Source organism: Citrus clementina, unplaced genomic scaffold (assembly GCF_000493195.1).
Source record: "Citrus clementina cultivar Clemenules unplaced genomic scaffold, Citrus_clementina_v1.0 scaffold_9, whole genome shotgun sequence".
NCBI classification, from domain to species: domain Eukaryota; kingdom Viridiplantae; phylum Streptophyta; class Magnoliopsida; order Sapindales; family Rutaceae; genus Citrus; species Citrus x clementina.
Window position 1 is genome coordinate 4,898,636 of NW_006261964.1, and position 71,302 is coordinate 4,969,937.

Genomic DNA, 71,302 nt, shown 5'->3' on the forward strand with positions numbered 1-71,302 from the left:
AAAAAAACTCACGAGAATCAAGAGTCCTAGGGTCAATGTCACTGGTTACAACAAACGCGGACAAATTCTGCTTTATCAAATACCGTAATTCCTTTCAAATTTCGTGAACTATTACAATGAAAATGATTTAAATTGTGTAAAGTATAATTTGTAACATAGCACAAAATAAAAATAAAATAACAAGAAATTCATGCCCATTAGTCTATTACGTTCACATTCATTAAACTTTTTGTGGGGCAAATTAATTCCTACATTGATGAATACTGGATGGAAAATTCTGATGGTATATACTGTAATAATATTTCAGTGTAAATGATTTATAAAGGCATGACTAATGGAAAAAAAATAGGGTAAATAATTGTTTTTGTAAAAATAATAAAGTTAAAATAATAATAGATCTTTTTTTTTTTTTTGTCCTCAAAGATTAAATATCAATAAAGTTCACGCATTCTCCGTGAAAAATATGCAGAATTAAAAAGAAGAATTGCCATTATTATCATCTAAAATGGGAACTAATAAATTGATGTCTGCTGAACTCTCAATTCTTTTGCACAAAAAAAACCCACTTTATCAGCAGTTGGATAGCTCTGTACGTGTGCATGTTTTTAGCATTCGTTCAAATGGAAAATGGCAGCCTGTGCCTGTTTCATTCGTTTAATTTTCTTTATGCTTTTCGCCCTAAAAGCAAAAGAGGAAACCAGCTTCTTTCTTTGATCTTGAATATATATTCTCAAGTTTATTATTATTATTATTATTATTATTTCATTCGTTCGCACAATAATAACGCTTATCGACAGTTGAATGATTTCGAAAGGGAAATTTGAAAAGATTAAGAACTCTAATGTGCATGTATTTTGGGACTGTATGATTGTTGACTTTCCCATTAATGCGGCAGTTCAATGCATCCCCATTCATTTGGGTCTTTACATAACCCCTTTTTCTCTACAGAGAAAAGAATTATTCAGAAAGTGAGCCGAATTAATGAGATAATAACCAGCCAAGTGATGTAACTTATGAATTATAAGTCAAAATAAATTAAATTAAATCAATGGAGTAATCAGAATTTCCCCGACAGCTGGCTGCATCTTAATTAATTTCCCGGCATGCATGTATGGATAGATATTATGAATTTTCATTTTTCCTCTCGTTGACTGATCACGAGAACGCATAAGAATGAATTCTAGTGATCAAGATAAATTTCATTGGCATACGCAATAAGTGAGACATCACGTACGAGAGAGGATGATGCTTTCCAAAAGCATACGTTTTTGCACAAGTCAAAGCAAAAACAATTAATACATACACTGCACCATGAACATAATATTTGCATTGCCGTGGAGATCGATATGATATTTTTGCTGTCACTTGTCAAAGTCGGAGCATCTAGGGTTCAAAGCCAATGAAAGCCTATATAATGAAGCTGCGTTATTATGACCATGTTCTTTTCCACTGTGTAAAATAAAACCAAAAGACAAAAAGCATTGTATTTGCCCTTTTCTTGGAAATTACTCACTGGACAATTTAAAGCTTTATTGTTGATTTGGTACACACACCATTGCACAAGCCAAATTATTGCTTGCCTACTGTGACTAAGCACAGCACATGGTTTCCGTTTGTACAAGTAATTAATTCTCCTTTTCAAAAGCTGAAACCTTACCGTTTTGCATGTAATTGTGTCTCTTTCTCAATACTGGCACTGTAATCCCACCCATTGTTTTTGACTAAGGCCATGGCCTGCCGGGTCTCTCAACTCTTGACAATTAAAAATATCTCTTTTAAAGCCATCACTCTTGTGGGAGACAATTTGAATTCGAAAATGTTCTTGCTTAGTATTTGCACTTACAATTAATTCACTATTTTTATATAGTGATAGACACTTTCTCGTCTCATTATTAAAATTAAGAATCTAAATCTCCTTCTTAATATGCGATGTGGGAGTAATTTTCATCATTTTAAATAGTTTAGATAGATTCTGACAACTATTGGTCTAGGCTTAAGGTTCTACCACATTATTTTAATTTTTATAATTTAAAATAGATTTATTTTAAATTTATTTTTACTTAACTTAACCTGATAAAAAAAAAAATGAGTCCTCAAGCCTAAAGAGTTGAAGGACTGCATCCAATAATATGTCCTAAATCTAAATAAGATAAAACAAAATAAGTTCTAATCCTCACCAAACTCTAATCCCACAAGATATGAAATAAGTTTTCCTAAATTAATTATACTAATGATTATTTCAGTATTTCTCTTATACAAAGAGGTTACCACTCGAATGTAGAAATATACATATACATACATACATATATAAGATATATTAGAAGAGAAGTATAATATCCTTCAAGTCTTTTATCTTCTTTTGTTATCGTGATGCACTCCCAATCTTTAACTCAAAATTCACCAATTCAAAAAAAAAAAAAACATAAAAACACTTGAACTTGAATTTAATTAGTTTCCATGACTTACAAAAAATTATATAAAATTAACGGTATTAACGTTGCCCGAGGATGAGGTGTTATTATAACTTTCTTGGTAAATGAAAGAATAAATATAAAACTCCACTGTTGTATTACTATCAATTATGCTAACTATATAAGTAATATGTAATTGTTTTTTTCCCCTATTCATTCAAATATCACATGAAACACGTGTTTATTGGATTACCGATTACGTGCCATTTCAGACAAGCTTAAGTCCGAACCACCTTCTTGATAGAGCTTATTACAAGTAAAATTGAATTGGCGCCTTCGAGAAAGATCATAATTAAAATTTGATGAGCCTCCCGACTCTGTAATTCTATTGTTAAAGAAGCTTCAAGAACTAACTAAACGGCTTATCGGCATTCATGTTCTCAAGTCGTCGTCGTCATCATCTGTATTTTCAAAACTTTCATGGTTATTTCTTTGAAATTAATGCTAATATTTTTTTTGTCAAAAACATAGTGGCGGCAGTAAACCTTTGGTCGGATTAAACTCCATATGTCTCAAGATTGGTGTGTTTTGAGGTCAAGGATTGGGACCGTTGTGTCTTCAACTTTCAAATTATCCCATGTTCTCAAATTTTGTGTTGTCTCCTGAATCATAATGGGTTTAATAACCTTTGGACCCCTTAGCTTGTTACAATTTATCATATAAGGTATAAATGGGCTGTTTGTATTAAATAGGTCCGTATTTTACGTTCAAATGACCATAGTGTCCTTACGATGTTGAATTGCGGTTGGTAAACTTAAAGCTAGAGGGAGTTTCAGTCATTTTAAATTTTAAATAAATATTAAGGACCTATTCAAAGTAAATGGATAAAACAATGTTTCATTTTAAGAAACCATAAAACAGTTTGGATTCGAATGTTAATTTACTCCGAATACAAATTGAATTCTTTCAAATATCTTGCGCTAAACCAATCAGCCTTTGGTCGAATAGGAAAGTACTTGTTTCAGCCTCCATAAAAATATTATGGGGATTAATTTTAGTCCTTCATCAATTATTTTATTTTAAAAATTTTGAAAATACTTAATATAATCTGACTGTAAATACTAGTTGTTCCATCGAAGGGCATGGCTCTTGCCTGTCGAGTCTCCTATTATTTTTGACTTTTTCAAAAAAAAAAAATTGGAGTAAGCACATACACTTTCTCATAAATAATAGTTGTGTTTTTTTTAATGTCCCATTAAGGATTCTAACGATTATTCTTACATTTGAATCCCAATGATAGTAAAAATCTATTTACAACTGTTATATTTTGTAAGTTATTGATATTTACTAATTTTCATGAATTATAATTTTGTGTTCTCACAATGATAAATGTTAATGCATGATTAATATTATAGCTACAAATAAATTATTATATTAGTTTAGATTGGGATTGTAGCCAAACTCTTTTTTCAAACCCATATCTCAATACAAACCACTTGGGCTTAGCCCAAGTGGCTAGAGCCACTCCCTCACAAATGTGAGGGAAGTGGTTCGAGCATTTGCAGACGCATTACAGGGGTTTAATTTAAATGTCCTTCCTTGGAGTCTCAGAGCTTGAGTGAAAGCAGTCTTTTTTTCAGGCTGGGAGTTGACGTCCCTCGAATATTTGAGAGGGTTAAAAATTTGAGCGGTGTCATATCAGCATTAATGTCAACAGGTCTCAGTATATATATATATGATTGTACATATCAGTTATATTTTCATGTAATATGAGTTGTAATTTGAGCAATAGTTTAATGTCATAAAAAAAAAACCCCCATATCTCAATACTTTTAAAATGCCGTCAGTTTTACGGCTTTATTAGTTTACTTTTAAAAAAAAAAAAATCCAACAGAAAAAATTTCCTGAAGTGATATGATAATCAATTTTTTTTTTAATTTAATGATCTAAATGGTAAACTTTATTTATTTATTTTTTCAAAAAAAGGGATGTGGAATCACTGAAAATGAGTCTGTTTCATCCGTTAACTAAATCTTTTCAAGTCGTACTAGATTTTTTTTTTTTTTTGGTATCATTTTCATGCATGAACTAAATACTTATGAGTAATTAAGCTGATTATGAAATTGTGGGGTAAGAGAAGGGAATCTATCTCATTGCCTTTTTAATTTATAGTTCAGTTATATGTGTTATAATTCATAAAGCAAAGTGCAAAGGGGAGATGAATCATCATTCGTAAAACGAAATTAAGAACAAATCTAATTAATTTGCTTTTTCAACGGCAGCCAAAGTTTTTGTTTACTCAGGTAGTGGATGAGAATGAAAGTTAGGTTTTGTCATAGAGACTTTATTATCAAGATATTTATTTATATTTGTCAAATTGTTGTTCTATCATCGATGATAAAGTGGGCTGATTAAAGGCAAGGTTCATGCATATATGTAGCAAACCTTAGCTTACTTATAAAGTAAATTTGTTTTATCTATCTTTTTTTTTTTTTTTCTCTGTTGATATTAGCTCGATTCAGGGCCCTGTACGTTGTATGGCAAATATTTTAAGTCAACATATTTGTTTCGAGCATTTTCCATCATACTCCTGTGGGCTCAAAACTCTTTGAGGACAGACAACATGATTCTTGTTGTTGATTAATTTCCTTGTTTCTTAAACCCGATAATTAATTATTAATTATTGCTAGTTAACAGTGGCCTTATAACTTAAACCATATGAGCTCCGTCGCTCACTGTCATCATAAATGAAAATCATCGAGTGCCGACGTTGGCATGTTTTAAAAAAATAATTTTTTTTCTTAAAATCTTTAGGATTAGGTATTAATTTTTAGTTGCTCATCATATTTTTCTGAAATGACTTGAAATTTTTTTTTTTTGGTTAGTATAATCTGATATTATTTTTTGAGGACAAACAAAAAAAAATCATGAATAATATTTACCAGTACTCCTCATAAAAATTAAAAAAAAAATTTAATACGAGTAACAACAGGTTACAATGATCATTTGAAAATTGACATCTAAGCTTAAAGACTGAGAGAAATTTATAGTGTTGTAAAATATAAATTGAGGACTAAATATTACTACCAAAACTTAATCTAACATTGTGTTATTTTAAACCATACGAATGTGGACAAGAAACTCCTCCTGAATAAATATCTATTTCGTAAGGTAACAAAGGAAGTATGAAAATCAAGGTATGTTTGGAAGTGAGGTGTTGTAATTTTTAAGCTGCAGCTGCTGTGAAGTAAAAATTATACCTGTAGAGTAGAAGTTAAAAAAAAAAAATCTATTAAGCTACCAAAACCCAACTATAAATGTTATCAAATACCTTAGTAACTGGATTTTGACAACTTAACTACCTCACCACACTCCGAAACGGGCCCTCAATTTGTACATCATATATCCAACTCAACTCAATGAACAAGTATGGGGAAGAGGGTGACTGAAGAAAGTCAAGATCTCAAATCATGTGCGGCACAGGAGATGGTCCATTTCTAGCAAAAGCTGTGCGTCGCACATGCTCAAACACCAATTTTGCCATACGTGAGCATACATCCCATGTGTTTGAAGCCAAAAAAGGTGTCCAAAATTATGACTTTATTATGAAAGAGGAAAAAAAAAAAAAGAACTTGGCAAGAAATCAAAAATTAATTTTACTTGTGGTGGAATGGAATGTAAAAAGAATCGATTAGTTGTGATTGGGGGTGTAGGGACGGGAGTGTTTGGTTGATGGAAATTTTGAAATCGATGAAATAATTATACGAACTTTGAATTCATTCATTATTAATTGGTTTGAGTCTAGCTACCTAGGACTTCAGCTTATTAATTACCAACATTTATAACTAGCTAACAACAATTCATTGATTAATTAGCATGACTTGTGGCGACACAAACGATTTTTATGTGTACACAAATCAATAATGACCACAGAAAATATTATGGAAATCTATCAAATTCCTCTAATCATGATTTTTAGAGAAAATGAGCGAAGCCACTCTATTTTTGTTTTCTTTATTGGTGACATTAAGCTTTCACATTTTAAAATCCACAAGAAACATTAAGCTTTCACATTTTAAAATCCACAAGAACTCTCTAAGAATAATAATATTCTATTAACTATTAATTATTTGGTTTTTTTTTACTTCAAAATTATTGTTAATGATGCATTTACGTTATAAATGAAAGATTCTAAAGAGCAATAGAAAAAAGATTTTAAAAATTTATTTTTATTTATTCACGAGTACAAATGCTTCTATTTATATAAAGATTGCAAGTATTAAAAGAAGATGCTCAAATTATAATCATTGGGATTTTTTTTTATTGATCATCAATCTTAACTTCTCAGTGATTTATTATTGTCTTCGTCTTCATCTTCATCTTTGCCTTAACTTTTCTCAATAAGAAATGGACATACCGTTTAGCATTATAACATTAGGTAAGTTATAGTGAGTGTTAAAACATAAAAGAGAATTGTTAATTTCGTCTCCTCTCCCCCCCCCCACCAAAAAAAAGATAAGTTTTTATTATTTTACCATAAAACAACCATTAATCAATATAATGAAACAGAGAGAAATCTCGTGGTTTTTTCCGATGTATAAATTATATGCACGTTAGAGTTTGATTAAATATTTTAAGTTGAAAATAATAGATATAGGGTTTAAAGTCCATTCTATGGGTGGGGAAGCAGTTGGGGTACCGTCTAAATTACTTTAAAAAAACTTATCTATATATATATATATAATAACAAGTCTAGAAAAATAGAAAAAATAGAGCATCCTTTGTCGGCAGTCGGCAGGAAATTTTTTCAAAGATTTTCTCATTTCTCACTTATGCCTGTGAGTTAAACGTTATTCAATTCATTAGAGAAAATATACAGACGAAATCCAATGAGGTTTCAATGTGTACATGTTGATTTTGAAGTCAGCAGACTCAGCACATTCCTCGATAATCACAATTCGACGACCGCATGAAGTTTATGAATTATAATATCGATACTAAGTTAATCTTTTTTCACTTCAAACAAAACTCGGAGATTATGCTAATTTCACACCCCAAAAAGAAAAAAAAGAAAGTCTAATGAATATTTTAAAGGCCTTTTTATAATGTTATATGAAGAGAGACAGAACCCAAAAAGTAAATGCCGATTTAATCAAAGCGACTAATGACATTATATAACCTTGTATACATTCGGTCCCAGAGTGACCTAAGGTGGGGTAATTGTGGTTGGATTTTTATGGTTTTGTGGGGGCATTATTTTTACATATTAGTTACAATTTAATGATTTTATTTCTGTTGTCGTTGCTAAAATGTTATAAGCAGGCAGTTTGGTCGGGCCACATTTGACCCAATAAAATTTTAAGTGGGGTGGGGTAAATAACAATCAAACTCCTTATTGTCTGCTTAGAATTTAAATAAATCAGTAATTTTCACAATCGATCGAACAAATTAAATTATCTCAAATCTTCGGTTTTATTATTTAGGCTTCTTAATCATTATTGATGGTTAAAATTGACTTATCATCATATTAATTTGACTGTCTCATTACCGTAACTCAGATTAGTTTGATCCCACATTCACTTGAGTTTTAATAATAATAAAAGATTAATGAATGAGATTTCTCATCTCCATCCAAACCTTTTACTAAAAAAAAGAAAGAATAAACCTTATTAACCAAATTCACCCAACCCCCCCCCCCCCCCCCAACAAAAAAAAAATAGAAAAGAAATTTTTTTGTTCTTTTGTAATTTAGTTTATCACATATTTTAAAAGTGTTAAGAGAAAATTTACGGGGGATTTAAAGTCGTTTAGTTAGGCCCAACGAAATAAGGGGGCCAAAGTATCCAGCCCGTGTCTATCTTTCGAGGGTTAATTTAACATGGGTTCTGGAACTGGAACACATCCAAGTCTGTTACGAGACTAATCACTGGCTAATTAGTATATTGCGTAATATAGTATTGAGAGAAGTTTTAAATCTGATCACGCTTTCGTTTTATTTTAGTAATAATTAACTCCTCACTATCATGGTTTTTGAAGATACAGCATTTAAACTTAAGCAAAAAGCAGAGGTTGCGCATAACCTATTAGCTACGGCAAACACTACCTTACAATCAATGTATGGTACATCCCTCACTCATGAACAGTGAATGAGTAGGACCCACTCACTATTCATGTGAGGGATGTACCATACATTGATTGTAAGGTAGTGGGATCCATTAGCTACATGCCTATTGTCAGGTTTTATTGGCTTGTTTGAAGTTTAAACTTTAAAGTGCTACTTGAAATTAAGGTATTGTCGTTTAAAAGTCATAATTGTTGTTAAAAAAAGAAATTATAAGTATGAAATAAAAGTTTACGGTGTGTGGTAAATATAAATTTTAAATAATAATTTTGACAAAAATGATAAAGAGATGATAAGTTTTTATTATACAAGTGTTGAAAAAAAATCAACTTAATTCTAAATTACATAAGTAATTTTTATTTTATAACTACAACTTTTTTATGCAGCTATCAATACCAAATATGGTCTCATTCTTGGCTGCTCTAGAGTCGAGGGAGTGCTTTATATAGTACATTATTTACTATTTCCACATTCTTATAAGGTGATTTTTGGAAGAAGCCAAGAAAACAAAATTAAAAGTTAAAAATCAAAGAAAAAGAAAAGACATGTACTGTTCGTTTTCGTTGTTTTTATGTTACTTATAAATGTGGAAAAATCTTGAATACTTTCAGTATATACTGTTTCATTAGTTGAATTATTACTTGATTAGTTGAGAGGTGTATGTGGTAATAATCAAATGAGAGAGTACTGTGTATATGATGGAATCCAACAAGATAGAGTGTAAAAATCAGGAATATTTTCTCACTTATATGCAAATATATTTTATGACTGGGGCTTCCACGCATGAGCATTGTACCCCAAAAAATGATGGCTAGAGATCTCACTGTGTTAGGCATTTGACATCGGTTAAATAGGAAAACGGGATCGGATTGATTAATATAAATAAAGAAAATACTTTGGAGATAATCAATCCTCTCTAGCTGGCTTCAAAATCATATCAAAATATAGCACTTGATGATAAATAAAAAAAAATCATATATATGCCCTACCGTAGGTGTATTACTGTAGTCTTATACAATGTAGGAATTAGCACCATGGAATAAGGACGAAATAAAGCTGAATGCTTTGACTGTTCATGATTTGCTAAAGAAGGTTAAAACATCTCCAAGGAGTCGAGGATTTACCCGACCTCTTTCAAAGGCTAGTCCAGAAATTTCTTCTTTGTTAAAACTATTAGTTGTAATAATCAAGTGTTAATTAATGATCAAATGATCAGTAGGTTCTTGAAATCAATAGGTCATCGGATTAATGGAGTATGTAATTGTAATGCCTCTATAACCCAGTGTAACTCAAAGCACATGAGTCTACTGTAACCTATACATAGGGCCTCTATTTCTCTGTACTCTAGCTAGCACCATGATATTTAAAAAAGCAATAGTTGGTTGAACTTATTACTCGGTCACATTGTTGAATCTGCAATATGCCATATTCTTATTAATGCACTTCCATCAATGGAAACCCGAGTTTCACCGATATTTGAAGCAGCTTTTCAATTGACCAATACAGAAGAATAGACATTATCATATGATTCATTAAGAAGACCCAAAAAAGAGAGGGTTTAATAATGCAATGCCAAAGCTTCTCTCTATAAACACCCCATACAAAATATATACTTCAAATTTGGCTCAATGAAACAGGAATCCTTTGATTGAATTCCTTCTATGTACACTATAACCATATATGTATAATGATGAAACAGTAGCTTACCTATTACGACCAAGACGAAGCTCCAAATCGAGTCCAGCTTCTTCCACAGTTCCCCTCCTCATCACTTCATTATCTTCATCAACGCATGAAGGGCCAATTCCCAGGCTCAAATTGGCACCCAAAAGCTGATCTTCATTCATCATGCTCAAAGACTCTGACCTCGGAACATTGTAAGCAGGAGGGTTTCTAGGGTTAGATGCTGATGGTTGGTAGTACCTGAGATAGTTCCTTTGAGACTCAAAAACCGGAGAGTGCCTTGATGTGTCACTTGAAATCGGTGCAATATATCTAGGGTTCATGTAATCTTCATGAATCAGCATCGGATTGCTTGTAATAAAAGAAGGACCAGTAGTTTGCTTGGCCTTGGCTCTATCTTTGCGGTGTATGTTCATGTGCCCACCTAAAGCCTGAGCGTTGGTGAAGCCTCTCTTACAGAAAGTGCACTCATATGATCTTTTTGCACTTGATGTGTCTAATTCCTTGACTTCGTTTTCATCACTTGATGAGTGATCGGAACCCACTTGTTTCTGTGATGAGTCCATGCCCAAAACCCTAGATAATTTGCGCTACAATTTTTGCAGAATTAAAAATTTATGAAATGTGAAAATGGGTGGCGAGAGAGAGAGGAAATAGGGAAGCTTTAAGGGCAAGTTGATGACATTGGCTTTGTTCATTGACACTTCCTTGGCATTTTCCTTTTGGAATTTTGCATTGAGTCGGCTGTGGTTGGATCCATCTTTGGTAAATTTTAAACTCCTTTTAATCTGTCTCTCTCTGTTCTCTATATCATATATCTCTTTATAACTTTGATTTGCTTACTTATTATGCTCATGTAGCTTTCATGCATACTGCATCTAGCCAACTTTCTTAATACGACACTTTTTTGGCAAGTCTCTCAAGTCTCTCCATGACTCAATTAGAACGCACATCCTATATATTTTGTAAAATTTGGCCACTAATATTATTTTATAAGACAATGTTATATATTAAAAAAGGAGCAGAAATTAGGAAAAGTAATTCTCTTTCAAATTCTAGAGAAATAATGAAACTGTCATTGCAATATGATATTATGCACATGTGAACACTATCTCATATATAATAGAGGGAATAGCGATGTTAAGAACTATGGACTACAAGAAAACAAAGAAAATTATACAGAAACAGAGTTATTTTTCACAATTTACTCCATATGGTTAGTTGCTAGTAAGGAAGGGTTACTGAATATAACTTTTTCAATGAAACTAACCATCAGAATTAAAAGATCAGCACTAGTTGAAAATTATACAACCCAGTATACTTCTTGGTATCATCAACTCGTTGATTCTCAAAAATTTTAAGAGGCATTATTTTTGTGTGAACGTACATTGGATGCTATATCTAGGGTAACTTATTAAGCATTATTTCATGTCAACATCTACCTCCATCAAATACTAAGTCCTATTTTTCAAATTATCCATATGTTCCGATCTCATAATTTCATTTAATGCAAAAGCCTAAATTATTGACTCACTAAATGTCTAATTACAGAGATGAGAAGGGCAGGGATGAGCAGTTCAAAAAGAGTAAACGGATGTAAATCACTAGATAATTTCTTTAATGCAAAAGTCCCGAACACATATATGTCCTGTAGTGATCAACAATCTTATTGCTACATGCTTATTAGCTGGTTGTTCTTTGAATTTAAGACGGCAGAAGATTAATTAAGCATTGACCATTTCCTCAATCAAATCGGCTGCCGTTACACATAACTCAAGATTTGTTATTGTAGTCGATCGTAGTAACAAAATAATAATTTAAGCTTAATAAGATACAATGTCTGACAAATGGAAGGAGAAGGGCGTCAATGACAACAACGTAACTGCTGTATTAGCTAGGTGTACTACGGTAACTCCCAGACATTTTGTACCTTCTTTGCGGCAAAAATTCATACATCAAGACTCTTTTTGATTAATTGAACCCTATATATCTAAATCTTGGATCATTTTTCTATTGGTCAATTTAAAATTGAAACTTGGAATGTTTCTAATCGATTTCAATACTTTGCTACCACAAAGCAAGCCGGATTAAACTATTTGTGTTCATTGATTAATCCTAGAAAGCACGGTCCAAGGTCAGCTGGATTGAAATTAGTAACTAAATAAAATTTGATCTTGAATTTAACTCCCAATTTTTTTTCCCATTTGTTAGAACTTAAAATGGATTTTCCTATAGAAGGTTGTTGTTTCAACGACATATAAAAGGATGTAGATGTTGATGTTGTTGGCTAATGCTACATAGCCTACATTAAAACTTAAAAGAAAATTAAAAACATATTTTAGGTAAATGATGGATAAAGCTTTTGCTTTCAAAGGCATCAATCATGAACAGCCTCATCAGCTTGATTTTAAAGGTTAATTAGTGTAATTAAAATTCTGTGGTACTGTCGTTTCGCGACTCGGACAAATTTACAAGTGACTTTGTCAACTGATTGATCTTTTCTTTGAAATTGTATTGTTTATTCTTTCGTACATATAATATATAACAACATCTGATAGGGTACTTAGGATCCACGAAAACAATGTTGCGGATCAGCCGTTTACCAAAGCAATTATTTTGATAATCATTTAGTGTAATTTGGGCCAATTTTGGATCTTTAGATCCAGTTGGCCCAACCCAATTGGGTTTTTTGATTGGTTAATTGCTAGTAAAGATCATTAAGATTACTAATGGTGATAACTGATCTAAATGCTGAATGTTGTGCATACCCTAATCGGGTTATGCAAATAAAGATCATTAAGATTACTAATTCAACCTTATATTTTGAATTGCTATACATAGAATTTAATTAATTTAGATAATAAAGATGGTTTTCGGAGTTGTGTCATTGATCGAGAGTACCAATGGTTATTCTCTATCAAACTTTCATTTGATATTAATTAACATGATCAAAATGCAGAGAAATTGATGAGCAATCAATTAACTACCTCTAAAATAATCACCTATATACATGATCCTGGCCTTTTATAATAAATATCTCTGTAATGTGTGTACAATAATATTGTTTGAGCTCTCCTTTTATTGGCAATATATCTGCCTAGAATTGACCTTTTTTTCTTTCTTAAATAGAAAATTTTTATTAATCTAAGTCTAAAAGATAATAACCAAATTGGCTTGGGATTTCTTCCATTCAGACAACAATAAGCATACTTTGCTAATGCATTATATAGATGATAACAATCCTCGAAATATGCCCTAAACAAAATGTCAGTATATCTAGCTAGAGTTGACATTTTAATGTCTGTAACATCAAATTACAAGAACTTGATTAAGTATCCATCTCTTAGAACAATTTACTATTTTATTTTATTTTGTTTTGTTTGAATGGTAGGAGATAAGAAGAGACACTCTATCATTCGCATCGTAAATGAACAAAATTTGTTTCGCCCTTTTTGGCCAAACTTGATTAAACATTTAATTAAAGTGATATCATCCTTTGAGGTGTATTTACGTATGCTATGAATAATTTTATTTCTAAATTGAATGAGATCTTCACCTACAATAGTTGATGTTATCAGTAGTTAAATGTTAAAATTGGATCAGACTAATAAAAATTTCTCTTGTACGATTATTACAGTTTAATAGCAGAATAATTGTTTTCATAGGAGGATAGTTTAGTTAAAAAAATACATCATGTATATTAAGCATAAATGTAATCTTGTTGTTATTAAAATTTTTGTCATATGGAGCTTTATATTTGTATTTGTGCCGCCCAATAGGGCTTCTTTCATCTATTCTGATTAACCAAATTAATCTGATGTTTCTCTTCTGTTTCAAAAAGGACTAATTATAAGTGCTTACGACTTTATTGCGTACTTGAATTTGATGTAAGCGGCAAGTCATTCATGTATGAGACTGAATTCTGAACTCTTTTCATGTGCCACATGCTGAAATTTCCAAGATACCTTGCCTTATTAGACAATTACAACTATTTCTTCATCTCTGTCATTCCTGCAACTTGTAGGTACCATTCTATATGTAAAGACCATTCTTTTGTCTTTTAAGTTTTCAATAACTAAAATTAAAAAGAAAAAAAGTTACTTCTATGACGAGTCGTTCTCTAGTATACACGTTTGTTAGCTGCTAGAAAATGTCAAAAATTTTTGAACTCCAATGCATGAAACTCTTTATTGTTTTGTAATCAGTTATCTATAAGCAGCTCAAATAATCGTTTTGTAAAAATGTGAATTACTAAAGAGATAATATCAATCAACTATGAATAGTTCTTGAGTTACTTAAAAGTGAACTTGTAAATTGAGAACTGCTCCAAATTCAAGAACTATTCTCAACTAATATAAAATTATTTCTTTGATCCCTTTTAAATACAGACCAATCTGTCCACTCACAGATGAATTCCATTTGACCTAATATCTCATAAAAATTTATAAAACATAACTCATACTCAAAAATTAATTTACGAATTGAGAGATATTCCAAAAATATGCATTAAGAATTATTCTTAGTTGATGGAGAATTTTCCCAATTCTGTACCGTAGAATATTTCATTTTTTCCCACTAGTATATCTAATTTCATGAATAATAAGCAATAATCAAAGCATCTATATTATAGGGTGGTCATGTGACAACAATTATAATAAAAGTGCATACATGCATGTTATGTTGACACTTGAAAGCAATGTGCAAGGGACTTAGTGAAATGAATTAATTGAAGAAGGGCGTGAGCAAGATGTTGATATGCGCCGACTGGGCAATTCCTTTTTGCCATCCCTCTAATTATCTCTCTCTCTCTCTCTTTGTATATCACTTACACTACAACAAACACTTTGGTAATTTCCCTTCATTTTTATTTGTCTTCACTTCTTTTTTTCTTCTTTCACTCTCCACGTGTAGGGACCTTCCCATAACGTTTCCAAATTTTTGGGCAATAAAATTAATTAATGTGCCTGCAATAAGCTTTTTTAGGGTTGAGCTGGTCTAGCTTTTCATGTGATCATCACTTTCCCCAGTATCATTAATCATGTTATACGAATCAAACTAAATTTTTAGTCTTAGTAACTACGACCCATATTTTGTATTTATTATTTGGTATGTCTTATAGGTTTATAGCCTTTGATCTCATCATGTGACCAAAGAAAGGAACATTTTTCTTTGAAGTATCTCTAGTGGTAAGCACTTAATTTATAACACCTAAAAATGATAATTAATGAGTTAACAAGTTTTGTATCGAGAAAAATATTAATTTTCGATAATATTCTCGACTTATCCCTCTGTAACCGTAACTGAATAATGACAATTTTTTATTTTAATTCACAAAAATTATGGATTGATCATAAGCTAGTAAATGGAATAATTAGAAGTCAAAACTCAAAAACAAGAGATAGTAACACATATATAAGTACATGCAAGTCAACGTCACTTGGCCAAAAATAACAAAGAAAATAATATTCGGAAGTTACTTGACTTGATTAATTAATTTCTGAAACGCAATGTTAATTAACTTGTATTCGCAAGTATTTGTTTTTTAAAAGGATGATTGTGACTAATATAAAGCAGCTGGCGTTTTTTTTTTTACACCGTGCAAAATTTGGATTCATGACGTGAGCAAGATTAGTGACAAATAATTAAATGTGGTAAAGTCGTGAAAAACAGTGTCTAAAAAAAAAATTATTAATCGTAGAGTTAAAAGAAAATGTGATCCTAGGGATGACGTTAGATTAGTATTGTGTTGTTTGCCGAAACACGCAAAAAGATTATAAAGTTTTCTGGGCCAAATGAAAAAAAAAATTATTAAATCTCAAATTTAAATATTTAATTTAACTTAACACTTATAATCAATTTAGTTTGTCTGAGTAATTTTGGGGACTACTTCACACGTCATCAATTTCCAAGTGCTTTTCTGTATATTGGGAAGTGACTTTTACAAAATCTAGAACTGTTTTTTTATTCCTGAAATAATATAAAATAGATAAAAAAAAGTACCATATTATTCACTCTTGAAGTACACCCTCAAAATCTTTTTAATGATGAGAAAAAAAAAATGACGATCAATGTTCATATGATTATCCGAAAATTGCTATCGTGGCCTCGAATTGAACTGTTGAACTGTTTTTATATGAACCGCTTGACCCAGGAAAAAAAATTATTAATCGTAGAGTTAAAAGAAAATGTGATCCTAGGGATGACGTTAGATTAGTATTGTGTTGTTTGCCGAAACACGCAAAAAGATTATAAAGTTTTCTGGGCCAAATGAAAAAAAAAATTATTAAATCTCAAATTTAAATATTTAATTTAACTTAACACTTATAATCAATTTAGTTTGTCTGAGTAATTTTGGGGACTACTTCACACGTCATCAATTTCCAAGTGCTTTTCTGTATATTGGGAAGTGACTTTTACAAAATCTAGAACTGTTTTTTTATTCCTGAAATAATATAAAATAGATAAAAAAAAGTACCATATTATTCACTCTTGAAGTACACCCTCAAAATCTTTTTAATGATGAGAAAAAAAAAATGACGATCAATGTTCATATGATTATCCGAAAATTGCTATCGTGGCCTCGAATTGAACTGTTGAACTGTTTTTATATGAACCGCTTGACCCAGGAAAAAAAATTATTAAAACAAGATCCCACCATTATTAAACATTATTATTAATTAAATACAATTCATAATGCAACATTCTCTCCCTCAACTTTGAAGGAAGGGGATCAATCTCTCCACAAGTGACAATTTGTGGGATAAATTTCTCCGTAACCTTTTTTTATTCAGAAGCTGATGTTTGGCAGCACTACTAATTGACACTATACCAATCGTCTCGCTACGTTTCTAGTTGTATTATAATATATATTAAAAAAAAGCCATACATATATGTCGAAGGAAAAATTGGTAATTGCATCAACTTTGTACACTATCATTGACATTTACCTATTTTGTTTAAGATATATTTCATATTACATAAATCCCAAGCATGTTGGAAAGAGATAAAAGTATTTATAGAAAATGAGTATGTAAATATAATTCAGGGTCTAATTATCATGAAAAAGAAAAATAAAGAACGAGTGGCCCATTAATAATCAGAAAGAACAGTACAAATTTATAACATCATTCACAGCTGAGCAGCGACTAGTACTCGGAGGGTTAATTAGGTTGGGTGAGGTGGTGGGGAAAGGTTAATTTGTAAGTATATGGATGTGTGTCTGAAAGAATGAGTGCTACAATGGGAAAGAATTTTGGGTCTCTCAGTTCTCTGTAATGCTTTGAACTCGTCATTCTCTTTTAAGGAAATGTCATCATACCATTTGACACCTAGGCATTGTCGGGAACATGCAAACCCCTCAGCTTTTGGGAAAATGCATCCAAACACATCACTCACTAGTCGCTGCTTCTGTTTCACATCATTTCTTTTCATTTACTTGGCATACATGTTACAGTTTTACCTGATAGAGATTGCTTACATCTTTCTCGTGTAACTTTTCAGTTTCATTTATCACTACGATACATTGTACTAATTAAATTATACATGCAACTTTTCAGATTTTTTTTCCCCATTTTTCTTTTGTATATTAATCTTTGGCAACCCTACTTAGAAATTTAGGTCTCTGTTCAATCTTGCTTAGATTACTCTATGCAATCTGGATGTCCGGGCTCCAAATGGGTAGGATTTGCCTTTTAATTTAGAAGATAATATTATTTTCCATTTTGTACAAGCGGACTTGAATACTTGTTCGTATTTGTAGGAAGAAATGTACTTTTACCGTCTGACTAATGAGTATGATTCCCTCAATACCACGAATATGAGCTACTTGAAGTTTTATGATTGAATCATGAAGAACACGAATTTGAGCGTAAAAACATGTTCGGAAGATAATGGCATTTGGGGTGGTCTAGTCTTATTTAAACTCATGAATTACGAAGTGATGAGACTTGGATCAATAAAGACAGGACTATGGGTAGTTGGTGGCTTATAGACTTGCTTATTGTTTTAAATTAAATGACATGTTTGTTAATCATTTTTTTTTTCTCTTTCGAACAGTATACAAATACAATAATGAATTTTGCATTGGAACTTGGTTTCAATTATGACATATATGCTATCATGATTGTAATAATGCACAATGTAAGATGAATGTATTGAAAAAGACTTATCAAAAAAGTTTGGGCAGTCAATTTTGTTAATTTTGTGTGGTTGTAGATTTTGATTTCCATAAACAATTACATTTGTTCCAGTGATTCAAACAAAAGAGTTGTTCTTTTTTGGAGCATGACCTAATCCATGCCATCTTTTCCAAAAACGCAGCTTGCATTCCAGAACACATCCAGATACCAATTGCGACATTGGATTGCAGTATGAAATTTTGTTGTATTGCTATTTGCTAAATGATGAATTAATTAAGGTTATGATGAAAAACAAGGTGCCTACTCGTTAACTTGGTTTTTAAATTATATATGATCACTAAACTAAAGAAAAAGCCGCTTAACTTCAACTGACATTCACATGTTTAGACTAGTATTTAATTAATTGGTAATGATTATTTTTAAGTACAAATTCCATATATAAGACATGCACCATCATGCAATAACAACACTTTTAATTTAATATTATTATATATATGAAAGTATCTCAGTTCAATTGTTTATCAATTTTCACAGGTCTCCCTTAATTTGGTTAGGCAGGTAGCAAACCAATTTATTTATTGATCTTCTTCTAATTAATTACTTATATTATAATGTCAAAGTATCTCAGTTAATTTTTAATGATATATAAGTATATGTCCTGTCACTCTGGTCACCCTTATTTTTGGTTAGGCAGGTAACAAACCACCATGCATGCTGCTATAGCTAGTCCGAGAGACCCTTCCATTTTTTTTTTTTTTAAATTTATCTTTTTGTTAACTTAACTTCATCTTCTTCTCATATGTTTTCTTTGCTTTTCCCCATATCCTCCATTAAAGAGTACCACAGATTAGTTTATGCTATGCAAGTAGAATAGCCACAAAATAAGCCATATATACATTTCTTTTTCTTTCTTTCTTTTTTTTTTATTTTTTTGTAAAGGCCATATATCCACGTGAACACTTTTTGTTTTAATTTATTAAATCAGCTATTTTTGTTGTTAAGTTACAGTTAACCTAACAAGAACCTCATACCAACAGCAGAAAATAATTAACCTAACAAGAGCCTCATGCCAACGGAAAAATAATTACTAGAGCAAAGAAGAAGAAACAAGAAAAAAAAATTATAAAAAAATAAAAATGACGAAGCAGCTATTTGATGAGGTAAAAGCTCTCCTCTCTCTCTCTCTCTCTCTTTGTGTGTCCCTCTCTCTCTGTGAAGTATGAGTCAAAACTCAAAGCAAAGTAATCATAGTGCAAAAAGATTACAATAATATATATTTGTTAAGCAAGACACTTTTCTAAGGGATAGATTATGGAATTTGAAAATTTCATTAAGTAAATATTTAAGCAGCTGTGACATTTAGTATCATCATCACCACCATCATCAATCTTAGCTGCAAAATCTTACATCGAAGCATCTCCTACATATATCTGTGCTTCTTCATTACTTGAATTTGAAAACAGTAAATATATAAATGCAGAAATGATCACAAATTGGTGTAGTGGGCCAACTACAGCAATTTGTGTTCATAAATTAATGTAGCTTAGCTTACATTTGTCTAAGAGTACCCCAATCGAAGCTCCAAATCTAAATCCTCCTTTGAGTCACTGATCACTCCAATTTCCAAGTCCAACCTAACAATCTCACCACCTTTCTTTGATAGCTTAAATCCATCATCTTCTTCGGTGAATCCACCAAATTCTTTGGCCCCGGAAAACGATTTTTCATTCTTTTTCACTGAATCTTTGGGGCTTAGAGCACCAGTTAGGGCACTCCATTTCTTGATTTCACTTGAAGAAGCTGAAGATTGAGAAGAAAAAGAAGAAAAAGGAGAAACCAAAGGTGGGGTAGAGAAATTAGGGTTAGGGTTAGGGTTAGGGTTAGGGTTAAGGTTAAGGTTGAGCAAAGGGTACTGACCATTGTTAATGTTATTATTAACAATAATATCCTTTGGAGTCGGAGGTGATATCCTCAGCCTGGCCCTGTCTCTTCTATGAACATTCATATGACCACCAAGAGCTTGAGCAGATCTGAATTCTCTTTTACAGAAACTACATGTGTAAGATCTTGGTGGCCATGAAAACCCACTTAGATATTCTTCTCCATAGCTCTGCTGCTGCCGCTGCTGGCAGGAATCTTTCATCTTGTTGCCACTGTTTTGGTTGTTGTAGCCGTTGCAGTTGCTGATGCTGTCCCTAGTGAATCTACTGCCAATTTTGTGATCTTTCAAGCTGTTGCTCATAATGTTCCTCTCCATGGATATGCTTTTTGGCTTTGTTAATCAGTCAGAGACCTATACAAAGATCAAAGACACATAAGAAAAAACGGTCTGTAGCTTCACATCAATTATAAAGAGACCAAGAAACTAAAACAACAAAACGAAAAAAAAAATATTATAAAAAGACAAAAATCTTGCCCATGTCTAAAAAGTAACTGACCTGAGAAAATATCAAAGAGCCCCATCAAATTTCTAAACCACAAGGTGAAAATCCCATTGGAGGGTATCACTGCAGAGGATCCTAGCCAAACGTTTGGTCACTACTACTTACTATTTGAAGAACCTCGTTATGCTAGCTTTGCACTCCTGTTTGTCAAATCTAAACAGATTTAGCTGTGTCCTTTTTACTTGTAACTTTTTATATATTTGTGTGTGTGTGTGTATACAATTTGGTTCTGCAATATACATTTGTAAAGAAATTATTAACTGTAGAGAAATTGGTAGATGGGCGTGGTTAAATGAGCTTGCAAACTTGTCCTATTACCATTGGTTAAAATCAGACATAGTTAGAGGAGGGAGAAATGTTTTAATTAAAAAATTAAAATGATTTCTTTCTTCCTTTTCCTTTTTTTTCTTTTATCGTGTCCCACAGGGTTCACCGGTCATTAATGCCTAATTAATGGCTAATTAGTGGTTATCATGCTCTTCCATCCATGTCACCAGACAGGAAGATCTAGCACCAGAATTAAATTTCAAATGCTTGCACTGGCTCTTACTGTTCATGTTGAATTGAATGAATCCAACATTCTGTATTCTGCCACCAAGAGACATGCATGAATTAAAGATACATTCTTGAGTTCAGGGACCATCGTAATTACTTATTCATTCATGTAAAGGTTAAATGAAATAAAGAAACTTTATGATAGTTCTAACATACAAAAACATATATCTCGTTTACTTCATAGACGCTATAAATACAGGATATATAGAGAAAACGAGATAAGTGATTTAAAACTAACAAAATCTATTGTCAAGTTAATTTGGACGCAAAAATTATTAAACAAGTTGAGAAGAGAGAGAAGTATTACCAATCTTATAATTAACTGAATAATCCATTCTATAAAAGTTCAAGTAATAAAAATTAGGAACAAAATTTTTGCAAGTTAACAACTATGATTCATGAATGAGATTTCATTGTTTTTTATATAAATGTAATTAATTTCCTCTCTTCTTGGCCATTTACTCAAGCATGCAAATCATTTTAAGCGCCTTCAAAAGACACGGGTGTACGTTATATTCTTTGTTTTAATGAATAATCAAATGAAATATTCAAATTCGTGTTTTTTAAATGCAAATGAAGTTTAAACATATGTTTATCAATAAACGGTTATGTAAAAAATAAAGAAAATAAAAATGAAGAGTGTAAAGTAATTACTTGGTGTTATGACACGGTCGCATGTGAGACTACCATTAGTTAGGTGGTGAGTAGTAATGCAACTCTCTTTAGAAGGGAATATGGATGTGTATTTTCTTTTTCTTGTTAAATTTTTCTTTCAAATATTTGAAAACTGATCCACCTTACTGTGGGGTCGATATTGGTGCTAGACCATTATATAGTTTTATAATGTAATAGTATAAAGAGAGAAAAAAAAAAGAAGACACACTAATGTTGAAAGACAATTATGGTGCTTTTACTAATCAGTAATAAGAATAGACTGGAATCAGAACGGGCTAGAATCAAAATGAGGAATGGAGAAATCAAAATAAATTGGTTATTTTAGTAGTATGAATCAGAATCAGAATGAGTTGTATTGCAATTGATGTGTTTATTTTGTCATAGAATTAGAATCAGAATGAGTTAGATTGTTTTAAATTACCAAAAAGTCCTTAATTAACTATTGTCACAATTATTATTTTGTACTCTAATAATTATGATTACTATTATCCATAAAATTATTGTTATCAATAATAATAATCATCATCATCATCATCATCAACAACAACAACAACAAAAAATCGTAATTATCATCGACATCATCATCATCATTAGGATCAAAATCATTGACATGATGGCTGCTATTGCTGGTTCGATGTTCGTGATGAGACGTATGCTGCTGGTAGTGGTTCGACATTTGTGACGACGATGGTTGTTACTGGTTTGACTGTTGTTGGTGGCTCGACATGGTGCTGCTAATTTGAATTTGCTTAGATGTATCTGGGATTAATTTGTTTTGATTTTCATCCAATTTTGTTTTTTTTATGATTATTTAAATCTAGGATAAAATGGAAATTAGGGAATTTAGACAGGGACAAAAAAGGTCAATATCAAAAATGAGAGTTTGATTCCCAATCCCCCCACCGTGCCTTGGGCATCAAAACTCTAGTAATGAATCCCAAATTTGTGGGTTCCGCATGAATTTCATTTCAATTTCATGCTTCGAATTTGTAAGTAAAACCATCATTAATTCCGATTCTAAAATTTCCATTTCGATTACTGATAAGTAAACACACCATTAAATCTTTGGTCTCTCGATCAATCATTCGAGGAGAAATTATGATTTATGAGAGTTAATAGATTATTAGAAAGCGAAAGTAAAATCTAGTTCAACATCAAACCTAGTCAACAGGCCAAATTAAAATAAAAATTAATCGATTTTGAATTCTTATTTTTCACACCCACTTTGTCTTAACTTGCATTATAAATTATGAAGCTTCGGTAGATGCACCACTAAAGAGTAGTAGTATATAGGGTTAGTTGTGTGTGGCATGGACTGCCGCTAGCACTAGCAAATATCATTTCATTCAGAAAAAGCTTTGATTCAAGAACCCAATTGCAGGAAATCTCAGTGCACTCAGTGAGAGGGGAGAGTAAGTTTGATCAAAGAAACTCAAATAAACAAAAGATCCCCTGCTGCAGTTAGCTTTGAGAAATTTGAAGTTTTATTGAAAGACTAGAAAGCCAATTAGGAGAATGCATCCCATGCTAAATATGGCCGTGATTTTACAAGGTTATTTAGCCGAGATTGCAGTGTTTACCCGCAGTGTAACAAGTTGCCGTCTCTTCCACTCATGGCTGAAGGCTGAAGGTTAAGCTAATAAAGCTAATTAAAAGCTACTTTAATTCATGTGGATACGATAAATTGTTTCCATGTTTGTGTATGACAAAAAAGACAAATGCGAAAGAGAGAGCATAAGACCAAATTTATAAAAGCCCTTGAGGGTTGAGCTAGCTATAACCATTTGGTTCTATTTACTATTTAGCTCGTTCGAAAAAACATTCCATCAGTATCTTGGCTCTGCTACTCTGTTAGCTATGTAAGTGGTAATGTGTTGAAAAGCACTTGGGAACTAGCAAAAGGGGTTTAGTTTAATTTTATTGGTTGTGAGATTATGTAGGATTGCGAAAGTGACAGACGTTTGTGTTCGTACGTCGCAGTAATAATCGTAGCTGTAGCTCTGTGACTCTGAATTGTGTATTACGGCAAAGGTTGTGATTGGTGGTGCAGCTTCATTGACTTGACTGGGCTAGCTAACCACTGGTTTTTATTTTGTCAACCGTTTCGTTTGTTTTGGAGAATCTGGGTTGAACAATTGAGTTCAGAACTCTATTGAGCCAGTTCTTTTTATCTTTTAATAATAGGGGTGTCATATCGAGGCAGAAGGGGGTGTTTGCATAATACCCTTTGTCCAAAAATGAACTTACAAGGCCCTAATAAAAGAGCTTGGCCCAATATGTTGTATAACTGACATTTTCAGTTTTCATTTTTTGTCCCATCACTATGTACAAGGATCTTAATCTAGCGTTTGTGTGGTTGCATCTACTATTTTTATAAATTATATGACATGGCTGTCTTCTAATTTTGCAGCTTTCAATCTTTAGATCTAGAAGATTTTAGTTAGAAGAACCAAATCTAAAGACGCAGCGTGTTACAAAAGAGCATATACCTTCTTTATTGGAAGAAGTATCTTTCGTTCAGGCATTTTTAGTGCACTGGTTTTTTCTTTAGTGTAAGAATGCAATAGTTTAACCAATTCTTTACTTGTAATAAATGTCTATCAAGATCATTTTTACCAGTCTTTTAGTTTAAAAAAAGAAAAAGGGTCTCTAATGGCAAAATCAGTCGCACAAATGAACATGCACAAACTTGTTATCCTAATTCCTCTCATATGGAAACAGAAAACAAACTTTGATACCTGAGTCTCAGTGTCTCACTACATTAAACATAAATTCACAAGCATGTGGAAAATTTAAATGATCAATCTGTGCCTCCACTATTGTCTGCACCAGAAATCTGATGCTTAAGAAACTCCAACTCCATTTCCAGTTCAAAGTTCTTTCTCCTCTCAGTCTCTAACTCCATTTTCAACCTCTCAACAATCTGCATCAGCTGATCCTCCCTGCTAATTTCCCCTCCCAACAGTGCAATCATATTAGAAACCTGCTGCCTCTCCTCATCCAAGCTCCTCCTCAGCGCCATCAAACCTCCCAACACAGTTTCATTATCAAACGCTCCAACAACTTCACTGCTCTGATCACTCTCAGCGGCTTGATGATGAACAGCCAATTGGGTTCCCAAATTTGACTCCTCAGAGTTGGTATCCGACTCACTCTGTTTCTTAATACGATCCGGCGGAATGATTGTTTCCCCACCAAATCGAACCTGTTTCACGACGGAGTCGGAGTCTGCTCTCGACTCCGTCGTGAAAAATGGAAAAACAGGGTCGAGTTCGAACCCTTCTTCGTTAAAATTCCACCCACTGATCCTCCTCTGTTTCACGGGCGGTGATGAGCCAACCTCAAATTCCTCATCTTCATGATGTTCAGCGCCAACGTGATTCCTGCTCTCCTTGAACCTTTCTTCAACACTACGCAACCCATGCAACACGTTCTTGACAAAAAACTCAACGCCCTTATTGCAGTTCTTGAAAAAAGAATGCTTCATAAGCTTCTCAGCAGAGGGTCTCTTTGAAGGGTCTTGATCAAGACAAGAAGCAACCATATCTTTAAAAGCCCTGGAGAACTTCTTGTTCTTGTCTTTGATCTTGAGCGTTTTCTCATAATCGGAGAACCGAAACCGCTGCGTCATCTTCATCAACAGAGATTTTTCAGGCGGGAGATGAGACAGAGGAGGCCTGCCGTGAGCCAACTCAAGTGCTGTGATCCCAAACGACCAAATGTCAGCCTTGAAACTGTACCCTGTGTGCGAGCGTATCACTTCAGGAGCCATCCAGTATGGCGTCCCCGCCATGTCAGTGATCATGGCCGACCCGTGGTGGTGGTGGTGACTGGGCTCGTAAATCGAAGCCGATACGCCGAAGTCAGCAAGCTTGACAGAGCCGTCTGAGTCACTGAGAATGTTACCAGCTTTAACATCTCTATGCAAATGGCCTTGGTTGTGAAGATACGACAAGGCGCTTAGGGTTTCTTTGAGGACAATGGCAATGCATGGCTCGGGTAACCCGTCGGGAAAACACGACGAGATTATGGACTGTAAAGAGCCACATGACATGAAGGGCATGACGACCCACAAGCGGGAATCGACAGAGAAAGAGCAGTGAGCGTTGAGGATGTTTGGGTGTGAGAGAAGCGACATGGTCTTGGTTTCACGTCGGATGCTATCAAGATCGGTTCGTGATTGATCAAGATCAATGGCTTTGATTGCAACGACGGTTGAGTCCATGGGGATGCATATGGCTTTGTAAACTATTGCACTAACGCCAACCCCAATCTCGTCGAGAATCTTGTAGGAGCTTGGGTCTAGTGGGTATTGGATCTTTTGGGCAATAGTACCAGTACTGCTGCATTGATCTTCTTGTTCGTGATGAGCCATTGATGATGGGCTTTGTGAGAGAAACAGAATCGATGTTTCTTGAATTGGAGCTTAAGTAGTTTCTTGAGGTAGAGAACAATCTTGAAACAGAAAGCAGGGTTTTAGCCCTTTGGGCGGTTTCCTTGTGAAGTTTGAAAAGGAAATATTGATATTAAAGAAGCTTTGCTGTATCGGTGGTGGTGATTTTATGGTTTAGAATGAGACGATGCATGTGAACTTTGAGTGACTTTTTTATGTGTTGATAGAAAGATAAGGCGGTTCATCTTTCGGGCATTGCGTTGTTTACGAAAGGCCATTGTGAGTGGCGTATTCAATTGAATAGCAAAGGGCACTCGGTGTTAATAAAAAGTGAAATTGTTTCCAAATGAATTGGTGAAATGGTTTAATTAGAAACGAAAAATGATTGAATTGTTAATATAAATCGTTTGTACTTTAGCATAAGGAACAAGAATTAACTTGAATTAACAAAATTAAGTGGTGATATGCAAGGTATCGACATTTCTGGTGCCCCCAGTCAATGAGCTTAAATGGTCATGAACAAGGACAAGGACCTTCAATAAAGCAATAAGTGCCAGAATTTTGCAATTTTGTTCTAATTAGGTCATCCTGTGAAACAGGGCAGTTGCCTTTATCGGCATCATTTGAAAGCAATAAAGAAGTTAATGGGGGCATTAACTATTTCAAAAATGAAGCACATAATTGTAACCTTTCACTTTCAGTGTGAACTTCTAGTACAATTCAAATTAACCTGAGAACCACGGAACCCAAAAGCAATAAAATGATGGAGAGAACAAAAGACAGTAACGCAACAGAAGCTGGGACTTGTCCTTTATCCTTCCTCCATGCCATCCCTTTAATTATTGGATAACTCTCTAGTAAGATGTAAAATGAGAGGATAACTTGCCCAAGCAACTCGTTTGCGCCCCCCGAAATCACCATTCTAGCAATTCCTCCAGTAAAAGCAATCATATTCAACATGACTAAGGTAACTAAAGGAGCAAGAAACTTGGTTGAGGTATGGAAGTTGAATTTACCCAGTTGATGTAATTTGGCTTGCTCATCATCGGAAACTTTATTTGTGGGTGAGAAACATGGTTGTTTCATACCAAAACATTTCAAGATGGCATCTATAGTTCCATAGGTGTAGCAAGTGATTGATTTTATCATCCAAATCCTCTGTTTGCTACACCACGTCAGGACTGAACCACCGGTGTTGAGAACCTCCAACAAATGTTTCAGTAGTGAACATAAGAAAATACATGAAAAGTTCATAAACCATGGACTTGAAACCTGAGTAGAAGAGAAATAAATAGTTACAATGTTTTAGACCTATCAATATGACAAAGCATCTTTAGATTGCCTCCTAATCTCTATTTAGAAATGGTTAACTTCGGGTACAAGGAAATTCCATTTATGAGACACAGGTGAGGCACAATAGCTAAACACCATGACGGCAAGGAATAGAATGGCTGCAAAGCATAATAGCTATAGCACATTGTTTGAAGCAAAGGCATTCTTGATAGCCCATAAAGAGGAGGGGAGCACTTTGAGAAAGTGACTTCAAGCAAACCGCAGTTCCATCTTGTGCCTTGAACCAATGTGTCATTCAAACTTGATGCAGCACTTCCTAAGAATGCTGACCGTGATGGATTGCAAAACATGGATTTCCACCCTTTTCAGTGCAAAATGAATCCGCTAAAATAATCTTCTATCAGAGATTTGTACAAGTATTCTATCGGGTTTGAAACCAAAAGCAAAGATTCAATGATATAATTAGTAGCTACTTAATTATATTAACGGCATCCCAATGTTTTCACAGAGGTTACTTGCCTGTTTTCGCCACAAAGTGTTCTTCTCATAGTTGTAAGAAGCTAAAAATTTTGCTTCCTGTTGCAGTGTGCTAGACAAGATACCATTGTCAATGGTTTTATGTTGGTTGCTACGTTGAAGAGAGATGATCAACTCATTTGAAGGACCAAAGGATTCATTCAGATGATGTAGCTCTGAATCAAACACAAACAATTTAACAATTTATAGCTGACTGATTTTTTCATTAAGTCATTTGCAAATATATGCAATGATGTATAGCAAAGATTAATAGAATTGTTGACTTGATGAACCTAACAGCTGTCTTTTCTCACTAGCATTCCATTTGAGAACAATGCTTAGCTAAGATTCATATTTTCATTAAAATAGTATCCAGATATAAATAAATCATGCAGTAGCACGTTGTAACCTTGTTCTGTTTCCTTTTCAATTTGCCACCAAATCCTCTGAAACTGAAAAAAAAAAAATGTAGAAAGTCTGCATAAACTGCCATACTACTTTCGTTGAAAATGCAGAATTGCAGCAAAAAGGAAAATGGACAAACCTTTCTGTGAAAACTTGCCATATAATGCTTCTCTCTTCATGTAAAAGCAGTTCCCGACAATATTGGTCCCTGAATTCCATCCATACCTGGCCATCTTGCCTGAAATGTGATTCAAGAATTAACAATAATTATCACCTTTCGAAATTAAAGACCAAAAAAATGCTACAAGCCAGAGCACACAGCAGAATTACTTGCAGTCTAATTAAGATTAGTACTTCATGGGAAATATTGTGCTAATTTAAGGAATTGATTCACGAAAAAGTCGTACAAAGATCAAGATTTCACCAATGTACCTGGATTAGTGTTTACCAAACACATTGACCAACCTCAAGCCCAAACGGACCCTAATATTTGTTCAACTCATGATTAGTTCTCAGCTAATTAATATTTGTTCAACTTATGAATTTTTTCTCAGCTAATTAAGATTTGTTCAATGTAAAGGACGAGTTAGCTGCTGGACTTCTGCTATATATATGCTAAAAACAAGACACCTAAAGACTTAACAGAGAGGCATATTATCAGACTAAAGGTGGGGTGGAACTTTTCTCTATTCCGTGACACTCCTTTTCTACCAAACAACAAATATGCAAGTTCCTAGAATAAAAGAATGAATGTCTTGATAGTGTAAATTTCGTTCCTTGGAATATTAGACATCTCAGACATTATAAACAACTTCCAAACAACGAAAAATGGAAGTTGATTCTTAAGGAAAATCATATCTCTTCCCACATGAGGTAACATCCATCCTTGTTTAAAAATGGGGCCATCATCTCCTCTCAAATGTGGCAATCCAAACTTACGAATAACCTCAACAATGAAACAACTATCGAAAAACATCATTTGAACAAACTCGTTCTTGCCAAAACTTATGGATCCTCCGTAACAATTTCGAGCTCTTTCTTCCAGTGCCCACATTGCCCTCACATACTCTGCATAACGTATACCCGTTCGCTCTATGAGAGTTTGAAGATAGCTGATTTTGTGCTCTTCAAAGGCCGATAAGTGATGTTTACTGTGATGGTAAGGACCGATTGCTAGTAATTCTGGTTCGTAAGCCTTTTCATCTAACTTGCGCAGTACATCTGGGACTCCGAAAATGCTGAATTGAGAAGGTGCAGGGGTTGGGCGATGAAGCTTTTCTCCAACAAGATCAAGTACGAAAATGCTGAATTGAGAAGGTGCAGGGGTTGGGCGATGAAGCTTTTCTCCAACAAGATCAAGTACCATGTTAGGTGGTTCACTTGCCATGACTTGATCTGCATTTAAATATACACAGAGGCACAAATGTTGAAATCTGAATTTTACTAAATTGTGGACAACCAAATTAAAAGTGCCACACAAGTACTTGGAATTTTGCGTTTAAATGTCAGTAATTAAGACTGCAGTTTAATAAATCCCGGGACAAGCAAAGTGATTGATAATAGTTTCAACATTTAAAGAGAATAAGCACTGAGCCAGATCAGGGATCCTGTGTCTCACACGGCTAAAGAAAAGAAGCAAAATTCAAGGGTACAATACCATGCAAGGGAAATCATTTAATAAGTCGATTAATGCTTCAAAGTTATAAGATACAAATTATATTATACAATTTTTAATCAGAGCCAACTTGTTTGAATGCTACCGTTCCAATTGCTATACGATATTCCCTTCTTCCCTTCGTTTTTGTTCTGATAAGTAAAATGTTTGGTTCGCAGGTGCGTAGGGGCTCCAATATTCGTATGAACATTGATGAATCCAACGAGTGACCACAGGGGGCGAGAGTCCCTCGAACTAAACTTTCCTCCTAAATTCAATTATTTATTTAACGTAGGTTGTTAATTTTAATGTTAACTGTATTTATTTAAGTCCCTTGTAATTTTATTTTATAAAAAGCCCACACTAAACTCTATCCTATGCGTGTGTGTTTATATGTATATATATAATTAAAAGAGTTGGCGGCTTAAGTATATTTAATCAAATTAATTATTTTGTTCTTCAGAATCCTTATTCTAATTTAAAAAACAATTTAACTCAATAACTTCGTTTCCTACATCTAGAATCTCTAAAGCCTACAACAAACCATGATGTTTCACATTTGCAAATCTTCAAGGCTGAAGACAACAAAACACAAATCCTCTTCCAATTAAGTTTTAATAGGCATTCATAATTCTTAATCTTTTATTCATAATTATCATAATCTGTTAAATATTTCACTTAGGCCCTATTTTTTATGTTAAGTTGGGGGGGGCCCAAAAAAAAATATTTCACTTTTTTTTTTAATTATAAATATCTCTAAAAGGGTAAAATTTTTGTTCGATCTAAAGTTTGAAAGCGGATTATCAAAATCCCAAGACGGATTATTGATGATGACATTAATTTATTATTAAAAATTGATCTCTCCATAGGCTAATGCAATTCCAAACATATGCTGGAAAATGGAAAAAATGTTTTATTGGCAGCTAGCATAATAATTATGGAGCACGTACAAAAATGTAATGATGTCATGTAATGATGACTTTTAAAATGTAATAAACATAATGGTAACTACCATCAATCCCACCAGATAATTACTACTCTCTTTCATTTATTTTCCTTTTAATTTTCTATTGTAATTGTTAGGATAATTTGCGTATTTATATCATTATAAAATAGAAGATAGCTGATGAATAAAAATTATTTTCTTGCCTTTGGCTTTTTAATATGTTTAATCTAAAATCTAAATCATATACTGGGACGTGAAGCTCTTTATCACCATTCACCAAGTTTATTATTGAAATTAACAAGTTTATTATTGAAAAATGGGATTTAATTCGTTTAATATAGGAATTAACAAGTAAATTTCACTATCAGTTCATATATACTTTGCTTTTACACAGTGATCTTATTCTAGTGTGCCGTAGTGGACTAGTGGTGATGCTTCCTCTCTGAATTGGATTTTGGATAAACATATAAATTGCTCTTGCTCAAGTGAACAGTGATATGAGTCCCCCAGTCCCTTATTTTAAATAAAATAAAATTCTCTTTCAGTAAACAATAGAAAATACAAACTCCAATATATATGGGACAAAACAAATTACATTAAAATTTCTAGTTTTTTTTTCTTTTCTTTTTTTAATTTGGTAAGCTGAGGGTGAGTGAAACGTCAAAAAAATAAATAACAATACAACAATACAGTACTACAATTGTTAGGATCACACTAATTTATTACAATTAAACTTATATTTCAATAATTTTCGTTTAGCAAAAAGAAAAAAAGGGGAAAAAAATGAAACCAAGGGTGAGCATTAATGTAATTGATACCCATTTCTTGTTAATATACGACTTTTAATTCTCTTATAATAATTTAAATACTGTCTAGTTATGAAACCATTACCCATATTCCTCCCAAGTATTAAATAAAAAAGAAAGACGAAAAACTATGCAAGATCATTCTTCTAAAATTTTTAAACAAAAAACAGAGGATTTAATTTCGAACCATCATTTTTCTAAAATTTTCATGTTCTTTCATATGTATTGCATACACTTTCTATTCCTTGTGTTCATCATTTATCAAAGATAAGAGACAAATAAAAATTCCAAGAATCAAAGAAGAGTTAATTTTGTCAAGGATAAGTGTTCGTTTAATCCTAATAATTTTTATTAAGTATCCGTTTAGTTCCTACAATTGCTTCACTATTACTTTTTTTTCCTTTTTCAAAAGACCCTTGCAACAAATCTTAGGGATATAAATTTTTTTGTTATTAATATTAAATTAACATTTTATTTTTTCATTATGTCCCTAATATTATTATAAGAGTATTATTATAAAAGTAAAGAAACAAAGCAAGGATGTAACATAATTACTAAGAGGAAAGTCTTGGAACATTTTAAAAGATATAAGGACTAAACGAGGATTTATTCTTTTGTCAAAATTTCATAGCCCTTAACCTTAAAATCAAGCCAAGAAAAATTTGCAGAAAAATATAATAAATAAATTAGGTTAAATTCGATGAACACAATTTATTTTTAACTTAGAAAACAAGTTGTTAGTACACTACTGTTGGGAATAATACAATTTCTTAATCTTTAGGATTACTGAATTATCCGATTCACAAATACACGTTTATCAGCATTATTTGATTATGAGAAATATCAGAGGAAATTGCATGAAGTTTTACACATCCTTTATTTTATTTTAAGCTTGATTTCTGAGAGGTTTCATGAATGGAACATGATCCTCTCCTGATCTGAGCTATACTGATCTTTTAAAAATCTTATGTCATGTGTCTTTTAGTGGTAATATATGGGTAAGATTTAACTTCAGTGGTTTGCTAAGAACATGATCAGATCAAGAGAGAATCTTGATCCTTCATTAATAGGGTTTTGCTTCTCTGTTAGGTTTTTGTGTCTTTTTGTAGCAAATATTAGGGGTGGACAAAAAAACCGTAATGTTAAAAAAACCGAACCGAACCGACGGTTTTTTTTAATTCGGTTCGGTTTTTATTTTTTTTAAAAACCAAATATACCGTTTGTAAAAAAAACCAAAATGTCGGTTCGGTATTCAGTTCACTTAGCTGAACCGAAAAACCGAATTATTTTTTGATTTTATTCAAATCAAACATGATTTTATTTAAATCAAACATGTGTTATTTCTCTTTATAACATTATGATTATGTTTATATAGATGGAGTATTGGAGTTTAGTTATGTATTTTGAAATTTTAATATTTCATATTTTGGGAGTATCTTATTAATAGTTAGTAAGATATTAGTGATAAAATGTGTTTTGAATACTTTGTATTTATTGTTAATATTTGTAATAAAATTAGGATAAATTAATTGTTGAAAAAAATTATTACATTCATGAGGCCCAATGGGCTAAAAATTTAAAAATTCAAAATAGACCCAATAGGCCCAGAATCGAAAAAACCGAACCGATCCGAAAAGAACCGATCCGAAAAGAACCGTTTGAGTTCGGTTCTTATTGAGTTCGGTTCTTATTCGATTCTTTTTATAAAATAACCGATTTAAATCGGTTCTACTTAATTTCAAACTGAACCGAACCTAACCGAACCGTGCCCACCCCTAACAAATATGGCTAACCTTATTTACCCGAAGCTAGCTAGCTTTCTGAGGAGCAAAGACTTAGTATGAAAAGAGCACATCATGAGTACTACTAGTAAGAAAGACCGTTCTCCTAAAGAGAAGCATGATGATGACGAAATCGAAAATGGATTTCCAAGAGAATGTGCCCCACCACCACCAGTACAAGCACTGGATCCAGACCCATGTATGCCGAAGTCGGCGCCGCCTCCAGTTCCGAAGCCGGTGCCGGAACCGGCGCCGGATCCGAACTTCGAAGTAAAGTCAGAGAGCTTAGAAAATCGGTATTCATCCTCCCTAGATTCTAGGAAAAAGGGATGTTGTTGTTTAATTTTATGAATCTTTGTATGAATGCCACTTTAACCTTTATGTTGATGCATACACTCATATCTTGAAGATATACATATACATATATATATATATATATATATATATATATATATATATATATATATATATGTATGTATGTATGTATGTATGTATGTATCATCATATTTATTCTGATATCTGATGAAGATGTGAATACTATATACTTCTTTCTGTTTTTTTTTTTTTTGATAGGATATGCTTCTTTCTGTTAAATAGTTTAATTTATTGCTAGTTCTATTGCGAACGTCAATTAGCTACAAAGACTTAAAAGTACTATAACTCAAAAGCAAACTAAATAATAAATTAAACTACTGAGGAAAGCCATCAAAACCATTACCGAAACGTCCTCCCAAGTAATTAGAAGAAAAAACCTATGCAAGATCATTTTTTATTTTTCTTTGAAGAACATTTAATGAAATTGGAAAGTAAGTTTTAAGTCCTCCAAAATGCAGCAAAACAATATTATTCAAAAGGACTCATAATGGCTAAGTCAGTCCAGTCGTATTGGTGGCCAAATCAAAAAGTTTGTTCGCCTTTATTATTGAGCTTTTTCACATCCATTGAAAAAGTTTTAGCCAAAAGAGTGGTAATAATAATTTTTATCTAAAAATTTGAAATCATTTTTTTAATTACTGTTTACAAAACAGATTATAATAAAAAAAATCTTTGTATTTTTTATTAAGATAAAATTCTCTCAAAAAATATTTAAAAAATATTTAAAAAATATTTAATACAACTATACTTACCAAAGACCTTAATTAAGGTATAAAACAATCTTATACCAATTGAATTGATTTGTACAAAGTGATGCCGATCAGGAAAAAGTGTCAATCTTAAAAGAAAAGCAGAAAAAAACATAAAAAGACGAATGCTATGGTCTCTCGTTTTGCATTTGACAGGTGAGAGATAAAAAGTGTTGTAGGCTCCATAAACATCATGGACTCGACTAGCTTACAGAATCTGTAAGCTACAGACTGCAGCATCAGCCGTTGGATGTGGAGTGAGAAATTAAACAATAGAAAATGGGATGGTGGGATGACGGGAGATGTTAGGTACAGAGTCTGTACCATAGGCGGCAAGTCCAAACATCATTTATGCTGCGTTTACTTTTTGAATTGGAGTGGGAATTCTGAGGAGTGAGAATTTTTGGATTAGGAGTGTGGAGTGGGAGTGAGAGTAAGGTGTTTACTTAGAATAAATAAAAGTATGAATTGTCAATCAGAATCCCAATTATTTATTTACTTTGTCTTGAATTGGGAGTAAATTATTTTAAATTATAATTTTATCCTTATGTACAGAATTATAATTTATAATTAAAAAATTAATAAAAAATATATTTGAAAAATAAAATAAATATTTTATTATATTTATAAATTAATAATAATTACTAATATTCTTAATTATGTAAATCATAATTTTTTATTAATTTTAATTTAAATTATGTGAATAAAAATTATTAATAATAGCAACACAAATGAAATATTATTATTGATAATATAGTATAAAATTAATATTTTTTTAGAATAAAATATTTATTATTATTAATTAAATAAATAAATAATATTTATTAAAATTAATGTTTAATATTATTAATTTAAATATAATATTTATTTATTTTTATTTTATTAAATTTAATAAAATAAATATGATATAATTATTACTTTTAATAAATATGATATTATTTATTTATTTTAATTTTAATTATAAAGATAAAATAGGAAGAGGGGGGAGTGGATTCCCACTCCCACCTCCCCCCATAGGAGTGGGAATCCCACTCCCCACTCTAAAATTAAGTGGGATCCACGAATTTCCACTCTCACTCCTTCATTTTTTAAGGTAAGTAAACACTGGAGTGGGAGAAATTCACACTCCACACTCCCACTCCAGTAAGTAAACACTACCTTATAGTTTTATACTTATCTATTGTTTATTTTGTCTATTATATTCATTGTCTTACTTGATTTAACTATCATCCCATATATTTATTATAATTACGGCCCTGCCACTTTTTATTTACCACAATGTCCTTTCAAAGTTTAAGCAAAATACTTTTGATCAAAACACGTCAACTGTTTCTCTAAAATTGTTCCAATTACTTCTCCTAAATTTCGAGAAATTACTTTCAACTACTTATCTCAAGTCCCAGAGGAGCCAGAAACTTAGAAATTTATTTGAACTATATTTGTAGTTATCTAAGTTCCATGAATTTTTTTTTTTTTTGAGCCACACATAGATTTAAATAAATAAACAAACAAATTGTTTCTTGATACCTTTTCAATTATTTAGAGAGTTAGCTAGAGTAAAATATTCCAAACATAACAAGATCAAAATGGGGCAAGGATAAATATAAACAATAACATTTTATATAATAAATTTAGCATTATATGCACCCATTTAATTTAATAATGATTGAAGCATAATTTCAAAGATTCTTTTTCAATGACAATGAAAAAGGACCAAATAATTTAACAAACTGTATAATATAATTATTAAACAAATACACAGTCTTTTACTACATAGAATGACTCAAATAATCTAAAAATTATTAACATTAAGTAGTCTTTACGTTTAAATTAAAAAATTCACTTGTGTATGTAATTCATGTGATATTGTGAAATGTATATTTAATAAAAAAAGTAAAAATTAAAAAAGATTTGTCAAGAAAATTTTAAGCTAGAGAACTTGTTCGATGATATTCTGAAACATAAATTTTACTTAAAAAAAAAAAAAAGAGCTCTGGTTTCAAGTGGCTTTTCAACAGATTGAGGAGAAACAATTTTTCTTTTCTTTTCTTTCTTTCTTTTTTTTTTTTTTTTGAAAAGAAGAGAAACAATTGAGGGAGAAAGAGTGTTCAAGAAAGTTTACAGTTGAAGGGGTAATGTTGTAAAATTGAATATGGTATAGATATAATTATTGTGAGGTTGTAGGATGATGTTAAGTCAAATAAAATAATGATGCAAAAGACAAAAATACAGTGTGCTTTTCGGTAAATATAAAAGATATGTTATGGGACACATGTCGAATCTAGAATCAGCGAGTGGGACAATCACTCAAAATAACGACTGACACTAGCACCCCTCAAAATAAAAAAAAAACAAGTGAATATTGGGATACATTCAATAAAAAATAAAAATAAAGAAATAAATTGCATATTGAGTGAATTTTAAGAACATTATAACGTCTATAACTTTCGGTTGGCCGGATGGTAAAATGAATTAGGCTTTCTTTTTTAGCTGAGCTTTGTTGAATGCTGAATTTATGGTCAGAATCATTTTAAAATATTTTAAATTTTCAAAATTGTCGGATTGGAGCCCACACCCGCGTGAAGTCTCCTTTGTATTATTAGTAAACATTCTGCTACTTTATTTCATCAAAAGAAAACAAAGGATCGAATTCCTTGCAACGGTAAGACTGGGATCTCGTCATTGCACCGGTAAGATTGCGATCTCGTTAAGCAATAGGAACGGTGGCCTTCAAACGAGTAAGTTAATTACAAAATTGTTTAGAATAATAATTTTGCTTAGTTTCTTTAGTCGTGTGACAGTGGAGATCCATGATCTGGCTTAGTGCTGTAGGAACTATCACTAAGGATATAAAGAATTGAAATCGAAACAAATATATAACTTTTTGAGTTGTTTTTGGTCATTCAATTAATGAGTTATTGTTGAATATTGATGATTTTGCTTCACTCCCTCCTGTTGTGCAAGCAGTGCTGCAACTATAATTCTTAGATGTCGAAACTATTATCTATCACTAGGTGTTAGCTAGATTTATTAAAATTCAAACATAATTCCTGACAATCATAGTAGCTTTTATGAAAAATTCAAGTACTTGTGTCTTCTGTGGTTGTCAATAATTATGGATATACAGATTTCAACATTTTTGAAATTTTGATGCTGCGAGTTAAAATGCAGATCAAGGCATGGCAAGTCCATCAGCTGACAGAGTACTTGATCTTGTTAAGGAAAAGCTTGATGGTCTAACTGCTACACCATCTGATCGGTTCAACATTTTTAAGGTGCCTGATGTACTGCGTAAGTTAAATGAAAAGGCTTATGAACCAAAAATGCTAGCAATTGGTCCTTATCATCACGGTAAAGAAGAATTATCGACCTTTGAGGTGCACAAAACACGCTATCTCAGAGAACTGCTAGACCGTACGAGCAAGCCTTTGCCAGACTATGTCATGGCCATGAGGGCAATGGAAGAAAGAGCTAAAAATTGTTATGGAGGGTCCCTAAGTTTAGAGACAGATAAGTTTGTGCTAATGATGCTTCTCGATGGTTGTTTTATCGTTGAGGTTATTCGTAAGTTTGCATTGACGCGTTTGAGAGGAAATGACCCAATTTTTGAACTGAGTTGGATGTTACCTTCCATAGCACGAGATATGATTTTGCTTGAGAATCAACTTCCATTTTTTGTTCTCTGGGAGTTGTTTACCATGACTAAGATGCCTAATGATCAAGATAGTGATAAATTTCTTCTCATGATCCTGCGTTTTTTCAATGGCATATTACCAGGAAAGGGTTGTCGAGAAGATACTGTTCGTCGAGATAATCTCTATCCCATAAATGAAATCAAACATCTAGTCCATTTGATACACGATAACTGGCTTCCATCATCTGCAGGCATTAATGCATTTCGGAATAATGGCAAAAATAATAGTGACTGGAGCTTCATTTGTTCTGCCACCGGCATTCAAGAGGCTGGAGGCCAGTTCGGGATGTTTGAGGTCCATAAGGATGATTCCTTGTTCGATATTAAGTTCGAAAATGGGGTAATGAAGATCCCATCCCTGGAAATTACTGATGCTACAGAAACTATTTTTCAGAATCTCATTACATTCGAGCAGTGTTCCCAAGATATAAATCCGAAGCATGTAATAGATTATGTTGAATTGTTGGGCTGCCTCATCAACTCTTCAAAGGATGCTGAATTACTTCGTCATCGTGGAATAATTGATAATTTTTTAGGAGAAGATGAAGTGATTGTAACCTTAATGCACAAGCTTGGTGATGGTGCTGTACTCGGTAAGCAGTTCTATTACTGGGAGGTATTTAACAAAGTGAACTTCCATCGCAGCAGGCGTCGTAATAAGTGGATGGCCAATTTGAGGCACAATTATTTCAACACTCCGTGGGCAATCATCTCCGTTCTTGCTGCTTTTGCCATACTTCTCCTAACGATGGTGCAAGCTCTGTTTGCAGTTCTTTCTTATTTTCAACAAGAGCAAAGCAATTGACTTTGTGGTTGCCATGCTTATTGTATCATACACAACATTAGTAACAGTTAAAAGTAAGGTGTTTGATATATGTCATTAGGTGTTCGACAGAATGCCCCAGTGGTTTTGGCGGGGAAACCGTAATTGAAGATTTGCTGCAAATGAGGTTGATATGAGAGCCTCTAGAAGGTTTGGGCCAAGAACAATCGAGAATAATGCGAGATAAGGATGTGAATCACCAAAAGAAATGAATACAAAAATATACTGTGAGTTTCTCATCCTTTATTGTATTCACTGAAGTAATCTATACCCCTTGATTTATGTTTAAAGTAAGTTCAACGAAGCATTAATTAATTAATTATAAATCAACCTTGAATTTGATGTCTCTTTGATTGGCCCTAGCTAGAAATTTTACATAGTCTCTTATTTAAATTTATACTTCAGAAAAGATGAGTCGTATGAAATTCAAGAGCCTAGATATGTGCTGTGTAATTTTAAGTCTTAAGGCTGATCTTCAACATCAAATTTTAATATATTTTCATTTATTTCTTGACTTTGTTATGCTCTTAACTCTCCATTTTATCACCACGTTCAACTCTAAAAAGGATTTGAGAAAGGGTACCCCTACTTAGAGACAATTTTTAATTTATCTACTAAAAGTGTGAAAACATCAATTTAATATTGTATTAGTGATTATTAAATTTATTACAATCAATAATGCAATAAATTATTAAGTGGTTAATTTTATAGAAAAATTATTAAATATGCAAGTAATGAAAATTTAATCTAGTAGAAGTAAAAGTACCAATTTAATTAGATCATAGATAATAAATAAAAAATAAATTTTAAGTAAATCATAAATAAAAAAATTAATTAATTATTTTATTGATTGATTGATATTCGGTATAAATAAAAAATAATGTTATGAATGAAACTTTTATAAATGGACAACTTTTTTTCCTTAATTTTATTCCAATAAATCCATGAGTATATTAAGATTACAAATCCCATGATTTTAAGACTAAATTTAAATTTAGTCCTCCTTAGTTCAATCCAACTCAGCTTGCCAAATATGAAATAAATATTTAATTTCAAAATTAGTTCAATCTCTTACTTAATCCTAGCATTCAAACATGGCCTAAGAAGATAAAAACAGTGCTATTGTTCATGCTATAAAGCTGTCCTTTCTATCTTTGCAATGTCTTCTTAATACTCAAATATCATTTTTCTTTATTCAAATGTCTAAGATAAAAATGGTGGTAAGAAATTGTGCCCTCAATTTGAGGGCACATGTATGTTCCACCGTTACAGTTCCAACTTTCATACTAGACTTAATTGTCTCTTATATAGGAATAAATATCATATATATTTAGTGTCTACCCAATTATTTTCATTATCATCCTTTTGCTACCCAATATGGTAGCAAGCATAACTTTGCGTTACTTTTTTATTATATTCAGATCCTTCCACTCTATTTTGAAGTAATTATCCACTGTATTCTTCACATCTTGTATTGAGAACCAAACCATTCAAAAGAGGCTAATCTTTTAGCAATTCCCTTATTTTCAATTATATTATCATATTTTGTTGTTTCTAAGAATCCCAAGTTTGGAAGGAGGGGACTTAAAACATCTAATACCTAAAATATGCTTAAACAACCTTAGGTTCTAAACATGAGTAACAAAAACGACTAACCTAATGGTGAGAACCTTACAATTGTAAAAATTTGTTAGACTTTTGATTTATTTTTATTATATTTAGGGATTAAATTTTGATCGAGCTTCTTAGATTAGAATAATGAAAAGGGAATTGAACAACGAGACTTCTTTTGATGATTTAACTTCAATAATGGCATAATTGATAGCAATCGTCACTCTTTTAGATCTTCCATATTAACAAATTGTATTGTCCTAACATAGATAGAGGTTTAACTTGACATCATTTTATTGACCGAGATGATATTTAGTTTAAGAGTATGAGTGATGAAATTTAATAAATTGCATAGATCGTGATGTTTCGATACGATAATATTAGCATCACTTAACACTTTCTTTTAATTGGTATGTTTAAACATAATTATTAAAATAAAATGAAGTATTTCAATAGCCGTTTTCTTCCAAAATTTCAAACTTCAAAATGATACAATCTCTCTTACAGAATCCTATAAAGAAATCTTCCGAAACAGCTTGATACGAAAAACCCACCTGATTTCGAAAGCAAGGAGAGATGTAATGTGATGGCATGTGATAATGATTTAGTAATGCAATTAAGACTTGACTATGTTTAAGTGGATAAGATGATGTGCTTGTTGCTTGCCTCTTTACCCCATTTTGTTTGATGCTCGTAACTGCAGGAGGCTAAAACTTCGGTCTCTTGCTGCAATACCTTGGAAGCAAGGAGAGATGTAATCTTTCGGGCATTGTGTTGTTTACGAAAGGGCATTGTGAGTGGCATATTCAATTGAATAAAAAAGGGCACTTGGTGTTAATATAAAGTGAAATTGTTTCCAAATGAAATGGTGAAATGGTTTAATTAGAGATGAAAAATGATTGAATGGTTAATATAAATCGTTTGTACTTCAGCATAAGGAACAAGAATTGATTTGAATTAACAAAATTAAGTGGTGATATGCAAGGTATCGAGATTTCTTGTGCCCCCAGTCAATGAGCTTAAGTGTGTCATGAACAAGCGCAAGGACCTTCAATAAAGCAATAGGTGCCAGTATTTTGCAATTTTGTTCTAATTAGGTCATCCTGTGAAACAGGGCTATTGCCTTTACCGGCATCATTTGAAAGCAATAAGAAGTTAATGGGGGCATTAACTATTTCAAAAATGAAGCACATAATTGTAACCTTTCACTCTTATTGTGAACTTGTAGTACAATTCAAATTAACCTGAGAGCCACGGAACCCAAAAGCAAGAAAATGGTGGAGAGAACAAAGACAGTAACGCAACAGAAGCTGGGACTTGCCCTTTATCCTTCCTCCATGCCATCCCTTCAATTATTGGGTAACTCTCCAGTAAGATGTAAAATGAGAGGATAACTTGTCCAAGCAACTCGTTTGCGCCCCCCGAAATCACCATTCTAGTAATTCCTCCAGTAAAAGCAATCATACTCAACATGACTAAGGAAACTAAAGGAGCAAGAAACTTGGTTGGGGTTTGGAAGTTGAATTTACCCAGTTGATGTAACTTGGCTTGTTCATCATCGGAAACTTTATTTGTGGGCGAGAAACATGGTTGTTTCATTCCAAAACATTTCAAGATGGCATCTATAGTTCCATAGGTGTAGCAAGTGAGTGATTTTATCATCCAAATCCTCTGTTCATTACACCACATCTGGACTGAACCACCGGTGACGAGAACGTCCACCAAATGTTTCAGTAGTGAACATAAGAAAATAGATGAAAAGATCACAAACCATGGACTTGAAACCTGAGTAGAAGAGAAATAAATAGTTACAATGTTTTAGACCTATCAATAAGACAAAGCATCTCCAAATTGCCTCCTAATCTCGATTTAGAAATGGTTACCTTTGGGTACAAGGAAATTCCATTTATGAGACACAGCTGAGGCACAGAAGCTAAACACCACAACGGCAAGGAATAGAATGGCTGCAAAGCATAGTAGCTATAGCACATTGTTTGAAGCAAAGGCATTCTTGATAGCCCATAAAGAGGAGGGGAGAACTTTGAGAAGGTGACTTCAAGCAAACCGCAGTTCCATCTTGTGCCTTGAACCAAAGTGTCATTCAAACTTGATGTAGCACTTCCTAAGAATGCTGACCGTGATGGATTGCAAAAGACGGATTTCCATCCTTTGCAGTGCAAAATGAATCCGGTAAAATAATCTTCTATCAGAGATTTGTACAAGTATCCTATCTGGTTTGAAACCAAAAGCAAAGATTCAATGACATAATCAGTATCTGCTTAATAATATTAACGGCATCCCAATGTTTTCCCAGAGGTTATTACTTGCCTGTTTTCCCCACAAAGTGTTCTTCTCATAGTTGTAAGAAGCTAAAAATTGTGCTTCTTGTTGCAGTGTGCTAGACAAGTTACCATTGTCAATGGTTTTACGTTGGTTGCTACGTTGAAGAGAGATGATCAACTCATTTGAAGGACCAAAGGATTCTTTCAGATGATGTAGCTCTGAATCAAACACAAACGATTTAACAATTTACAGCTGACTGATTTTGTCATTAAGTCATTTGCAAATATATGCAATGATGTATTGCAAAGATTAATAGAATTGTTGACTTGATGAACCTAACAGCTGTCTTTTCTCACTCGCATTCCATTTGAGAACAATGCTTAGCCAAGATTCATATTTTCATTAAAATAGTGTCCAGATATAAAAAAATCTTGCAGTAGCACATTGTAACCTTGTTCTGGTTCCTTTTTAATTAGCCACCAATTCCTCTAAAGCTAAAGGGGATAAAAAATGTACAGTCTGCATAAACTGCTATGCTACTTTCGCTGAGAATGCTGATTTGCAGCAAAAAGGAAAGTGGACATACCTTTCTGCGAAAAATTTCCAAATAATACTTCTCTCTTCATGTAAAAGCATGTTCCCGACAACATAGGTCCCTGAATTCCATCCACACCTGGCCATCTTACCTGAACGTGATTCAAGAGGTAGCAATAATTATCATCTTTCCAAATTGAAGACCAGAAAAATAACTACAGGTGAGAGCACACAGCAGAAGTACTTGTAATTGTAGTCTAATTTTAGAATAGGAACCATGATTTGGTGTGTGCATAACTTTATGGGCAATGTGGTGCCAATTTAAGGAATTGATTCATGTAAAAGTTATACAAAGATAAGATTTCACGAATGTACCTGGAATGTTGTTCTCAACTGGCTATCATAAATGTCATTGCTACTAATGTTGTGGAATTTCTGAGGGAACTGAACAAAGGCCAGTGAGGGAGACAGTTTCGGATCAAGGTGGAAGCACATAGCTTGCTTGGCAGATGTTGGGTCATTGCAGAACATGTCACAGTCCAATACCAATATGTAAGGGGAGTTACTGAGTATGCTCGAGACTCTAAGCTGCGTCAATGTCACAAATTCTTATATTTCATAAACATTAGCCCGCACAAACTCAGAAAACAAAGAGATGAAGCTAGAGGAATAGAGAAATACAAGACAATTCAGAGCTCCAGCTTTGAAATGGTGTGGATGAGGTGGTCTTTTCTCGCGAGAAACATACACAAGAAGAGGCATCTCAACTTGGTTAGCCCTCACTTCATCATCAGATTTATCAATTATCACCTGGAAAAATGAAAAGAAAAGGATCCCAAATTATTTCATAGCTATGGAACTGAATCAATTATGAGTCAATGCAAGTAGCATCTAATGCTCTACTCCGCATGATTAAATTGACAAAATGGTCTACAAGGTCTTGATTCTTGGACACATAAGTAATAATAATTTATATTTGCAGCAACAAACAGGATGCTCCAGCACATACCTCAACAATTGAAGGATTGATTTTATCCGTCGCGCTGCTTTTGTCTTCCTCTGCTATCCGAATGTGTTCTTTAAACAACTCATACTTCCTCTGCATTAGCATAACAAAAATGTGAAACTTGACACACATAATCCATGCGGATTTGGATACAGTGCTGATCTTTTGAGAGATTGTTTTAAGTTTTAGCTGTGGCCTGCTATAAGCGAATTACAAAATCTATAAAAGATCAGCACAGCTCAGATGAGCACTAGATCCGCAATGCACAAACATGTAGCTATTAATGATGAGCTCAAACCTTGATATTCACTCTTTCTTTTTCGTACTCCACACTCCGAGTAAAACAATGATCGTCATTTAAATTTGAAAAATAAACCTTAGGACATCTAGTCTTAATACCAAACCTCCTACAGAAAGGAAGCCAAGAGCTCGCAAAAGCACAAGCTTGTCTCAAAGCAAGCAGAGTTAAAGCGGAGCCAGCATCATCAGAAAGATACACATGAAGCTTTTTTGAAGGATAATCAAGTGCCATAGCCGACAAAACTGTATTCATCACCTCAACAGGTGGCTCCTTCTTGGGATCCGCCGTGCATATAAACACGTCGATAGCGGGTAAATTTTGTTCATTTTCTGGCAATCTTTCTGGGAAAACCGTGCGGGAAACCGGGTTCCACATATAAGCTTGAGTTAGAAGCCAAAGAAGAGACAAAAGCAGCTCCGAGGCAAAGACTAGAAGCTGAGCGGGCAGTGAAGCTAAGGGTGTTGATGCCAAAGAAGAAACCCTGTAGTAAATGAGTGATGTTAAAGCTGTGACATGGATTAAAGAATACAAACGGTTGAGTATTGATGAAAGCCTGTTGTAGGGTTTGCAAAGATGAAGAGGCAGAGGTTCCATTAATAGAGTTCAAAGCTTACTGTTTTAATTATATAACGACAGTTCAAGTATATTGAAGCTTTTGCATATTTATATTATTACATGCAAAACAATGTAATGTTGGCTGGCTCATAAACAAAGATGGAGCAACTTGAATTGAACCGAAATGCCTAATTCATCTGAACACGTGTGATTCGGTAATCAATCAGTAATAAGGTGTGTCTTGTTTTTGCCCAATTACTTTTGTCCCGTTATGTTTTGGTATTTTTTGGGAGTACAAATAATACAACATAAATATTTGAGCAGCACAAATTTCCCTCTCGTGACCCGACACTATCATTAGAACACACATGCAGGTTTAGCCAAAACCATGATAAAGGTTGTTGGATTCTCAAACTTCGGTAATAGTTTTTCATAAGGTTAGAAGGAAAAATGAAAAATGCTAATGTTTTAATATTGAATCACGTCAGCTTTTATGCAGATATTTATTCAAGAGTAATGATATTTAAACAGTAAGAAGATATTGAGGCTACATTTAGTGCGCAGGATTGGATAGAATTAATTATTAAAATTAAACTCAATATTAGACTAAATTAAGTTGAATTATATTATATTGTCTTATGTCTGGTATAGTACTGATTGAATGTTGTTAAATTATATTTAAATAATAATAAATAGCATTTAAGTTGATATTTAAATATAAATATCAATTATTCATGAAATTTTATAATAATAAATAAACTAAGTTTAAAAAGTAATTAATAAGAAAATTAAATGTATTGTAAATAAGTTAATGGGTAGTCATAATATAATGAACAAATAAAGAAGAAATAAAAATTTAAAAATTTAATTAATTTTATCAAATATTTAAAAATTATCGTATAAAATCAATTAATTTATGGTATTATTAAATTTCATGATTATTTTTAATATTGTATTAGTGATTATTAAATTTATTACAATCAATAATGCAATAAATTATTAAATGGTTAATTTTATAGATAAATTATTAAATATGCAAGTAATGAAAATTTAATCTAGTAGAAGTAAAAGTACCAATTTAGTTAGATCATAAATAATAAATAAAAAATAAAATAAGTAAATCATAAATAAAAAAAATTAATTAATTGATTGATATTTGGTATAAATAAAAAATAATGTTATAAATGGACAACTTTCTTTTTTCCTTAATCTTATTCCAACTAAATCTATGTGTATATTAGGATTACAAATCCTATGATTTTAAGACTAAATTTAAATTTAGTCCTTCTTAGTTCAATCCAACTCAGCTTGCCAAATATAAAATAAATATTTAATCTCCAAATTAGTCCAATCTCATACTCAATTCTAGCATTCAAACATAATAAAAATGGTGTTATTGTTCATACTATAATGTTCTTCTTTCTATCTTTGCTATGTCTTCTTAATATTCAAACATCATTTTTCTTTATTCAAATGTCTAAGAATTAATTAGTATAAAAATGGTGGGAAGAAACTGTGTCCTCAATTTGAGGACACATGTTCCACAATTCCAATTCCAACTTTCATACTAGACTTTAATTTCTCTTATATAAAAATAAATATTATATATATCTAGTGTCTACCCAATTATTTTCATCATCATCCTTTTGCTACCCAATATGGTAGCAAGCATAACTCTGCGTTACTTTTTTATTATATTAAGATCCTTCTACTCTATTTTGAAGTAATTATCTACGATATTCTTCACCTCTTGTATTGAGAACCAAACCATTCAAAAGAGGCTAATTTTTTAGCGATTCCTTTATGTTCAATTATATTATCATATTTTGTTATTTCTAAGAATCCCAAGTCTGGAAGGAGGGGACTTAAAACATCTAATACCTAAAATGAGCTTAAACAACCTTAGACTCTGAACAGGAGTAACGCAAACAACTAACCTAATGGTGAGAACCTTCCAATTGTAAATATTATTAGATTTTTGATTTTTTTTAATTATATATAGGGATTAAATTTTGATCGAGTTTCTTAGATTAGAATAATGTAAAGGAAATTGAACAACGAGACTTATTTTGTTGATTTAACTTTAGTAATGGCATAATTGATAGCAATAGTCACTCTTTTAGATCTTTTTTATTAGCAAATTGTATTGTCCTAACATAGAGGTTTGACTTGACATCATTTTATTGACCGAGATGATGTTTAGTTAAAAGAGTATAAGTGACGAAATTTAATAAATTGCATAGATTGTGATGTTTTGATATGATAATATCAGCATCACTTAACACTTTCTTTTAATTGGTATGTTTAAACATAATTATTAAAATAAAATAAAATAAAGTATTTGAATATGACTACGAAAACATTATCTTTTCTCACAGAAATTACATTATTTGCTTTGCCTGTGGTAATTAAGATAAAATGAAACTCTCTACACTTCGCTTAAAATTAAATAAGAATGATAGATCCAAAGAACAGGAAAGTCACAAAGAATACGCTTGATAATAAAATGGCTGATGGCGAAATTCTTCCCTTGTCCTTTCTCACTATCATCCCTTCAACAATTGCAAAATTGATGATCAAGATGTAGAGTGAGAGCAACACTTGCGCAAACAACTTGTCCCAGTTGCCCACAGCAATCATTCTGATAACTCCGCAAACCAAGGCTGCCACGTTCAAAATCATCAAAGAAACCATAGGAACAAGAAACACAGAGGATGTTTGAAAATCAAATTGGCCCATTTCATATCTTTTGACTTGTTCATTATCTAAAACCTTGTTGGTTGGCAAGAAACTGGCTTTCCTCAAGCCAAGAAGTTTCATAATAGCATCCATACTTCCATAGAAATGAGATGTGACAGACTTTATCATCCAAATTCTCTGCTCATTTCTCCACGTATAGACTGAACCTCCAGTTGAAATGACCTCTTGCAAGTGTTTACAAATCGCCGATAAGAAAATGAATGAAAATACCATGAAGAAAGGACTTGAAACCTGTGGCAGAAGTGAAAACACAATGGTCTATAATGACATCTAAAAATTAATCAGTAAGCCATTGTTAGGTTTAGTTGTTACCTCAGGGTACAGAGGGATGCCGTTTAGTAGACACAACTGAGGAAGAGTGACAAGACACCATAGAGGCAAGCAATAAAGAAGAGGGAACAACGACATCTCTCCATAGCACATGCTCAGAAGTAAAGACATCCTCGACGGTCCGTAAAGCAGAGGGCAGAATCTCGAGATACTGACGTCAATCAACCCAGAGGCCCATCTGATGCCTTGAATCAATACATCATTCAAATTTGTGGTTGAAGTACCCAGAAACTGTGGCCTGGATGGGTCGAAATATGTCGAGGTCCAGCCTTTGCAATGTAAGATGAATCCTGTAAAGAAATCTTCCGAAACAGATTGATACGAAAAACCCACCTGGATTTCGAAAGCAAAGAGAGATGTGATGTTATGTTACGAGATAATGATTTAATAATGCAATTAAGAATTGAATATGTTTTAAGTTGATAAGTTGATGTGCTTGTTGCTTGCCTCTTCACCCCATTTTGTTTGATGCTCGTAACTGCAGGAGGCTAAAACTTCGGTCTCCTGCTGCAATACGTTGGAAAGGTTTTCACCATTGACGTTTTTATGCTCGTAGCTTTGATGGAGGGATTTGATGAACAAATTGGATTCTCCAAAAGTGTCTTTAAGTTCTGCAAGGTCAATACCTGTTCAATAAACCCAACCAAAAAAAATAAAAAATAAAAAGGTCACTATCGATCAATGAACTGTATTCTTCCACAATTTTTAGGACTTCAGGACAGCTAACGCTGAAATTTTGATGCTAAATGTTTTATATGAAGAGACATAACTTAAAGGGAGGAAATGCCATAATATTCTTTGAATTTTTAACATCAAGTTGTCTTTTGTAAGAAAGTCTGAACGGAGCTAGGTACCTTTATTTTTGAAATTGCCATATAATGACTCCCTCTTAATATAATGGCCTGTACCCGTCAAGAAAGGTCCCTTTAGCCCATCCATACCTGGCCATTGTAACTTGAATGTGGAATGCATAAATAAAGAAAACATTTAGAAACATAATTGCAACATCTAGTTTCTTCTATATTTGCTCATTTATTTGCGTAGGCTGATTGCAGAGAGAGGCTTTAATTTACTTACACGATATCCAGATCTCAGTGATCCATCGTAGATATCATGCTCATTGAAATTATGGAATTTCTGAGGGAACTGAACGAATGCCAAGGACGAAGAGGTTTTTGGGTCAAGGTGGAAACACATTGCTTGCCTAGCTGAGGTTGGATCATTGCAGTACATATCACAGTCAAGCCCCAGTATGTAGGGCGAATTGCTTATTACGCCAGAGACACGAAGCTGCAAGTTGAAGAATGTTAATCAGAGCAGTCTCCATACATACAAGCATAATCTATAGGTAGTGCGTATAGAGATTCATACAAGAACATTGAGAGCTCCGCCCTTGAAATGATGAAGATGTTCAGGACTTTTCTCACGAGAAACATAAACAAGCAGAGGCATTTCAACAAGATCTGCTTGCCTAATTGTCTCATTCTCACCAGAAGTGTCCTGTATTATCTGCTGGAATCCAATTGAATTAGAATGTTATTTAAGTAACTTAAACTTGTAAGTGGCAGAGTACGACAAAAAAGTTACCTCAATAATAGTCGAGTGGTTTCGGCTGTTCCCATATTCTCCATCTTCTACAGCCTTCATCACATGCTCCTCAAACATCTCATATTTTTCCTGTTACCAAATTGGCAACACATTATGCATCATCTATGCTCATTTCCTTTCGGATTACATTGTATTTAAGTACGATCTTACAGCACTCTTGTTATAAGCCGATAAAAAACACTCGAAAAGAATTTTTTGATAATAGCACAAAATTAAATTTATTTTAACTTACCTTAATCTTCCTTTTTTCTGTCACAAACTCACTATCACCAAAATTTTCATCACTCTCTGCTTCAGAAAAATAAGCCTGTGGGCATATTGTCTTGATTCGATATCTCCTACAAAAGGGGATCCACCATTTTGCAAACCTGAAAGCTTCCCTCATACCACGCAGAGTTATAGGAGAACCCCCATCATCGGATAAATAAACGTGAAGTTTGTCCACCGGATAATCCAGGGCCATGGCTGATAACACAGTGTTCATCACACCAATAGTAGGTTCCTTTTCTGGATCTGCAGTGCATATGAACACATCGATTGCCGGAAGTTTATCATCTTCCGGCAATCTTTCTGGGAATACAGTCCGAGAAACCGGACGCCAGAGATAAGCTCGTCCAAGGAGCCATATAAAAGAAAGAAGCAGCTCAGAGGCAAAGACTAGAAGCCATGGGATAATTGATATTGCTCTGGTTTCTTGCAAGAGATAAGAGGCTCTATAGTAGATCAGCAAAGCTATAGCTATGCAGTGCAAGAATGCATGAAGCTTGTTAAGTATCACTGAAAGATTATTAACATGGCATACGTGGAGAGGAAGAGGGCTTTCCATTTCTGAACTTTGTTGCAAGTGTTTGCTTTATCTCAAGCTTGAAGCCCGTGACCTGCCTCATCTCCTTTTAAATAATTGGAACAATGACTAAGAATCACTGGATGCTTCCTAGCTGATGGCTTTCCTTGGTCAACAAGGAGCGGAAACTTTATGGCTTTCCTTGGCCGGCAAGCTCACCTCATCCAAAAAAAAATATATCTTTCCACTCACTGGATTGCTGCTGGCTGCTGCTGACAGAGGTGCCTTCAGGTACGTTGACCTTTCAAACAGAGCTTACATGTAAGAAAAACTTGTACAAGACAGGCCTTGTTCAGATGATATGTTCATCCAATGAAACTTTTTCATTTCGTAGAATAATGAGTTTCAAAGTGGGAAGTGAGACTAACTAAATTATAAATAAATAAATAACAGAGGATCCCACTTTGACCTGTCCTGTGCAAATCATTCTCCTTCAAATTGGTTACGGTAGTTGATATTTTATCAAAATAGTAAAGGTAGTGGTAAAGTAAATGCATTATGCTTATCCTTGAAGGACCTGTCTACGTTACAGACTCTGTTAGTAACAGACCTGTGATCTCAATCGTTGGATGTGGAGAGAAAAAGATGGAGGGTTGGCAAGCGGTCAGAAAATTAAGTGGAAATAAATTCCATAGCATAGGGAAACCGGTTTTAATGGTTAGTGTGCAACCGGATGTGAGAGGCAACAAAAGGCCACGTGGTTGGAGAAATTAACACCAGCATGTAACCTTTCTCATACGAATCTGAGCAGCATCTAACTGGACCTCGATATTGGCGACGAAGCACCGGCGATCAGATGTGAGGATCGGTGAGCCTATCTCCGATGCAGCCTCGATCGCTGAAACTGGACCACACACCGTGGATCCAAAGTCAGAAAATTTGCAGGAGATGCAACGTCGCCTCGCTTGCTATATCAGAGTGCAAATGAAATATCGAAACGCTGCAATCCTAGACCCACCCACATTTTTCCACTATCAAACGGCAAATATTTGGATTTTCAAAACACGGCCCATTAGAAACAGGCAAACAGCGCCCGTGCTCCAAATTCAGTGACGGGTTACCGGTCAGCGACCGGGAGAATTTCATTTTGTCACCGAAAGAAAACTGAAATGGCAGGTTCCATATATAATCTCCCATTCCATCCGCCGTCCACGTGCCACGCACCCATATATCATCTTGTCAACTCACAGTCTGTTACTAACTGAGTCTGTAACGCAGACAAGTCCATCCTTGAAATAATTAAAAAAAAGGTGAAAAGTAAAGTGGGTGGAATTATTTGAATCCACTAAATTTTTTTTGACACCTATTTTAAATTTTAGTGCGTGTTTTAGTTCCAACTTCTATGTTCGACTTAAATTATTCTCTTGCTAATTAAATAATTGAAGAGATTCCCAATTACAATAATTGAATATAAACATCTTATATATGTTCATAAGAGTAATCATAGAATTTCAAATTATTTATCTTAAATTTTATCTTCAATGATATGTCACTAATAAAACTGTTGATAATTCTTAACAAAATCAAGTGAATTAATTTTATTATTTTTTCAATCAATTGATGAATGCCGTATAATTTAAAATAATTTTTTATTTATCTTCTATCTATTAATATACATGCTTGTAAATATTTGTAAAAACTTCTTTTCATGGTGGTAGTGGACCCTTAATACTTATGTATTAACTGTGTATCCGCAAAATGTAATTGTGCTGCCCAAGCATTGATGGAGGTTTCACTTAAGAGCTTAATCTTGTAAACGTGCACTGCGAGCAATAAGCGGCGAAGTTGAAAAGTTTGCGTAGATGGTGATAAAACAATACGATATGTCCGAATCACTTAAAGACTGTCTCTCGAGTCTTTGTTATGTTTGAGATTTCAAGGTTCTATAACCAATATTATACATTGTAATTGGGGAAAAAAAAGATATAATAACTATAATATTTCAATATCATTGCAAAAATATTTTCTTTTCTTAACGAAATTTTAGTTCTATTTAGAATTCGAGTTGAATAGCTGTAATTTTTAAAGTATTTGATAAAAACTAATTACAGTAACTTGAAAACTAAATTGAATTGATTTTATACTTATATGATGAAAAATATATTATATCTTTACTAATTTTATCAAAACTATTACTTAAATATTATATTTACTACATACTATTAATTTTTTTTATATTTATAATTTTTTTTCCACATCACCTCACCTCAATACCAAACAAAACTTTAATTATTTTATTTGCTTTGTTTGTGGCAATTAGGATAAAATGAAACACTCTACATTTTGCTTATAATTACATAAGAATGATAGATCCAAAGAACAAGAAAATCATGAAAAATACACTTGATAATAAAATGGCTGATGGTGAAATTCTTCCCTTGTCCTTTCTCACTATCATCCCTTCAACAATTGCAAAATTGATGATCAAGATGTAGAGTGAGAGCAACAGTTGCGGAAACAACTTGTCCCAGTTGCCCACAGCAATTATTCTGATAAAGCCACAAAGCAAGGCTGCCATGTTCAGAATCATCAAAGAAACCATTGGAACAAGAAACATAGAGGATGTTTGAAAATCAAATTGGCCCATTTCATATCTTTTGACTTGTTCTTTATCCAAAACCTTGTTGGTTGGCAGGAAACTGGCTTTCCTCAAGCCAAGAAGTTTCAAAATAGCATCCATACTTCCATAGAAATGAGCTGTGACAGACTTTATCATCCAAATTCTCTGCTCATTTCTCCATGCATAGATTGAACCTCCAGTGGAATGACCTCTTGCAAGTGTTTACAAATCGCTGATATGAAAATGAATGAAAATACGGTAAAGAATGGGCTTGAAACCTGCGAAAAAGGAAAAAATATGATAATCTATTTTACTGTCTATAAAATTATCAACAGCTTGTTCAGCAGGTAAGTTTTCAATGTTTTTGACGGCACTCTTAGGATTAGTTGTTACCTCAGGGTACAGAGAGATGCCATTTAACAGACACAACTGAGGAAGAGTAGCAAGACACCATAGAGGCAAGCAATAAAGAAGAGGGAAGAAAGATAGCTCTCCATAGCACATGCTCTGAAGTAAAGACATCCTTGATGGTCCATAAAGTAAAGGGCAGAATCTTGAAAGACCAACATCAGTCAACCCAGAGCCCCATCTGGTACCTTGAATCAGCAGATCGTTCAAATTTGTGGTTGAAGTACCCAGAAACTGTGGTCTGAATGGGGTAAGATACGTCGAGGTCCAGCCTTTGCAGTGTAAAATGAATCCTGTAAATAAATCTTCCGAAACAGATTGATACAAAATGCCTACCTGATATCAAACACAAGGAGAGGGTGATGTGTTATGCTATGTGATAATGATTTAGCAATGCAATTAAGACTTGACTATGTATAAGTTGGTATGCTTGATGCTTGCCTCTTCACCCCATTTTGTTTGATGCTCATAACTGCAGGAGGCTAAAACTTCAGTCTCCTGTCGCAAAACGCTGGAAAAGTTTTCACCGTTGGCATTGTTTCGCTTGTAGCTTTGATGGAGGGAATTGATGAGCACATTGGATTTTCCGAAAGTGTCTTTAAGTTCTAAAATGTCAATATCTGTTCATTAAACCAAAAAAATAAAAAATAAAAAGTTACTATCGATTAATGAGCTGTATTCTTCAACCATCTTTAGGACTTTAGATTGCTGACTTTAATTTTTTATGCTAAAAATTTCATGATGTCCAATAGAGACAAGACTTAAAAGGGTGGAAATGCTATTTATTTTTGAATTTTTAACATCAATTTGCAAGAAAGTCGGCAAAAGGAGGTACCAGTATGTGTGAAATCGCCATATAGTGACTCCCTCTTTATATAATAGCCGGTGCCAGACAAGACTGGTCCCTTCAACCCATCCATCCCTTGCCATTGCACCTTGATTGTGGAATGCATAAATAACAAAACCTTATATGTACATAATTGCTACATCTAGTGGTTTAATATTTGCTCATTTATCTGCATAAGGTGATAGTAGATAGGCTTTAATTTACTTACGCAATATGCAGATCTAAACCGTCCATCGTAGATATCATACTTATTGATATTATGGAATTTCTGAGGGAACTGAACGAATGCTAAGGACGAAGAGATTTTTGGGTCAAGGTGGAAACACATTGCTTGCCTAGCTGAAGTTGGATCATTGCAGTACATATCACAGTCCAGCCCCAATATGTAGGGAGAATTGCTTATCACGCCAGAGACACGAAGCTGCAAGCTTGAACAATGTTAATCAGAGCATTTTACATACAAACAAGCATAATCTGTAGGTTGTGCGTATATTGATTCATACAAGAACATTGAGGGCTCCAGCCTTGAAATGATGAAGATGTTCAGGCCTTTTCTCACGAGAAACATAAACAAGCAAAGGCATTTCAACAAGATCTGCTTGCCTAATTGTCTCACTCTCACCGAAAGTCTCTTGTATTATCTGCTGGAATCCAATTGAATTAGATGTTATTTAAGTAACTTAAATTTGTAAGTGGCAGAGTATGACAGAAAGCTACCTCAATAATAGTAGAGTGGTTTTGGCTGTTCCCATATTCTCCATCTTCTACAGCCTTCGTCACATGTTCCTCAAACATTTCATACTTTTCCTATTACCAAATTTTGTAACATATCAAGTATCATCCACGCTCATTCCCTTTCGGATTAAATTGTATTCAAGTACAATTGTACAGCACTCTTGTTAAAAATCAATAAAAAGCACGAAAAATTTTTAGATAGTAGCACCATAATTTATTTCAACATACCTTAATCTTCTTTTTCTCTACCATAAACTCACTATCACCAAAATAATCATCGCTGTATGCTTCAGAAAAATAAGCTTGTGGGCATATTGTCTTGATTTGATATCTCCTACAAAAGGGGATCCACCATTTTGCAAACCTACAAGCCTCCCTCATACCATGTAAAGTTATAGGAGAGCCCCCATCATCAGATAAATATACGTGAAGTTTGTCCGCTGGATAATCCAGTGCCATTGCTGATAACACAGTATTCATCACACCAATAGTAGGTTCCTTTTCTGGATCTGCGGTGCATATAAACACATCAATTGGCGGAAGTTTGTCATCTTCCAACAATCTTTCCGGGAATACAGTTCGAGAAACTGGATGCCAAAGATAAGCACGGCCTAGGAGCCACCATTTTGCAAACCTACAAGCCTCCCTCATACCATGTAAAGTTATAGGAGAGCCCCCATCATCAGATAAATATACGTGAAGTTTGTCCGCTGGATAATCCAGTGCCATTGCTGATAACACAGTATTCATCACACCAATAGTAGGTTCCTTTTCTGGATCTGCGGTGCATATAAACACATCAATTGGCGGAAGTTTGTCATCTTCCAACAATCTTTCCGGGAATACAGTTCGAGAAACTGGATGCCAAAGATAAGCACGGCCTAGGAGCCATATAAAGGAAAGAAGCAGCTCTGAGGCAAAGATTAGAAGCCATGGCATGATTGGTGTTGCTCTTTTTTCTTGGAAGAGATAGGAGGCTCTATAGTATATCAGGAAACCTATAGCTATGCAATGCAAGAGTGCATGTAGCTTGTTAATTATCACTGAAAGATTATTAACATGGCATACATGGAGAGGCAGAGGGCTATCCATTTCTAAACTTGGTTGCAAGTGTTTGCTTTATCTTATGCTTGAGCCCATGACCTGCCTCGTCTCCTTTTAAATATTTGGAACAATGATTAAGAGCCACAGGGTGCTTCATAGATATTTTGTTCCAGCACAGGAGCTGACCAATCAGAAATCAGAATCTGTTGGAACTTACAAGTTCTTCTCTTGTTTAGTCTCCTTATACAGAAGTGAATTTGCAATTTGCTGGCTTTCAAATCAAACTGATGGCTTTTCTTAGTCCACCAAGGAAGGCAACAATGAGTGGAAAAAATTTTCCGCTCACTGGAGACTGCAACCTGGTGCCTTCCGGTATGGTGACTTTTCAATACGGCTAGATGTAAGGAATGGATCGTTTTTGGAAATATGTAAAGTGAAGATCATAAAGTTTCAATAATTAAAATGAGTTTTCAATAGGGACTGCCACATCAGCCAACCATTGAATTAAAATTTAACCGTGCCAACTAAAAAATGGTTACCTCAATTGATATTTTATCATAAAACTGAAAAAAAAAAAATCAACTTCACAGAAGTTAAGTTTACCTGATCCGAATAAGTACGGGACAAACTTTTTGACTTCAAAATTGGAAAAGTAAAGGCAAATAAAACCAAACCTTGAATGCCCCTTCCCCGGCCTGCTTCAATATTAAAAACTTCACTCATCATTTAAAAAGACATGCACAGGTCTGCGTGAAGATTCCGAGCAAAATTTTAACCATTCATATTTTTCTTCAAAATTAAAAATTCTCCTTTACTCTCCAGTTTATCCTTAAAATTAGGAACAAATGCAGTACATAGTTTAAATAACTCAAGAATAATTTGAAAGTGAAGTTTTTATACTAGAGAAAGTTCATATGTTCCGGTCTTTAGTGATAGTGTTTACCAAATCACTTAAGCATTATGTGCACGAACTACGATGAACCCTGACCCCAAATCTAAATAAAGGCATAACAGACAACTTCAAGGAATCAACTGCAGCATTTTATAAAATTTAAAGGGTACCATCAGAAATGCAAAAATCATAAACTGAAACCATCCTTGAGTTCTCAGTCAGATTGTGTTAGTAAGCTAGATTTTACAAATTATGTTAAACAGTTATCCATGAAGTTGGGAGGAGATTTCAACTAACAGGAACATTTGGAAGCCAAGGCATTTACCAAAAATAGACTAGGTACAAAAATCAACAGAGAATAATACCATCAGACTTGATTCTCAGAAAATCAGTGGCTCAGTGAACTTAGCTGCAAAGTGCACTTTGCACTCCCTTGGACCAACATGAGGAGATTATCCTTTCAAATTTAGCACCATATCTGGCCATTGTTCCAGAAGCTGCCCCTGAAAAGAATATTTAAAATCACAATATATGTAAGTCTTTGTGATTTGGGAGGACTGATGACTATATTATTGTCAATTTCAACTTAACAAAACATTATCACCAAAGAAGTTGGAAAAATCAGGACAGTATTACCACTTATCTAACAACATAGTATTTGTTGCTTATCTGATGATACACTATGTTTCATCCACAGATATATTTCATTGGTCACAGATTCATCAGATCAAATAACTATAAGCCCATCTAAGAAATGACTTAGAATATACAGAACTTCGCTGGCACAAGAGGATTAATAGTTGATAACAAGGACCTATCCTAATCCTAATACGTGCTAATTCTACTCTAGCATAATTAGTGACTCTTTCCAGCTTCTGTCACATTCATTATCCTAATTTTAAGTACTCAAGCATGGTAAGTTGCTTACAACAATAACTAATCTCATAGGCAAGTGAAAGTTTCCCTCCTCTACGGATACTTCAAACAGTAATGGTACTTACACAAGGGAACTACTTATTGCATAACATCTAGGAAGTCCGAAGTGATAAACGTGTGCGACATAAAGATACACTGTGCAACAACAACATTAACATTTGCATTAACAATAAAATCAGAGGAAACACAAATACATATTTCTAAAACTACCAAAAATGAATAATAATGTGCATATCTCTCAAAGGTTATCCATCTTCTTCTTCTTCTTCTCCTCAATCATGTACTGGTGAACTCTCTCAGCTTTACTTTTCATCTCCTCTATCATCTCCTCTGTTGTATTAAGGATCTGCTTCCGCAAATAAACCTCCATATAATCAAACCACTCCCCCAGTGTCATCTTCGCCAAATCCACCTTCTGCTCTTGAACCCCATTGTCCACTTTATCCTCAACCTTATCACAAGTTTCTTTAGCATCTCCCTCTTTGGCCACTTCCTCTGATCTCAAGTTTTCGTTACCATCAGCTTGAACTTCACAAGTCTTTGATACTTCTTCTGGAACCAGACGTTCCTTCCCTTCAGTTTCAACTTCACTACTACTCTGTGGTGGCATTTCCTGTAATTTCTTCTTCCTTCCTCTACCGTTTCGAGTAATTTTACTCTCAGTCGCCGCCGTCTCTCCACAATCAAATCCCAAATTCAATGCGTTCATCCGACTCCGAGTGACTCTCGCACCAGCAATCAGGGTCACATTCGTCTTTTCCTTACCATCAACTTGAACTTGACACTTCTTCGATGTTTCCTTACCTGGTCTAAAATTTTCTTTACCATCAACTTGAACTCCAAGTACTTCAAGAGGTTCCAAATTCTCTTCACTCTCAATTTTAACTTTGCCGCCATCCAGTGGCATTTCCTGTAAATCTTTGCTCCTTCCCCTACCCTTTTTGGTAATTTTACTCTCACTCTCAATCTCTCCACCCTCTTCTAGTTCCAAATTCTCCTTACTTTCAACTTGAACTTCGACACTCTGCGGTGGCATTTCTTGTAAATTCTTGTTCCTCCCCCTACCCTTTTTGTTAATTCTACTCTGATCCTCAATCTGTCCACCTTCTAATCCCAAAGTCTCGACGGGTTCCGCCTCCGCCTTCTTACGACCCCTAGTCGCCCTCACGCTGGAAGTCCCGGGCACATTCGCTTGACGCCTCGGATTCCTCTTCGGCTTCGCGACCGACTCATCCTGGCTGTCCATCGTGATCATCTGGACCGAGATGGTGGTGCAATCTCCGAGTTTGATGGTGTCGTTTTCGCGGAGATCGAAGGGGGTGTTGGGTGGAAGCGTCGTAGAGTTGAGAAAGGTGCCGTTGCAGGAATCCAGGTCTTGGATGGTCCATTTACCCGACACGGATTCGATAATGAGGTGCTTAGACGAGATGCCGTCGTCCTTGATGGTGACATCGTTGCCGCGCACGATTCGGCCGATTCGGATTTTGGATCCGGGTTTGAATTCTATGGTTTCGCCCGAGCGTGGGCCCCGGACCATAATCAGCTTCATACCCGGTGGCTCCATGAATGTTGTTCCTTCTCCAATCAAATGTGTGATTGAGATGGAGATCGGAATACACACATTGAAAGTTTTGAATTTTGGACAGGCGGTAGAGGGATCCCTATTTCCTTTCGGTTCGTTTCAATTTTCAAAAGCCCCACGCGGGTCGCGTGGCTGTGATTCATTAATCCGCTCTCAACGATCATGGGCCTCGTATTTTGTGGGCCCAGCCATTGAAAGGCGAGATCAGCCCAATTTCTTTTTATACCAAGCCCTTTATTATAAGAAAACGGAAATGCCGCGATTTGAAAAGAAACAAAATGTCACTACTGTCAAAATTTTGGAATTGAGAACTAGAATTAGGGGTGGGCAAAAAAGCCGTGCACTAGAGAAAATTGAACCGAATCGATCCAAATTGTACCGTTCGAATTGATTTTAATTTTAAAAAATAACCGAAATATATGGTTTGTAAAAAAAAAACGAAATGCAGGTTCGGTATTCGGTTCACTCAGCTGAACCGAAAAACCAGATTATTCTTAGAATTTTATTTAAATAGACACGTGTTAAATTTTAATTGGTTGCATAAGATAACAAAAATAGACATGCACACACACGATTACGGGTATATATATATGTTATAATTCATAAATTAGTGATAACATATGTTTTGAATACTTTGTATTTATTGTTAATATTTGTAATGAAATTAGGATAAATTAATTGTTGAAAAAAATTATTACATTCATAAGGGTTAATGGGCTAAAAAATTAGAAATTCAAAATAAGTCCACTAGGCCCAAAACTGAAAAAACCGAACCGATCCGAAAAGATCCGTTTATGTTCGGTTTTTATTGAGTTCGGTTCTTATTTGGTTCTTTACTTCTTTTTATAAAATAACCAACTTAAATCGGTTCTGCTTAATTTCGATCCGAACCGAACCGGACCGAACCATGCCCACCCCTAATTAGAATATAATAACTTACTTACATAAAGTAGGGGTGAGGCTATTTGAACTTAATTTTTTACTCCTTAAAACTCTTCTTTATAGACTCATTGCTATAATTGAAAACATCCATTTTTACTCAACAAACCCTCATATGTTCCAAAACTAATCCTTCTTCATTTATCGTCTTCTCTCATGCATTTGCTTCTAAAAAATGCTTCCACACGAGTATAAATGAAATCTGAAATTGCAACAACCAGCAAGAATTTTGCCGAAAATTCTAATACTTTTGGAGTGGGGGGGAAAAAATTATCTCCTCAATCTAACCCAAAAAATAATAAATATAGCAAATATCTTTCCAAATACAAGAATAGATAGAAGTTATAACGGTAACTATTTTGATGCATTTTTTTTTTCACCCCAACAGGAAAGTTAATGAGTTGATCAATTGCAAACATTTTTAAGATATGAAACTGGTGCCTTAAAAAATATTGGTTCACCTGCAAATATTTTGGACCGGGAAGGAATGGTAGTTCATAATTGCTTTCTGGAAAAAAAAAATCAATTTTCTTATGGTAACCAAGAGATAATTTTTAATTTTGATAGCATCTATAATTGAATTAGCTATTAATAAATTGTATAATTTCATGGAATAGCATTTTTCTACCTTAACAAAAATCAATTTAATGAGAAAATATACACAAAGCCGGATGCAAGAGAGATAAGAAATTAAAGAGGATGGTTTCGTAATTATATAAGAGGATGTTTTTGTGAGATAAAATTTTATTATAAAATAGATATAAATAATATAAATATGAGTTCAAATAGCCTCATCCTATAAAATAATAAAATAAATGCTGAGTTGTGTGACATGTGGTTGCAATGAGGAGTTACTTAAAGTTACAGGTATAATAGAGTTTCCCAACTCCATAGCTAGTCTATAAGGTTGGATATACCAAAATCTGAAGTCTTTCCCACAACATAATCCATTGATTTTTCTTAAAAGATTTTTATCTCCTTCTCTACAGCATTAATGGACAAGAATCATAGCCAAATCCTAATAGTCAAAATATAAGAAAAACTCTAGTGCGTCAAACAAAAGTGTCAGAGTCGATGTCCACGTTCTATGCGTTCAAGAAAAATGTTTAGTTTTATGTTTCATATTTTCTTTGATACAAAGGACAAATGCACATTGTATTATACAAATCATTTGCCTCTTCACTAAGGAAAATAGGGATTATCTTTATGTTGTTTGGAGAAATTAAGTGAAATCCTCCTTAGATTTTAAAATAGGTCCAAACCCCCTATAATTATAACGGTGTTAACTTTATTTATAATTTTACTATTTTAACCTTAATTTTGATGTTAGTCATAAGATTTAAATCTTTTGAAAACACAAATCAGGTGAAATAACTTATATACCCTTAATGATCAAATTAATTCAATAATTGATTATAAATTATGGAGTAATATTAGTAACCAAGCTCAAATGATCGACATCGCACACACCTAAATCAATTTCTTCCCGCCAAATTAACAAAATATACATGCAGGCATTCGAGCACAGTACCAATTGACATTGGCATCCTTGTTTCAAGAACAACTCAAATAAAATAAACTTGAATAAAAAATTTTAAAATTTTCTTTTGTTCAAAATCACTATATATACCAACAAAATTAGACAAATAAAAAATAAAAAAAGAACTTTCAATTGACAATGATTAATATTTCTTCGCAACTTCCAACAAAATCAGACAAATATAATGGGACAGTGCTTATCTATCATGCCAAGAAGGCATGATAGATAAGTTTTTTTTCCCCCAATTATTATTATTATTTACTCACTCACTCACGCAACTTGTCGAAGTTGGAATCCAAAACCCGAGTCTCATAAAAATTGACATTGTGATTATTTTACTTTTGACCTCCGACTTTCTAGTTACGTCTCCGCCTGCATTCATTTTACATCCATGGACAAGACTAACATATATAATTATAGGTGGGAGAATGACGTGACCCCTTCTCTCGACAGATTTCAAAGTTTAACACTTACCCTCGAATAGGTCCCAATCAAAGCCGTAAATTATATAGTAACGATAATATTCTCTTAGGGTAAGAAAAAATCACAATAATTTTAATTGAATTCAGCTCCTCTAATTAATGATTATCAAAAAATTTAAATACAAAAAATTAACAACTATTCCTAATTCCTAAAAAATATCCTTAAGAAATAGAACATTAACCACTATTTAATGGCAACAAAATAATCAAAGATTATTCAAAATAAAATAATCACTACTCAACTTAATTTTAAACTAATTAACTAATGAACACGTATTCAACAAACCGTACTCAATAATATCCCAAAGTCTTCGCCACAATAATAACTTTGCATGCCCCACGCATGACCAATCACCCTCTTGACTCGTGAGAGTGTTTGTACTCTGTAGTTCCCAACCCCAAATACAAAAGCTTTCGTTGAAAAACTCATCATTTTTTTTTTTGGATTTCGACATCACAAGAGTGATTGAAATATTGTAAAATTTGAAAGAGATATTAAATGGAAAACATTTCAAACTGTAGAGAGAAAATATCAATCTCCCGGAGGTGCCTTTCCAGAGAGTGACTTGACGCGACAAGAAAGATTAATGAAAGAATTTCATTGGTATAATTAAGCTAGTTATTCTGATTTTGCAAGCTTTTTCGGCCAACGGCTGAGAACACTGCCACGCAAATTTTGGATGGACAATAATAATTACCTGAGATAAAGGTTTCCAAGTGTCATTAGCTTATTGATTTGTAATGACACAACATACTTGTAGACAATAACAATACGTTTCGTTCAATAAGTCCATGTAATATTTATATTAGAGCCAAATAACAAAGGGTCAATTCATTGCATATTTATCAACTTCGCGGAAACTCTGAGAAGAAGCACATCAACCAATGAATCTAATTTTCTTGCTTTTTCGGATAGTTGTGCAGATTTACGTGTTGGTGCAAAACCAAAATTGACCATTTACTTTGTTGTCCAATTAATGTGAGCGGTGCGGGTTCAAACCCTAAACGTCTAATTTTTAACCCAAGATTTTATCACCTCAACTAATTGGCACTCACAAAACGGATGAATGGCTTGATGTATTTGATAGAGAAATAATTTTATGTTGGTCAAGAGACTTAACGAAACAATAACAGACCCTGAAAGCAAATCATAATCAAAATCGAGAAGTCAAGATCTTAAATCAACTGAACATTTGATAGAGAAATTATTTAAGAAAATAGACCACACACTACAAATTAATGTCACTTAGTGCCTGAGAATTATTGATACCAAAGGCAAGAAAATCCCAGAAAGCAAAGCGGACGATAGAGTGACAGATGGCGGAATGCGGCCATTGTCCTTCCTCACAATCATCCCTTCAATGATAGCATAATTCATAACCAAGATATAAAACGACAGAGAAATTTGCACAAACATCTTGTCCCAATCTCCTGTGATGATCGTTGATCTGATAGCTCCGCAAACAAAGGCTGCAATGTTCAACAAGATGATTGTAACCAGAGGAGCAAGAAACATTTTTGATGTTCGGAAATCGAACTTGCCCATTCCGTAGAGCTTCACTTGTTCATCATCCGCGACTTTATTTGTGGCCGAGAAACTGGCTTCAGCTAAGCCAAGCTTGTGCATAATGGCATTTAAGCTTCCATAAAGTTGGCACGTGACTGCCCTTATCATCCATATTCTCTGTTCATTTCTCCATATCTTGATTGATCCACCAGTTGAAAGAACCTCGTATAGATGTTTAGAAAGCGCCGACAGGAAAACGAATACGAATATGGGGGAAGATGAACTTGAAACCTGCATGTGAAAGCGCAATAGATTGACATTAATTAATAGCAAAGACGAAAAGAAAAGAATGTATCGAAAAGAGTAGAAAACCTTATGTAAATACATTAGAGGTACCAATGTTATATATTCAAATAACATATGAATTACCTCAGGGTACAATGGGATGCCATGCAATAGGCAGAGTTGAGGGACAGTGGCAAAGCACCACAGAGGCAAGCAATTAAGAAGAGGGAACATTCCAAGGTCAGCATAGGCCATGCTTTCAAGCAAAGACATCCTCGGTGGTCCATATATCAGAGGGCAATACTTTGAGATTGCTACTTGAACCAATCCCGAACTCCATCTCGTGCCTTGAACCAACGAGTCATTTAAGTTTGTTGTAGAAGTGCCCAAAAATTGCGGCCTTTCCGGGTTAAGATACACCGATCTCCATCCTTTGCAGTGTAGTTGTTTAAATCCTGTGAAGTAATCTTCAACAAGAGAATGATACATAAAACCAACCTGCATATTAAAAGCTAGATAGCTTTGGTTAGTAAATAAACACAAAGTGTCGTCACAATAATTTAATTAGTTCCTTTAGGTATTGATTATGTACGATATACACATGCCTTTTCACCCCATTTTGAGTTACTTTCATAGGCACATGAGGCCAAAAATTTGCTCTCTTGTAGCAAAGTGCTTGATGAATCATTATCATATGTGCTTGGCTTGGAGTTTCGACGAAGAGATTTGAGGAACTCACTGGATGGACCAAAAGAATTCTTCAGCTCTGTGAGGTCAATGCCTGTTTATTATAATAAACAAGAACTACAAACTTTAAATGTTGCAATAATAAAAGTTAAGTGAAATAGAGATTTTGATTTTTTTTTTAACAATCATGTTACATTATTAATTGATATATGCACATCAATTAGTTGCTAGCAAATTTACCTTCTTGCATAGAAACGCTGTAAAGTGCCTCCCTCTTCATGTAAAAGTTTGTACCAGACACGATCGGTCCCTTTAGCCCATCCATACCGTACCATAATGACTAAAATGGTAAATTACCAAAAAAAAAAAAAATTCAAATTAGCAATCAAATGAGTCATGACAAAAATGTAATTAAGCAGTCTAATGAACGGCAAATAATTATCCTTTGGGTACGGACGCCCGCAGCGGAAGGGTTCAATATGGTCATACCCAGAATATGTATCGGAGCTGGCTGTCATAAATATCATCCTGACTGATGTTATGAAATTTCTGAGGAAACTGAACGAATGCTAACGAGGAAGAGATTTTGGGATCAATGTGGAAACACATGGCTTGCCTAGCCGAAGTTGGGTCATTGCAATACATGTCACAGTCTAGCATCAATATATAGGGAGAGTTGCTCATTACACCAGAAACCCGGAGCTACAACATCAACAAAACAGCTTCTATTAAGCATATGCATGCAATTAAATTATGCCCTATTAATAGAAAATTTCACACACACACACACACATACGCAGACTCTAAAATGCGGATTTCATGTAGACACAATTAAAAGACAAGAAAAATATATATATATGCACCATGTGTGTGAGACAGTGTGAGTGTGAATGATTAGAGAAGATCATACAAGAACGTTTAAGCCTCCAGCCTTGAAATTGTGTGGATGAGAAGGCCTTTTCTCGCGAGCAACATAGACAAGGAGAGGCATCTTATTATTAATTTGTTGTTCCTGATTCGCTGCTTCATTATCGTTTTCTCCTATCACCTGAAAAATATGCGTATATGTGAACCGATTATATATAATTTAATAGCCAGATTCTGCAGAAAAATGAAATCACCAGTCGTGTCGTTAGGTATACTCAATAGCGAAAACACCCAAAAAAAAAAAACACATATTAAGTTGTTAATAACTCTTTTAAGAATTGGCCCTATGATTTTGTCAACTTGATATTTTACCCTTATTTTAATATGTTTACTCTTTTTTTTTCTTTTTAATTGCGACTCTTAAAAGTTTATTCTTATGACTTTTGGTCCCTCCGGATTCTCAATTTTTGGCTGCAACTAAAATTTTGATCCGATGAGGACCATAATTTAACAATAACAAACTCAAGAGAGGGTCCGGCTACGGTGCAACGGTGATACAGTATCACCGTTGCATCCAGCCATTGGATCTATTTAGATGAATGAATCCAGTGGGATCCAACGGTTGGGTGCAACGGTGATACCATGCCACCGTTGCACCATAATTTTCTCCCTCAAGAGAAGTCATATGTCATAAAAAAAGTGAATCGATAAGGACCAAACATTAAATGAGTAAAGTTTTAGTTTAATCCTTATCTCTCTTTGTTATTTTTTATGAGGGTCTTTGTCTGTGAAAGTAGCCAAGTAGGATTCAATGCTGTGATGCCAAAAGAGTCATAAAAAAAGTGAATCGATAAGGACCAAACATTAAATAGAAAGTCATACTTTCTTTTCAAAAAAAAAAAAAAAGGAGTCAAAATCACAATGATACTTTAACCCAAAAAATAAAAAGAAAAAGTCAAATTCAAATTATAGCATTATTGATCAAGCGTATGGGAATGGATATTTTCATCATATTATTATACCTCAACCACAGAAGGATGATCTCGACTTCTGGAAATGCCTTCGTTCTCTAGCCCCCATTTTTCAATGGCTCTCGTTACCCGTTCCTTGAACTCAGTGTATTTTTCCTTCACCAAAAGCATTTGCAATCAACAAATCTATCTCAATAGAATGTCTATGCACTCAAAAAACAAAAACAAACGATTTAAAAAGCATCTTAGAAAAATGGCATTAAAATTATTCTTTTTCAACCTAAATAAGTTAGAAGGTTTCAACATATTTCTTAAATCTCTTTCTACTTCAGATTTTCAGGACTAAGATTTTAGTATCATAATAACAGTAATAATAACAAACGAACCTTAATCTTTTCCCTCTCAACAATGAACTCAGCATTTCCAGAGTCACCATCATCATTCTCTGGATCAGAAAAATAAGCTTCAGGGCATATTGTTTTGATCCCAAACCTCTTACAAAATGGAAGCCACCATCTTGCAAACTTCCAAGCTTCCCTCATACCAAGCAAAGTTATAGAAGCACCTCCATCGTCTGAAAGGTAAACATGCAGCTTCTTTGGCGGATAATCAAGCGCCATAGCTGACAAAACCGTATTCATTACCTCCACAGTTGGCTCTTTACTCGGATCCGCAGTGCAAATAAACACATCGATACCTGGAAGTTGATCGGCTTCCGGTAACCTTTCGGGGAAAACGGTACGAGAAATGGGACGCCAGCGATAAGCTATGCCTAGGAGCCACTGAAAGGAGAGGAGAAGCTCGGCAGCAAAGACTAGAAGCCATGGCAACAGCGGCGCGGCTCTGGCGTTGGATACTTGGAAGAAATAAGAGACTCTGTAGTACACCAAGAAAGCTAAGGATGTAAAATGAAGCAGTGCCAATGACCTATTGATTATTAAGGAGGATTTTTTAACATGGCTAACGTGAAGTGGGAGAGAGTTTTGTTGTTTCTCCATGGCTTTGTTTGCTCTCATCCTTTGCTGCCTCTGACCTTCTGCTAGTAGGTTTATTTCAAAAGCAAGAGTTGTATTTTTTAATCATGAATATAATAAGAATCAATATACGCATAAGAAGCTGAGATTTTTCCCATCGCAAAGATATAATTGCTATAGAGTTGGTCCATAAAGTACATATGTGCTTGCTTTTAAAGAGAGTCAAAATACTAAAGAAATTAAAGGTTGATAGAGTGCCGACAGAAACAAGTTAATAACACCAGACAGACTTAGGATGCGTTTGAAATTGAGGTGCTGTATATTTTAAGTTACAGTTGTTGTGGAAAAAAAACTTTAACTATGAAATAAAAGTTAGTAATATATTGTAAATGTAAATTTTAAATAATAATTTTCATAAAATTATTAAAGATATAATAGATTTTTCATTATATAAGTGAAAAATCATATCAGCATATATTCTAAGATACAACAACTAGTGTTTACCAAGTATTTTAATACTATACGTTAAAAGTTACAGCTATCTAAACTTAATCCAAACGCACCCTCAATTTTCTTTGTCTTTTTAATATTTTTCAATTAACATATTAAATCCAGCCGCCTAATCATATATTGTTTGTATTAACATTCTATCAACAAAATTTTCTTCATGTGGTCTAAAGTATCATGGCTTTTCAAAGAGTTGTTCAATTGCAAACAGGTGGGGTGTGACATGCAATAATAGATCCAAGGGATTCTGAGTAAGTGAATGAATCAACAACTTGCTCTTATTGGATTTTCTTCAAGTGAAGTTGGGATTGTACATTCACTATATCCTCACAGAGGCGAAACCAAAGATAATTGTTCAATGAATTAATTACTTAACAGGGAGAAGATGTTTTCAAAACAAATACCGAAATATGTCAAATCATTTAAAAGGGTTTCAATCACTTTAACAGTGAGAGAGGTTTCCAAAATCAAATACGTTAATCATTACAAGCGCAGCATCAGAACATACGAAAAGACAAACAAATTTTGGCGGCCCGATAGCAAATCGCTAAGGGAATCACGAGGTTGCCCAAACACCACTAGAGTACTAACACAATCCAAAAGGCCAAAAAAACACACACGTCTTTTATTTTGCAACCATTGAAGAGCCCACATATGATAAAAGATGTTTTGTCGCTCTACTCCGACAATATTTCGTTGCGTATCCGTGACAGTATCTAAACTTTTGGACCATAGAGAAATTTTCTACGCCAAAAAAAAAATAATAATAATAATAACAAATTTAAAAGAAAATTACTTTTATGTCCTCCAAGAAACTAACGTCATCCATGAAGAATAACTATTAAATTTGTGTTTCGCTAAGCGAATTGGGGCTCGGTGCAGAGAAACGGTAGAAGAATCCCACATCGATAGATTTATGTGTTTGTACATTTTTTATTAGGAAGGTGAGGAAGCGAGCGAAGCATGCTGGGGGGTGTGGGGTTTGGAAATTGCACGTGCCTTTATTAAACCCTAAACCCTTCCCTTAGCGGGCAATTTGTGGGGTCTTTGTCCGGTGTTTCCCCCGTGCGGTTTAAAAAAGAAACGTCGACGCCCGGCGCGTGTGATTTCCAAAGTCGACGACATTTGCCCCCGAGAGGTTGTTGAGGGGGTGAGCTGCCGGCACCTGACAGGTGTCTCGCGGTTACTGGTTATCCTCGCCTCTCAAGCACCCTCATTTTTAATTTAATTTATATCTTAAAGTGATTTTTTTAACCACATAAGAGATATGACGACAAAATTTTATCAACTGATCCCATTAAGAACATCTTAGCAGACTGCTTGAGTGCTTGGTGTTACTTCAAGTAATAAGACAAAATTTTATCAACTAATACCATTAAGAACATATTTCTTTTGACAACATTATTATTATTATTATTATTTTTGTTTATGGATTTGAATATTTGATTGAATTTGCCAACAATCTACCCTGAATTGACTAAATTTCCAAATTGATACCAAAACATGCCCGTATAAGCTTCTAGTTCCAAAAATATAACCTTGAAATAAAATCCAACATGGTTAGACACATTTGTGTGTGAATAATAAATGTATGTATGCAGGTCCAAAAAAATAAGCTTGGAAAAAAATCCAACATGGTTGACACATTTGTGTGTGTATATGTATGTATGTATGTATGTATATATCAATCCTTTCAAAGGTTAGTTGTTGTACAACCAAGCAGATATTACACCCGGCAAAAGAAAACGCCCAAGCGAAAACAGACCCAGAACTGCCCCCGATAACTCTTCTTGAAGTGAAAATAATGTCTTCTAAAAGCTGATAATTCATTCCATCACCAATAGTCAGGAGTACGCATAGAACCGAAAAACTTTGTTCCGGTAGGCAAATCAGAAGGGAAAACTTACTAATTAACTTCAGTTTCCCATCCTATCTGTTTCCAAAGAGTGATTTAAGCGGGTCTTGAAAGGTCCCAAGCTCGGCTAGACATTCAATCTTAATCCTGGAATATCAATAGGACCAAAATCGATTAAGAGAGAACAGCACATTAATTTTTTTTTTTTTAACTAATGCAGACATTCATACTGAAGTCTAAAGGTAGTCATTTAAGCAAGCTAACCTTCTTTTTTGATGATCGGTGCTCCAAAAATTTCCACGTTGGTTGCACAGTATTCGATGGAATAGTCCCCGACTGTAAGATAGCCTTGATCCATTTAACCCGGTTTACAAGTTCCTCATAGTCTAA

General features: G+C 33.8%; 8 protein-coding genes and 3 pseudogenes across 15 annotated transcripts in view; 1 reads left to right on the forward strand and 10 right to left on the reverse strand.

Moving 5' to 3' along the window:
- Positions 1–10,162: 10,162 nt before the first annotated feature.
- Positions 10,163–10,781, reverse strand: LOC18032185 (transcriptional regulator SUPERMAN). The gene has a single exon (XM_024191779.1). It carries the CDS (start codon positions 10,779–10,781, stop codon positions 10,236–10,238), a length of 546 nt encoding a protein of 181 aa, XP_024047547.1. The 3' UTR covers positions 10,163–10,235.
- Positions 10,782–19,702: 8,921 nt separating this feature from the next.
- On the reverse strand, positions 19,703–20,902 carry LOC18033414 (transcriptional regulator SUPERMAN). Its single transcript, XM_006420077.2, has 2 exons — positions 20,792–20,902; positions 19,703–20,646 (listed from the first exon to the last, which is right to left on the reverse strand). The coding sequence occupies exon 2, from the start codon at positions 20,608–20,610 to the stop codon at positions 19,912–19,914; it is 699 nt and encodes a 232-aa protein (XP_006420140.1). The 5' UTR covers positions 20,611–20,646; positions 20,792–20,902; the 3' UTR covers positions 19,703–19,911.
- A 3,925-nt stretch (positions 20,903–24,827) lies between these two features.
- Positions 24,828–26,501, reverse strand: LOC18032140 (serine/threonine-protein kinase BLUS1). The gene has a single exon (XM_024189357.1). The coding sequence runs from the start codon at positions 26,400–26,402 to the stop codon at positions 24,828–24,830; it is 1,575 nt and encodes a 524-aa protein (XP_024045125.1). The 5' UTR covers positions 26,403–26,501.
- A 634-nt stretch (positions 26,502–27,135) lies between these two features.
- On the reverse strand, positions 27,136–30,021 carry LOC112096793 (annotated as a pseudogene).
- A 7,401-nt stretch (positions 30,022–37,422) lies between these two features.
- Positions 37,423–41,917, forward strand: LOC18032025 (UPF0481 protein At3g47200). Of its 3 annotated transcripts, none has more exons than XR_002904589.1 (3): positions 37,423–37,683; positions 38,117–39,689; positions 41,777–41,917. XR_002904589.1 is itself a non-coding variant. In XM_024180314.1 (3 exons), exons 2-3 carry the CDS (start codon positions 38,125–38,127, stop codon positions 39,569–39,571), a joined length of 1,314 nt encoding a protein of 437 aa, XP_024036082.1. In that variant the 5' UTR covers positions 37,474–37,683; positions 38,117–38,124; the 3' UTR covers positions 39,572–40,039. The 3 variants fall into 3 exon arrangements, 2 of the variants coding, with proteins under 2 accessions (XP_024036074.1, XP_024036082.1); XM_024180314.1 differs by lacking the exon at positions 41,777–41,917 and having other exon boundaries at positions 37,474–37,683; positions 38,117–39,390; positions 39,524–40,039; XM_024180306.1 differs by lacking the exon at positions 41,777–41,917 and having other exon boundaries at positions 38,117–40,039.
- A 273-nt stretch (positions 41,918–42,190) lies between these two features.
- LOC18032912 lies at positions 42,191–45,864 on the reverse strand (annotated as a pseudogene).
- A 2,236-nt stretch (positions 45,865–48,100) lies between these two features.
- Positions 48,101–51,679, reverse strand: LOC18031827 (cellulose synthase-like protein E6). 2 transcript variants are annotated; one of them, XM_006420081.2, is made up of 8 exons: positions 50,683–51,679; positions 50,430–50,519; positions 50,214–50,351; positions 49,920–50,132; positions 49,697–49,796; positions 49,290–49,468; positions 48,825–49,175; positions 48,101–48,743 (listed from the first exon to the last, which is right to left on the reverse strand). In XM_006420081.2, exons 1-8 carry the CDS (start codon positions 51,274–51,276, stop codon positions 48,198–48,200), a joined length of 2,211 nt encoding a protein of 736 aa, XP_006420144.1. In that variant the 5' UTR covers positions 51,277–51,679; the 3' UTR covers positions 48,101–48,197. The 2 variants fall into 2 exon arrangements, with proteins under 2 accessions (XP_006420144.1, XP_024037261.1); XM_024181493.1 differs by having other exon boundaries at positions 50,214–50,354.
- A 1,870-nt stretch (positions 51,680–53,549) lies between these two features.
- On the reverse strand, positions 53,550–58,158 carry LOC18032896 (annotated as a pseudogene).
- Positions 57,570–60,392, reverse strand: LOC18032879 (FHA domain-containing protein At4g14490). Its single transcript, XM_024179587.1, has 2 exons — positions 58,146–60,392; positions 57,570–57,583 (listed from the first exon to the last, which is right to left on the reverse strand). Exon 1 carries the CDS (start codon positions 60,278–60,280, stop codon positions 58,955–58,957), a length of 1,326 nt encoding a protein of 441 aa, XP_024035355.1. The 5' UTR covers positions 60,281–60,392; the 3' UTR covers positions 57,570–57,583; positions 58,146–58,954.
- A 4,039-nt stretch (positions 60,393–64,431) lies between these two features.
- LOC18032223 (cellulose synthase-like protein G2) lies at positions 64,432–68,726 on the reverse strand. Its single transcript, XM_006420084.2, has 8 exons — positions 67,963–68,726; positions 67,628–67,732; positions 66,649–66,786; positions 66,228–66,440; positions 65,979–66,078; positions 65,657–65,832; positions 65,196–65,549; positions 64,432–65,057 (listed from the first exon to the last, which is right to left on the reverse strand). The coding sequence occupies exons 1-8, from the start codon at positions 68,590–68,592 to the stop codon at positions 64,506–64,508; spliced, it is 2,268 nt and encodes a 755-aa protein (XP_006420147.1). The 5' UTR covers positions 68,593–68,726; the 3' UTR covers positions 64,432–64,505.
- Positions 68,727–70,681: 1,955 nt separating this feature from the next.
- Positions 70,682–71,302, reverse strand: part of LOC18032183 — an 11,480-nt gene continuing 10,859 nt past the window's right edge. For 4 of the 5 annotated variants that reach the window (XM_024180122.1, XM_024180133.1, XM_024180116.1 and 1 more), the window contains 2 exons: positions 71,177–71,302; positions 70,682–71,059 (listed from right to left, as the gene is read on the reverse strand). The exon at positions 71,177–71,302 is cut by the window's right edge and continues 413 nt beyond it. In XM_024180122.1, coding sequence (XP_024035890.1) covers positions 71,054–71,059; positions 71,177–71,302 — 132 coding nt within the window. In that variant the 3' untranslated portion in view covers positions 70,682–71,053. The remainder of the gene's footprint in view (positions 71,060–71,176) is intronic. The other variant, XR_002904570.1, reaches the window with a different exon arrangement.

Excerpts from the sequence above, each read along its gene's own strand:
- LOC18032223 (XM_006420084.2), bottom strand. The coding sequence starts at position 68,592 with ATGAGAGCAAACAAAGCCATGGAGAAACAACAAAACTCTCTCCCACTT. Across the intron at positions 67,733-67,962 it reads TTGAGAGGGAAAAGATTAAG|GAAAAATACACTGAGTTCAA; the intron begins GTTCGTTTGTTA and ends CTTTTGGTGAAG. Across the intron at positions 66,787-67,627 it reads ATCATCCTTCTGTGGTTGAG|GTGATAGGAGAAAACGATAA; the intron begins GTATAATAATAT and ends CATATTTTTCAG.
- LOC18033414 (XM_006420077.2), bottom strand. The coding sequence starts at position 20,610 with ATGGAGAGGAACATTATGAGCAACAGCTTGAAAGATCACAAAATTGGC.
- LOC18031827 (XM_024181493.1), bottom strand. The coding sequence starts at position 51,276 with ATGGAAAGCCCTCTTCCTCTCCACGTATGCCATGTTAATAATCTTTCA. Across the intron at positions 50,355-50,429 it reads ACCACTCGACTATTATTGAG|CAGATAATACAGGACACTTC; the intron begins GTAACTTTTTTG and ends ATTGGATTCCAG. Across the intron at positions 49,797-49,919 it reads CACTGAGATCTGGATATCGT|TTACAATGGCCAGGTATGGA; the intron begins GTAAGTAAATTA and ends TCCACATTCAAG.
- LOC18032025 (XM_024180306.1), top strand. The coding sequence starts at position 37,461 with ATGGTCAGAATCATTTTAAAATATTTTAAATTTTCAAAATTGTCGGAT. Across the intron at positions 37,684-38,116 it reads GAACGGTGGCCTTCAAACGA|ATCAAGGCATGGCAAGTCCA; the intron begins GTAAGTTAATTA and ends GTTAAAATGCAG.
- LOC18032879 (XM_024179587.1), bottom strand. The coding sequence starts at position 60,280 with ATGGAGCCACCGGGTATGAAGCTGATTATGGTCCGGGGCCCACGCTCG.
- LOC18032140 (XM_024189357.1), bottom strand. The coding sequence starts at position 26,402 with ATGGCTCATCACGAACAAGAAGATCAATGCAGCAGTACTGGTACTATT.
- LOC18032185 (XM_024191779.1), bottom strand. The coding sequence starts at position 10,781 with ATGGACTCATCACAGAAACAAGTGGGTTCCGATCACTCATCAAGTGAT.